The sequence below is a fragment of the Leiobunum rupestre genome, chromosome 7 (genome assembly GCF_980474605.1).
Source record: "Leiobunum rupestre chromosome 7, qqLeiRupe1.1.hap1, whole genome shotgun sequence".
Taxonomy (NCBI): Eukaryota; Metazoa; Arthropoda; class Arachnida; order Opiliones; family Sclerosomatidae; genus Leiobunum; species Leiobunum rupestre.
In genome coordinates this window covers 41021740-41077932 of record NC_143390.1, presented here as the reverse complement: position 1 = coordinate 41077932, position 56193 = coordinate 41021740, and the positions used below count along the sequence as shown (strand labels likewise).

Below are 56193 nucleotides of genomic sequence, written 5' to 3'. Positions count from 1 at the left end.
AATTGTAATGTTAAATGAATGTATTTGTACTTTTTCTGACCAAGAAAATACCTCTGTATCTTTAAATAACTCGGGTATACATGTAGTTCGTAAACCATAAAGTCAGACATCTGGCTACGCGTTCATGTTTTAACTGCTGTTTTCCGAGGCAAACTACCGATACCATAAGTTTATCATAAACATAAGCCGATACCTACATCAAACGTCCGAGCTAACGATACAGAGCTCATGAAGCGAATAAAATTTTCACAAAAATAATTCAGAATTTATTAAACTTTTATGAGAGTTATGACACAAAACAATTTTCAAAAAAATTCGAACAATTTGAGAAATGCATTAATGTTTGATGTGAATTTTCGAGACTTTAGAAGTGAGAAGAATGTTGCTGTTACTCTTCTTCCTGGTCCATTTCAAGAGAGCGACAGCATTTAACTTGAGCCATAATCCAAAAGAGTAAATAGAGAATCCGAGCCACATTCCTGTTATTCCTCCGAGGTAGCTCAGAATCTCCACCATCTGTTAAGAATGTTGAGTTTAAATGTTAAGTTTCAAACTACTTTTTTTAAAAGTACAAGACGAATAGTTAAGTTAACAGTATACTGCATTAGAATATGGGGATCTTACCTTCAATATGATTTTCGCGAAATTACATTAAAATATAATATTTTAAAATAATCAAAATGTAATAATAAAAAATAACCAAAATATAATAACTAAGAATAACCAAAATATAATAATTAAAAATAACCAAAATATATTAATTAAAAACAACCAAAATATAATAATTACAAATAACCAAGATATAATAATTAAAAATAACCAAATGTAATAAATTAAACAACCAAAATATAATAATTAAAAATAACCAAAATATAATAATTAAAATAACCAAAATATAATAATTAAAAATAACCAAAATATTATTATTAAATATAACCAAAATATAATAATTAAAAATAACCAAAATATAATAGTTAAAAAAAATTTAATTAAAAATAACCAAAATATAATAACTAAAAATAACCAAAATATAATAATTAAAAATAACCAAAATATAATAATTAAAAATAATCAAAATATAATAACTAAAAATAACCAAAATATAATAATTAAAAATAACCAAAATATAATAATTAAAAATAGCCAATGTAATATATAAAATTATATGCAAGAGACACGGTACTTCATGGCTAAAATTGTTGAATTAAAATTTTTTTCATTACATTTAAATATAACGAAGAAGTTTTATTTAAACAATTTTAATCATGAAGTATCGTGTTTCTTGCATAATTTTAATAATAATAATAATCAGCTAAGCTAATACCCAAGTCATCCAGCGACCTTTAATGCCTTTAAATCAGGTGGGCGGGTTACAATGTGTAGGAGGCAAGCCCTACATGTCACGCGAGCTAAGATTTTTATACAAAGTATTTTAGCCATGACTTTTAAAGCCTTCAATGTAAATGATAACCAACAAGGCGTTCTCGATTTTTTCGACCTTCAAAATGACGCTTTCGACCTTTAAAATGGTGATCTTCTTATGAAAATGTTTATTTCAAAATAAACTAAAATCTTATAGTAAAGCATAACAAGTTTATAATGGGTCTTCAAAATGGTGATCTCAACCTTTAAATGGCGATCTTTAGAATCGGCAATTTGGGTGCCCCAGCAGCAGAATGTCATTGGGTGTATGCGAGGGGCTAACCACTCTTAGAAAGTCTGTACACCGGATTACGCTTAGATTAGCACTGCCAAAGCCAGGGACTTAAAAGATTACGCGTAATCCCATTAGTACAGTCGAAGCTACGGCTCTGTACACCGATTACGCGGAGTGATCAGCCCCTCGGGTGTATGTAGCGAACAAAGAGATTTTCGCAACGAGGCTCGAAATTTACCACCTTAATGTTAATTTTTATTTATCTATAAACGATATATTATCGATGAACGTTTTAGAATATCAATTTTTTAATGAGCCAGCAAAAGGACATGTTTCAAGCGAATAATATTAGCGGTATAGTATGATTAAAGGAAAAGTCCAGGTTGGGTAAAACTTGGGTCTATTTCAAAGATCATGTTTAAATATACTCAAAAATATCAGCCGTAAAATGGTATCTTTTTTAATGACGAGAAATTAATTTTTAAACGAGCGAAATTTACCCGCCAAGTGAGCTGCCATTTTATTTCGCGGTGACGTTTTAGGACTTGAATCACGCGCTGTTCGCGCTATAGCAGGCTTTAACAGCGCTCTGTTCCCTGCGCGCGCTTGCTCCGCGTGAGGTCTGCGGAGGGAAGGCGAAAGAAAATGGCAGATCGCTTGGCTGGTAAATTTCGCTCGTTTAAAAATTAATTTCTCGTCATTAAAAAAAGATACGGCTGATATTTTTGAGTATATTTAAACATGATCTTTGAAATAGACCCAAGTTTTACCCAACCTGGACTTTTCCTTTAAGTGTTCTCACTCACAAGGAGACATTCCGAAGTGTAACCCATTGATTTTGTTCAAACTCGGGGGATCGATTGGTAGACCTTCATGTAAATTGAAAAAAACTAAAGTAAAAATGTTTTTGACAACAAAAAATTTAAATTTTCACATTGAAAATAACATGGAATTCTAACTCCCTGTGTAAAATTTAAAAAAAAATCAAAATTTTTAAAATGCCAAAAATAAAAACAATTTATCATCAATTGATCAATTTGAACAAAATTGGTGAAAATTAAACAAAATGGCTAAAATTGGAAAAAGCTTAGAGAAAATTTAAAAAAATACAAACATTGAAAAAATATTTCGAAATTGTTTGAGATAGATAATTTTTTCAAAATTGAAAAAAAATTATTTTAAAATATTTTATCAAAAGCAGTAAATTTTATCAAAAACTATTATTATTGATAGGAATTGTTTGAAATTGATTATTTGTGAAATATCGGAATAATACATAGATAAATTGACGTATTAGAGAAAAAATATTTTGGTCAATTTGGTCAGCAATTATCAAAATTCGAATTTATAGATCAAAATGGACAAAATTTTAAATTAAAAAACCATACAAAATGACAAAAATTTTGCAAAAAATCTCAAAATAGTTTGAAATAAAATATTTTTATCAAAATTGATAAAATTGAATAAATTTGTATCAATTTGATCAAAAGCAGTAGTTTTGATCAAAATTGAAAGGAATTATTTGATTGAATCGGTCAGAATCCCATGTCATTTTCAATGTGAAAATTTAAATTTTTTGTTGTCAAAAACATTTTTTTGTTTGCTTAAATACCCTTTAGGATTTTTCAAGTTACATGAAGGTCTACCAATCCCGGGGGGGATATCTCCTTGTCTATTTCTGGTTTAACCAATTAGCGTGATTTGAGCATCCACTACGATGGTACCAGAATTTTCTTGGCCTTTCCCGTGATAATTAATTATTCAATTAAATAAAAATATATCGCTTTAGAGTTATAAAAGATTGATAGACATGCACGATATATTCCAAACAACAGAGTTTTTAACATTAAAGTCTTCATCAGAGATACAAAGACTTGACCAATGAATTGGGAATAATACTGCTAGAATTACAATTACGATTTCGGCTGCCATGGTTTCGCGGGACCTGTTCTGATAAGACTGTACGAAATTCATCTTTATAATTAGGCGGTAGCGCCATCTATATTTTGTAAAGTTATATGGCTAAAAATAAATAATTATTAGCTAACTCACCGTAACTTGAGTTAAAAAGGATCGTGTTGACAGAATAAAATTATTTTTAAACAACTTCAAAGGTTTGTTTGTTACGAGAAATCATACATTTCAATTTCGCATCAGATTCGCGAAAAAATTCAATTGCAATATAGTTGCCACCACTAGAGACAGATGCCGCCACGGTAGAACGATAAAGTTGAATAAGTCTCTTTATTGAACGAAATTGGTCCCGCGCCAGCCAGATTTAGTTGTACCTCTATTTATTCCCAACTCAATGGACCTGACCAATGAAAATGTAGAACTCCGTTTCCTAGATTCGAATTCAGAGAGCTTTCTGATTGACGGTTTTGCAACGAAGCGATTACCCACTTCCGGGACGTGATCTCCGAAAAATAGGCCTCCATCGGTTGCTGTAGAGCGCTATCTATAGTTGGTTAATATTGAGCTAATGTTTTCGTAGTTCCAGCAGGAAGTGGGTAAACGCTGTGGACTACGTGCGAGGCAGTGATTTCGAATATAGGATGTCTATTTTATCTTTCACCTGAGGAAGACCTTTGGGTCAAAAACACATTTGGTTATTGCGGGCCTTCTATACCCAAATATTTTTAAAATTTCATCTACGCTTGCCCTCTTTAAAACTTTTAATTGATTAATTGAAACGTTTTATATAATAAATTTATAATTACCTCGACTTTGGGTTTTTGCTCAAAAAATGTGTGTTCTTCAAAAGTAATTTTCAGCTGGCTAACATCATTCGGGGTCCTGCACAAATAAAACTTAGTAATTCGGAAAAACAATTATTTTTAATTGCAAAAAGAATTGTTTATATTGAGACTCACGTTGCGGCCTGATCCATATGTTCGAAAGGTTTGCTCACTAAGGTCAGTACGTAGGTTTCACGCCTATTTAAGTATAAAATTACGTTTATTAAAATTATTCAAATAGTCCATATTTAATTAAAATTTAAAGGTATTACTTGCAAGTCGGTGGGCATTCCTCGGAACATTTTTTCGTGAACTTTTGAGGAACCGAATAGGTATTGCAATGTTTATTTTCTAATTTTTGAAAATAAAGTTATTTCATATGGAATACAAATTTAAAATATTTAATATATTAGGAATAGGTTGATGAGGTATAGATTATGATTTGTATAGCCTTTGTTGGTTCAAAATCCCTTTCAGAACTTGATTAAAAAAATTTAAATAAAAAAATCCATTTTTTTTTCCCAAGAACTTTCAATGAAAAATCCTTGAATATCCAGTTGATTTTAAATGGTAAATCCCGCGAGAAAAAATTCAGGTTTTACAAAAATCTTAAAATCCTAGATTTTCTAACCCATTGCCTTTAAATGTAAAGTCCAGGATTTAAAACATTGGAAATCCTGGATTGTATATCCAATTGACAATGGAAAACCCTAAAACGGAAATACAGGATTTATAAAAAAATAATAGATTTTCTGTCAATGCCTTTAAAATGGAAAATACGGAAAAAAATCAAGGATTTACAAACATTCAAGAATTCTAGATTTTATCTCCCACTGACTTTAATTGAAAAATCCAGAAGAAAATCAAGGATTTATAAACTTTCCAAAATCCTTCATTTTATCTCCCATTGACTTAAAAAAATAAAGGCGGTAAAATATTCGAAGGCTGAGATCCAAATATGATACTTTACCAGTAACGTTTGGGTTTTTATCCATGTCACACTTCAAGTGGAAGTCCCATTCGGGAATCACTGACATGTAAACCAGACATCCGCATGTGGACATCGAAAGACGACGCGCGCATGAATAAATACAATTCTAAATAAACAAATTTGGACGTCGTTAGTGTAAATAACCACCTGCGATGTCGAAACTTACTTGTAAAGAGATGTGGTTTGAATTATTCGCATTCCATCGTCGTTGATAGTTAATGCAGATTAACTTTCGGTTATATGGCGTCGGTAACATAATCCAAGTGAACTTTAACACAAAAGGTAATTGATTAGGTTACTTGTCGAACGCTGTGATCATTAATGTATTCATCTCAACGATTAGGATAGGAGGCACTTCGTTATTCTGACTTTCGTCTGTTTTGATAAGCAACTTTTTGAAACTTAGCTAGTTTTCCTTCAAATTTAATTTGCCAATATTTAATATACACCTTTATAATTGATCGAAAATAGGTAAAATATTAGTAGATTTGTAAAGGCACTTATACATATAGTCAGTTGCAGGCTAAGAAAGACAAAATAAATAGTACAGTCGGCGCAAGGATACCTCAGACCATTTCCGACCAGTCGACCGCGCGTAATTTAAATTTGACCACTTTACGGTCAATTTCAAATTTCGTGAGTTTCATCGTTTTTTCTCCCCATCTAGGAACCGAAATTGGAATCTATTTTTTTAATTTCATGTTGTCATGAGTTTAATTACTGAATGCAGCTAAAGAAGGTTCGATAATTGAAACTCCAAATATTTTAAATAGCCCAAGAGGTTACTATAAAAAGCATGATAAAGGTTTATTGTTAACAAGTAAAGAGAAAAATATAATTTTAAACGTCTATATCTCATTAAGACAACGTTACCCCCAAGAAAGCGTGGTAACTATTTTCAAAGAAACTGCCGATTTAACTGGTAAGACGTAGAAATAAATTTACAAAATTAAATAATTATACATACTATTTTAAATTTAAGAATGATAGGAATGCCTTATCTTTTAAATTTGCTCACCACCACAATTATGAAATTAAAAAATTAAGATTCCAATTTCGGTCTCTAGATGGCGCTAAAAGACGACAAATAGAGCAAAATTCGAATTTGACCGTAAAATGGCCAAATTCAAATTTCGCGCGGTGGAATGACCGGAAACGATCTGAGGCATCCTTGCGCCGATTGTACTATATATTTTGTCTTTCTTAGCCTGCAACTCACTATAGAATAAGATAAGACTTAATGAAATTCTACTGATTGTATAATACAAGTTTTTATTTACTAAAATAAAAACGTTTTATTATACAATCAGTAGAATTTCATAAGTCTTATCTGAGGTAATTTATTAACAGCAAATACCTTCATTTATAATAATTAAGAAAAATAATTAAGAATTACCAGTTAATAATAATAATAATAATATCAGCTAGGTTAATACCCAAGGCACCACGCTATGATAAAATAAAGAACTACAGAGCCATAAGAAAAACCTGGCTGTAGAATGTTGACTGTTGTGCCAGTTCACTTGTAATTGTTATGGAGGTTTTATTTAGGTCGAATCTGTTTACCCATATTGCTCTCACTCTTTTTTATCAATAGCGTGGCGGAATGAATTAATTTATTAATAGTTAAAAAGAATGAGTATGTAGATATTTTTTAGCGTTTCTCCACCTCACGATCTACCAGTATGCTCCTCCCCTAAAATTTCAATCAAATCGATCCGCTTGCTAATTGGTTCTCTAAAACTGACGAGGATGATGTGCTTGGGGAACGGCGATCAAGGGGCCGCGGATCTCGGAACATTGTCGTTCTTCCTTAGTATAAATAAATAGATTCTTGGTCGCAGAAAGGAAAGTATGTGGTTTTCAGCCCATTGATTATGGTAGTATAGTTTTCAAGACACTTTGAAATATGTGCAATATAAGTAGTAAGAAAATCAGCGTATGTGACCACGGGGTATCGATTTTCTATATGGTATCGACGGGGTATCGATACCCTGTAATAAAAATAGAACGGGGTATTGTTACCCTATGGGAAAATAAAACGGGGTATTGTGTGACGACTTTAATCCCGACTCCTAACTTACAGACTGCGAGGGTGTCCCAACCAAACAAACATACGAGCCGACACTAAATATCATCTACAAAAAGGGTTACACACTGTTTGTTAATTTATCCCGGGTTTCTATTCGCGTAACCACCACTGGTATTGGAGTTAGCGAAGTATACTTAAACATGGGTCAGTTTTTGTCTAGGGGTATGAATATTTTTAGGTTTATACTAAACTGAAAACGAGACTCTGAGAGGACCAAAATATTTAATAATATAAATAAGAAGTATAATTAAAATTAAACGTTACGAAAACAAACATAATTGGGTAGTTTTCAAAATTGTTGGATTTCCAAAGCGATCTACGTCCTTTAATAGTTTATTTTTGCACTTTGCACGTTAATATTCGTGATTTCGCACTTCTTTTCACTTCATTCACTTAATTTTTACTAATAATTCCAGCCCGTCGACTTGTAGGTCCAATTAAATGTTCATATTCGTGACGGGACAATTCTTTCCACTTCATTAGCGAAAGAATATCGATAACCCGTTCTACGATACCCCGTTCTATTTCTAATAGGGTACCGATACCCCATTATTTTTCTCATACCTGGGTATCAATACCCCATTCTATTTTTCTTATAGGATATCGATACCCCGTCGATACCATATGGAAAATCGATACCCCGCGGTAACATACGCTCATTTTTCTAAATACTAATATAACGTAGTTTTTCTTTAAATGTCTTTGAGAACAAGCTTATAAAACTGCAAATAGTTTTCTTTTAGATTGAGCATGTACGCAACATGAATCACGCGAAACTGATAAAGCAACGACTGGCGTGAATCGTGAACTCACTTTGTGAATACTGATGTCGTAGCTCGTGTTGGGTTGAATGGTATTGAAATTCTGGGTGATGTCCGGTATCGAATGGGGACTGGATATAGTGATTTTAGCTCCGGGAGTTTCTGCAGGCTCGAAATGGTATTGGTATTTGATTTCCAACCAAACTTCTAGACCTGTGCCAATTATAATGTTTTCGTAAATGAAGTTTGCCTGCCACACTGTCTACGAATATTAATTCCTGAGCAATAGACCAATTCAAAAACTGATTAAAGGGAAACAAATATTTAGAGGGCAATTATTCGAATGCCTTTATTTAGATTAGATGGCGTCCATGTAAACCTCTTGGTGAAAAGGCAATAAGTACTTCAGATTTATTACAAAAAACATCAAACGGTATTTTAAGCGAACTATTATTGCAACACTAATAACAAAATTTCGCTGTAAAAGGAAAAAAAAATATTACATTTTTCGCAGTCTTTATTTAGTTTAAATTTTCAACGTTTCAGACTGTTGGCGCCATCTGGGTAAACTTCGCTTACGTAACATTCACCCTCTTATGGCCAGTGGCGTAGCCAGGTTTTTGTTTCGGGGGGGGGGCACACCTTTGAAAAAAAGTATTAAAATAAAAATATTTGTACATACTACTATACGTTTTGGGGGTGGGCATGTGCCCCCTGTGCCGCCCTCTGGCAACGCCACTGCTAATGGGGTTATCCCTGGAAAGTATCTTATCTTTTCCAAATGTGTACTGATCAATCAAAAGATTTTCTCTACTATAAATACCTTTTGATCTGTAACAAAAGTTTGCGTCTTCGTCGAAATCGAAGTTGTACGTTCTACACGCGGTGTAGCGCCCAGAAAAGCTGTCTACTATGTTTCTGCATACAAATCAATCACTTAAAATCAAACTTTCATGTTCAATTTTATTTTCTTAAATAGAAAAAATAGCATACTTGCACAAAGAGTGATTTTCATATCCATCATTTTGGAGTTCTTTGCAGGTATGAAAGATTGAAAATTTCTGATTGTTTTCGCTCAGACGAAACATTTCACTTGAATTAATCAGTCGTAAAACCGAATATATATCCAAAGCCTGTAATTCAAAACTTCATTGAGCTCTTAGTTTATATATGTACCTTTGATAAAGGTAGTTGCAATTTGCCAAGTATTATATACGAGGGGTCGGACATTTGTACAAAATCCCGTACACTTCTCACGAAATCTCCGATGAAATCGTAAAATCTCTGACTAAATTTCAAAATCTCTGACGAAATCGCAAAATCTTATGAAATCCCGAAATCTTTGACGAAATCGCGAAATCTCTACGAAATCGCAAAATCTCTGACTAAGTCGCGAAATCTTAGACGAAATCTTTACGAAATCGCAAAATCTGTGACTAAGTCGCGAAATCTCTGACGAAATCGCGAAATCGTGAAATCTCTGACGATGTTAATGTTATTATTTTCTTATATTAACAATATTTAAAAAAAAACAACCAATTCCTAATGTTCCAAAAACGGACAAACGATCATTCGAACAAATGAAATTCGCCAGTAAAGTTAACATAAATTGAACGACTAAATCACCAACAAAAGTCGTGATAAATTTTTCGGGCAAATGAAATACGTTTTCGGACCTACGATCCTGTTTTCCGGCATTCGGACAAATGATCATTCGGACATTTGTACCACCGTTCGGACGAATGAAATTCGAACAAATGTACCCAAATCCAAGCGATTACTTTGAGATTTTAGAAAAGATACTTACAAAATTTGGAGTTCTATATGTTTTGGTGAATTTTCCTGGATTGCAGTACGCCATTCCATCTCGGTAGGGGTTTTGCTTGCACACTATATCCCTCCTGATTCTAAATAGTTAAAAGTATCATCCACATTATAATAACATCTGTTGTTTTTATTTTATTTGCGATTGTGATCTGTTTGCTCGTCTATCTGATTAGCAGGGGTAAGAGATGTGTAAAGTCCCCGCCAATGGGGGGATACTTGGCGATAGGAACGGGACAACCGAGGCGGAGGATTGGTGGTCGTCCTCCAAAAGCCATCCACATCATTTGCCTTCAGATGCTTGGGATTACAAGACTACGCCACTTGTCCCGATCAGAATGTGTTTTCAATGTACAAAAATGACACAATATAGAGGAAAACACATTTAGTTTTTCAAAGATAAAATTAATTAATTTAATATACACTTTTAAAAATAAAGGTTTATAAAACGACAAAATTTCGATTCGCGTTTTCGCATGGAGTCGGCTTCGATTTCCGATTTGGTTTTTAAATTCTTTAATAGAAATTTTAAAGTGACGCAAAGCGGCAAATGCCTCGCGCAAATGTCAGTTTCTAAAAATGCTCAAAATCTTTCGGCCCTGAGAGTTCGGCTATGTTCGTCCCAACCCGCAATACACCCGAAATAATCTCCCTTTCCGCCTCGAATTTCGGAGGGGGGGGGGGAGGGTTCGTACGGGGTAGTTTCAGAAGGCCTGTGAGTTTCGGAACCGGGTAGGTGGGGGGGGGGCTCTCTCGGCGTACGTTAGTCCCGTGGCCTTTATGCATCAGCCATTGGATACAGGAGGTTTAAAGGGGTACATGGTTGAGTTATTTGTGCGGGGAAAGGTGTACAACGGAAATTCTCGCATGGAGAAAAGGGGGAGGAGGTACCACGGTAATTATCACATGGGAAAAAGGGGGAGGTGGGTACCACGCTAATTATCACATGGGAAAAAGGGGGAGGAATGGTAATTATCACATGAGGAGAAGGGGGAGGAAGGGCCTTACTGGGGCGGTTCTACTATGGGGAAAAGGGTACCACAGTAATTATCACATGGGAAAAAGGGGGAAGTGGGTACCACGGTAATTATCACGTGGGGAAAAAGGGGAGGAACGGTAATTATTAAATAGGAAAAATGGGGAGGGGGTACCCTGGTAATTATCACATGGGGAAAAGGGGGAGCAATGACCTTATTGCGGTGGTTCGACTATGGGGTAAAGGGTGCCACGGAATTTATCGCATGGGTAAAAGGGGGAGGGTGCCTTACTGCGGTGGTTCGACAATGGGGAAAAGGGTGCCACGGAAAATATTCCATGGGAAAAAGGGGTTGGGTGGGCGTACTGGGGTGGAGTGCCTCTGAACACACAACTAGCTGAGAAGCCCGCCTTTAAGGCGGGCTTCTCAGCTAGTGTTTAATACTATAACATTTAAGGCATTGAAAGGGAAGTACATGTACCACTAAGACTAATACTTTTCCAGTCCTAGTGGTAAATGTGTAAAAAAGTTGTTTTTACATTTAGTTATTTTTCATACACATTTAATTCCTTTGAACGAAGAAAAAATTAAATGAACCAATTTCGAGACTAGTATTTGAATACTACGTTATTTCCTTTTTAAATAAGGTTTAAATATGATTTGCGGCAATACCCTGAATGGTCTTAAATATTGGAAAATGTTTTAAGCACTTCAGAGGTCTTTGAAGAAACGTTTATTTTTAACAGTTTTTATTATTATTTTCGGTCATGTAACCACTTTTTCCGTAGGTCTACTAACTGCCTTCGTTGGCAGAACTATGCCAAACGTTAACATTAAGCTAATACTTCTATTACCACGACATTACTAAGGATAGGAGGATATGTTAAATCATGAGGTCATGAGTTCATTTAAAATAAAATTGAATTATTAATTGATTAATTTAAACATTGAAATTAAAGATACTCATCACTGGCTAGTTGCTGAAACCTAGGAGCAACAAACACAGCACTGCCCACAAGGAGAACGCAACCCGTCAAAAGCCGTGCGTTTTCTTGTGTACATTTTTCATTGGCTAGACGCTTTAGCGCCTGCTGCCGTCGGAAGAGGAAATATCAAAAATTGTCTTCCCCCTTTCCGTAAAACGTTCAGTGTAAAGGCTCGTCCAATGAATTTTGGAAAATTAAAGGGAAGTTTGTAGGAAAACAGTTAAGGGATTTATTGGGAGTATTTCTCTTAAGAGCTCTTTGGAAAATCAAAGGGAAGTTTGGAGGAAAACAGTTAAGGGATTTATTGGGAGTATTTCTCTTAAGAGCTCTTTGGAAAATCAAAGGGAAGTTTGTAGGAAAACAGTTAAGGGATTTATTGGGAGTATTTCTCTTAAGAGCTCTTTGGAAAATTAAAGGGAAATTTGTAGGAAAACAGTTAAGGGATTTATTGGGAGTATTTCTCTTAAGAGCTCTTTGGAAAATCAAAGGGAAGTTTGTAGGAAAACAGTTAAGGGATTTATTGGGAGTATTTCTCTTAAGAGCTCTTTGGAAAATCAAAGGGAAGTTTGTAGGAAAACAGTTAAGGGATTTATTGGGAGTATTTCTCTTAAGAGCTCTTTGGAAAATCAAAGGGAAGTTTGTAGGAAAACAGTTAAGGGATTTATTGGGAGTATTTCTCTTAAGAGCTCTTTGGAAAATCAAAGGGAAGTTTGTAGGAAAACAGTTAAGGGATTTATTGGGAGTATTTCTCTTAAGAGCTCTTTGGAAAATCAAAGGGAAGTTTGTAGGAAAACAGTTAAGGGATTTATTGGGAGTATTTCTCTTAAGAGCTCTTTGGAAAATCAAAGGGAAGTTTGTAGGAAAACAGTTAAAGGATTTATTGGGAGTATTTCTCTTAAGAGTTGTTTGGAAAATTAAAGGGAAGTTTGTAGGAAAACAGTTAAGGGATTTATTGGGAGTATTTCTCTTAAGAGCTCTTTGGAAAATCAAAGGGAAGTTTGGAGGAAAACCGTTAAGGGATTTATTGGGAGTATTTCTCTTAAGAGTTGTTTGGAAAATCAAAGGGAAGTTTGTAGGAAAACAGTTAAGGGATTTATTGGGAGTATTTCTCTTAAGAGCTCTTTGGAAAATCAAAGGGAAGTTTGTAGGAAAACAGTTAAGGGATTTATTGGGAGTATTTCTCTAAAGAGCTCTTTGGAAAATCAAAGGGAAGTTTGGAGGAAAACAGTTAAGGGATTTATTGGGAGTATTTCTCTTAAGAGTTGTTTGGAAAATCAAAGGGAAGTTTGTAGGAAAACAGTTAAGGGATTTATTGGGAGTATTTCTCTTAAGAGCTCTTTGGAAAATCAAAGGGAAGTTTGTAGGAAAACAGTTAAGGGATTTATTGGGAGTATTTCTCTTAAGAGCTCTTTGGAAAATCAAAGGGAAGTTTGTAGGAAAACAGTTAAGGGATTTATTGGGAGTATTTCTCTTAAGAGCTCTTTGGAAAATCAAAGGGAAGTTTGGAGGAAAACCGTTAAGGGATTTATTGGGAGTATTTCTTTTAAGAGCTCTTTGGAAAATCAAAGGGAAGTTTGTAGGAAAACAGTTAAGGGATTTATTGGGAGTATTTCTCTTAAGAGCTCTTTGGAAAATTAAAGGGAAATTTGTAGGAAAACAGTTAAGGGATTTATTGGGAGTATTTCTCTTAAGAGTTGTTTGGAAAATCAAAGGGAAGTTTGTAGGAAAACAGTTAAGGGATTTATTGGGAGTATTTCTCTTAAGAGCTCTTTGGAAAATCAAAGGGAAGTTTGTAGGAAAACAGTTAAGGGATTTATTGGGAGTATTTCTCTTAAGAGCTCTTTGGAAAATCAAAGGGAAGTTTGTAGGAAAACAGTTAAGGGATTTATTGGGAGTATTTCTCTTAAGAGCTCTTTGGAAAATCAAAGGGAAGTTTGGAGGAAAACAGTTAAGGGATTTATTGGGAGTATTTCTCTTAAGAGTTGTTTGGAAAATCAAAGGGAAGTTTGTAGGAAAACAGTTAAGGGATTTATTGGGAGTATTTCTCTTAAGAGCTCTTTGGAAAATCAAAGGGAAGTTTGTAGGAAAACAGTTAAGGGATTTATTGGGAGTATTTCTCTTAAGAGCTCTTTGGAAAATCAAAGGGAAGTTTGTAGGAAAACAGTTAAGGGATTTATTGGGAGTATTTCTCTTAAGAGCTCTTTGGAAAATCAAAGGGAAGTTTGGAGGAAAACCGTTAAGGGATTTATTGGGAGTATTTCTTTTAAGAGCTCTTTGGAAAATCAAAGGGAAGTTTGTAGGAAAACAGTTAAGGGATTTATTGGGAGTATTTCTCTTAAGAGTTGTTTGGAAAATCAAAGGGAAGTTTGTAGGAAAACAGTTAAGGGATTTATTGGGAGTATTTCTCTTAAGAGCTCTTTGGAAAATCAAAGGGAAGTTTGTAGGAAAACAGTTAAGGGATTTATTGGGAGTATTTCTCTTAAGAGCTCTTTGGAAAATCAAAGGGAAGTTTGTAGGAAAACAGTTAAAGGATTTATTGGGAGTATTTCTCTTAAGAGTTGTTTGGAAAATTAAAGGGAAGTTTGTAGGAAAACAGTTAAGGGATTTATTGGGAGTATTTCTCTTAAGAGCTCTTTGGAAAATCAAAGGGAAGTTTGGAGGAAAACCGTTAAGGGATTTATTGGGAGTATTTCTCTTAAGAGTTGTTTGGAAAATCAAAGGGAAGTTTGTAGGAAAACAGTTAAGGGATTTATTGGGAGTATTTCTCTTAAGAGCTCTTTGGAAAATCAAAGGGAAGTTTGTAGGAAAACAGTTAAGGGATTTATTGGGAGTATTTCTCTTAAGAGCTCCTTGGAAAATCAAAGGGAAGTTTGTAGGAAAACAGTTAAGGGATTTATTGGGAGTATTTCTCTTAAGAGCTCTTTGGAAAATCAAAGGGAAGTTTGGAGGAAAACAGTTAAGGATTTATTGGGAGTATTTCTCTTAAGAGTTGTTTGGAAAATCAAAGGGAAGTTTGTAGGAAAACAGTTAAGGGATTTATTGGGAGTATTTCTCTTAAGAGCTCTTTGGAAAATCAAAGGGAAGTTTGTAGGAAAACAGTTAAGGGATTTATTGGGAGTATTTCTCTTAAGAGCTCTTTGGAAAATCAAAGGGAAGTTTGTAGGAAAACAGTTAAGGGATTTATTGGGAGTATTTCTCTTAAGAGCTCTTTGGAAAATCAAAGGGAAGTTTGTAGGAAAACAGTTAAGGGATTTATTGGGAGTATTTCTCTTAAGAGCTCTTTGGAAAATCAAAGGGAAGTTTGTAGGAAAACAGTTAAGGGATTTATTGGGAGTATTTCTCTTAAGAGCTCTTTGGAAAATCAAAGGGAAGTTTGTAGGAAAACAGTTAAGGGATTTATTGGGAGTATTTCTCTTAAGAGCTCTTTGGAAAATTAAAGGTAAATTTGTAGGAAAACAGTTAAGGGATTTATTGGGAGTATTTCTCTTAAGAGCTCTTTGGAAAATCAAAGGGAAGTTTGTAGGAAAACAGTTAAGGGATTTATTGGGAGTATTTCTCTTAAGAGCTCTTTGGAAAATCAAAGGGAAGTTTGTAGGAAAACAGTTAAGGGATTTATTGGGAGTATTTCTCTTAAGAGTTGTTTGGAAAATCAAAGGGAAGTTTGTAGGAAAACAGTTAAGGGATTTATTGGGAGTATTTCTCTTAAGAGTTGTTTGGAAAATCAAAGGGAAGTTTGGAGGAAAACCGTTAAGGGATTTATTGGGAGTATTTCTCTTAAGAGTTGTTTGGAAAATCAAAGGGAAGTTTGTAGGAAAACAGTTAAGGGATTTATTGGGAGTATTTCTCTTAAGAGCTCTTTGGAAAATCAAAGGGAAGTTTGTAGGAAAACAGTTAAGGGATTTATTGGGAGTATTTCTCTTAAGAGTTGTTTGGAAAATCAAAGGGAAGTTTGTAGGAAAACAGTTAAGGGATTTATTGGGAGTATTTCTCTTAAGAGCTCTTTGGAAAATCAAAGGGAAGTTTGTAGGAAAACAGTTAAGGGATTTATTGGGAGTATTTCTCTTAAGAGCTCTTTGGAAAATCAAAGGGAAGTTTGGAGGAAAACCGTTAAGGGATTTATTGGGAGTATTTCTTTTAAGAGCTCTTTGGAAAATCAAAGGGAAGTTTGGAGGAAAACAGTTAAGGATTTATTGGGAGTATTTCTCTTAAGAGTTGTTTGGAAAATCAAAGGGAAGTTTGTAGGAAAACAGTTAAGGGATTTATTGGGAGTATTTCTCTTAAGAGCTCTTTGGAAAATCAAAGGGAAGTTTGGAGGAAAACCGTTAAGGGATTTATTGGGAGTATTTCTTTTAAGAGCTCTTTGGAAAATCAAAGGGAAGTTTGGAGGAAAACAGTTAAGGATTTATTGGGAGTATTTCTCTTAAGAGTTGTTTGGAAAATCAAAGGGAAGTTTGTAGGAAAACAGTTAAGGGATTTATTGGGAGTATTTCTCTTAAGAGTTGTTTGGAAAATCAAAGGGAAGTTTGTAGGAAAACAGTTAAGGGATTTATTGGAAGTATTTCTCTTAAGAGCTCTTTGGAAAATCAAAGGGAAGTTTGGAGGAAAACAGTTAAGGGATTTATTGGGAGTATTTCTCTTAAGAGTTGTTTGGAAAATCAAAGGGAAGTTTGTAGGAAAACAGTTAAGGGATTTATTGGGAGTATTTCTCTTAAGAGCTCTTTGGAAAATCAAAGGGAAGTTTGTAGGAAAACAGTTAAGGGATTTATTGGGAGTATTTCTCTTAAGAGCTCTTTGGAAAATCAAAGGGAAGTTTGGAGGAAAACCGTTAAGGGATTTATTGGGAGTATTTCTTTTAAGAGCTCTTTGGAAAATTAAAGGGAAGTTTGGAGGAAAACAGTTAAGGATTTATTGGGAGTATTTCTCTTAAGAGTTGTTTGGAAAATCAAAGGGAAGTTTGTAGGAAAACAGTTAAGGGATTTATTGGGAGTATTTCTCTTAAGAGTTGTTTGGAAAATCAAAGGGAAGTTTGTAGGAAAACAGTTAAGGGATTTATTGGAAGTATTTCTCTTAAGAGCTCTTTGGAAAATCAAAGGGAAGTTTGGAGGAAAACAGTTAAGGGATTTATTGGGAGTATTTCTCTTAAGAGTTGTTTGGAAAATCAAAGGGAAGTTTGTAGGAAAACAGTTAAGGGATTTATTGGGAGTATTTCTCTTAAGAGCTCTTTGGAAAATCAAAGGGAAGTTTGTAGGAAAACAGTTAAGGGATTTATTGGGAGTATTTCTCTTAAGAGCTCTTTGGAAAATCAAAGGGAAGTTTGGAGGAAAACCGTTAAGGGATTTATTGGGAGTATTTCTTTTAAGAGCTCTTTGGAAAATCAAAGGGAAGTTTGGAGGAAAACAGTTAAGGATTTATTGGGAGTATTTCTCTTAAGAGTTGTTTGGAAAATCAAAGGGAAGTTTGTAAGAAAACAGTTAAGGGATTTATTGGGAGTATTTCTCTTAAGAGCTCTTTGGAAAATCAAAGGGAAGTTTGGAGGAAAACAGTTAAGGGATTTATTGGGAGTATTTCTCTTAAGAGCTCTTTGGAAAATCAAAGGGAAGTTTGTAGTAAAACAGTTAAGGGATTTATTGGGAGTATTTCTCTTAAGAGCTCTTTGGAAAATCAAAGGGAAGTTTGGAGGAAAACCGTTAAGGGATTTATTGGGAGTATTTCTTTTAAGAGCTCTTTGGAAAATTAAAGGTAAATTTGTAGGAAAACAGTTAAGGGATTTATTGGGAGTATTTCTCTTAAGAGCTCTTTGGAAAATCAAAGGGAAGTTTGGAGGAAAACCGTTAAGGGATTTATTGGGAGTATTTCTCTTAAGAGTTGTTTGGAAAATCAAAGGGAAGTTTGTAGGAAAACAGTTAAGGGATTTATTGGGAGTATTTCTCTTAAGAGCTCTTTGGAAAATCAAAGGGAAGTTTGGAGGAAAACAGTTAAGGATTTATTGGGAGTATTTCTCTTAAGAGTTGTTTGGAAAATCAAAGGGAAGTTTGTAGGAAAACAGTTAAGGGATTTATTGGGAGTATTTCTCTTAAGAGCTCTTTGGAAAATCAAAGGGAAGTTTGTAGGAAAACAGTTAAGGGATTTATTGGGAGTATTTCTCTTAAGAGCTCTTTGGAAAATCAAAGGGAAGTTTGGAGGAAAACAGTTAAGGGATTTATTGGGAGTATTTCTCTTAAGAGTTGTTTGGAAAATCAAAGGGAAGTTTGTAGGAAAACAGTTAAGGGATTTATTGGGAGTATTTCTCTTAAGAGCTCTTTGGAAAATCAAAGGGAAGTTTGTAGGAAAACAGTTAAGGGATTTATTGGGAGTATTTCTCTTAAGAGCTCTTTGGAAAATCAAAGGGAAGTTTGGAGGAAAACCGTTAAGGGATTTATTGGGAGTATTTCTTTTAAGAGCTCTTTGGAAAATTAAAAGTAAATTTGTAGGAAAACAGTTAAGGGATTTATTGGGAGTATTTCTCTTAAGAGCTCTTTGGAAAATCAAAGGGAAGTTTGTAGGAAAACAGTTAAGGGATTTATTGGGAGTATTTCTCTTAAGAGCTCTTTGGAAAATCAAAGGGAAGTTTGGAGGAAAACCGTTAAGGGATTTATTGGGAGTATTTCTCTTAAGAGTTGTTTGGAAAATCAAAGGGAAGTTTGTAGGAAAACAGTTAAGGGATTTATTGAGAGTATTTCTCTTAAGAGCTCTTTGGAAAATCAAAGGGAAGTTCGTAGGAAAACAGTTAAGGGATTTATTGGGAGTATTTCTCTTAAGAGCTCTTTGGAAAATCAAAGGGAAGTTTGGAGGAAAACCGTTAAGGGATTTATTGGGAGTATTTCTCTTAAGAGTTGTTTGGAAAATCAAAGGGAAGTTTGTAGGAAAACAGTTAAGGGATTTATTGGGAGTATTTCTCTTAAGAGTTGTTTGGAAAATCAAAGGGAAGTTTGTAGGAAAACAGTTAAGGGATTTATTGGGAGTATTTCTCTTAAGAGCTCTTTGGAAAATCAAAGGGAAGTTTGTAGGAAAACAGTTAACGGATTTATTGGGAGTATTTCTCTTAAGAGCTCTTTGGAAAATCAAAGGGAAGTTTGGAGGAAAACCGTTAAGGGATTTATTGGGAGTATTTCTCTTAAGAGCTCTTTGGAAAATTAAAGGGAAATTTGTAGGAAAACAGTTAAGGGATTTATTGGGAGTATTTCTCTTAAGAGCTCTTTGGAAAATCAAAGGGACGTTTGTAGGAAAACAGTTAAGGGATTTATTGGGAGTATTTCTCTTAAGAGCTCTTTGGAAAATTAAAGGGAAATTTGTAGGAAAACAGTTAAGGGATTTATTGGGAGTATTTCTCTTAAGAGCTCTTTGGAAAATTAAAGGGAAATTTGTAGGAAAACCGTTAAGGGATTTATTGGGAGTATTTCTCTTAAGAGTTGTTTGGAAAATCAAAGGGAAGTTTGTAGGAAAACAGTTAAGGGATTTATTGGGAGTATTTCTCTTAAGAGCTCTTTGGAAAATCAAAGGGAAGTTTGGAGGAAAACCGTTAAGGGATTTATTGGGAGTATTTCTCTTAAGAGCTCTTTGGAAAATCAAAGGGAAATTTGTAGGAAAACAGTTAAGGGATTTATTGGGAGTATTTCTCTTAAGAGCTCTTTGGAAAATCAAAGGGAAGTTTGTAGGAAAACAGTTAAGGGATTTATTGGGAGTATTTCTCTTAAGAGCTCTTTGGAAAATTAAAGGGAAATTTGTAGGAAAACAGTTAAGGGATTTATTGGGAGTATTTCTCTTAAGAGCTCTTTGGAAAATCAAAGGGAAATCGTAGGAAAACAGTTAAGGGATTTATTGGGAGTATTTCTCTTAAGAGCTCTTTGGAAAATCAAAGGGAAGTTTGGAGGAAAACCGTTAAGGGATTTATTGGGAGTATTTCTCTTAAGAGTTGTTTGGAAAATCAAAGGGAAGTTTGTAGGAAAACAGTTAAGGGATTTATTGGGAGTATTTCTCTTAAGAGTTGTTTGGAAAATCAAAGGGAAGTTTGTAGGAAAACAGTTAAGGGATTTATTGGGAGTATTTCTCTTAAGAGTTGTTTGGAAAATCAAAGGGAAGTTTGTAGGAAAACAGTTAAGGGATTTATTGGGAGTATTTCTCTTAAGAGCTCTTTGGAAAATCAAAGGGAAGTTTGTAGGAAAACAGTTAAGGGATTTATTGGGAGTATTTCTCTTAAGAGTTGTTTGGAAAATCAAAGGGAAGTTTGTAGGAAAACAGTTAAGGGATTTATTGGGAGTATTTCTCTTAAGAGTTGTTTGGAAAATCAAAGGGAAGTTTGTAGGAAAACAGTTAAGGGATTTATTGGGAGTATTTCTCTTAAGAGCTCTTTGGAAAATCAAAGGGAAGTTTGTAGGAAAACAGTTAAGGGATTTATTGGGAGTATTTCTCTTAAGAGCTTTTTGGAAAATTAAAGGGAAATTTGTAGGAAAACAGTTAAGGGATTTATTGGGAGTATTTCTCTTAAGAACTCTTTGGAAAATCAAAGGGAAGTTTGGAGGAAAACCGTTAAGGGATTTATTGGGAGTATTTCTCTTAAGAGTTGTTTGGAAAATCAAAGGGAAGTTTGTAGGAAAACAGTTAAGGGATTTATTGGGAGTATTTCTCTTAAGAGCTCTTTGGAAAATCAAAGGGAAGTTTGGAGGAAAACCGTTAAGGGATTTATTGGGAGTATTTCTCTTAAGAGCTCTTTGGAAAATTAAAGGGAAATTTGTAGGAAAACAGTTAAGGGATTTATTGGGAGTATTTCTCTTAATAGCTCTTTGGAAAATCAAAGGGAAGTTTGTAGGAAAACAGTTAAGGGATTTATTGGGAGTATTTCTCTTAAGAGCTCTTTGGAAAATCAAAGGGAAGTTTGGAGGAAAACAGTTAAGGGATTTATTGGGAGTATTTCTCTTAAGAGCTCTTTGGAAAATCAAAGGGAAGTTTGGAGAAATATACCAATGGGATTTATTTGAAATATATCTCTTAAGAAACCTTAAGAAAATCAAAGGGAAATTTTGTGATAAATGTTTTATGGTTTCATTTGGAATAATTTTGTTTCGAACTCTTTATAAATTTAAATGAAAGTTTTGATATAAATAGTTATTGGTGATACTGGGAATAGTTGTCCTAAAAGTCTTAACAAGTTTAAGTGGATGTTCAAAGAGAAACGCTTAGTTGATTTATTGGGAATATTTGACTAAAGAGATCTTTAATATATCATAAGGAAGTCTTGAGACATTTTTCAGTGAAATTAAAAGAACTTTTTTTCAATATCCTTTTTATTGAAATTAGCCTAAATTATTGTTGCGAATAATTTTTTTACCAATTTCATTAATTTCCATTCAAAACTAAATTTTATTTAAAAAGGTAATTCCTTTACAAAACGTACGTTTGGCAGCCCTTATGTTGGGATACATTTCTTAAAAACTGTTTGGAAAAATAGCCACGGGATATTTTGTAAATATTTATTATAATATTTCTTAATTGAAACGAAGGGAAGTTTTTCTTGAGAAATATTTGATGGGTTAATTCCGAATATTTTTCTTAAGAACTCTTGGGAAAATCACCAGTAAGTTTTGAGAATCACGGGGTATTTACTGTGAATATTTATCTTAAGAATTCTTTAGGGAAGGTTTTTGCAGAATATTTTTATAACGAGCTCTTTACGAATAAAGAAACCTTTTGGGAGAAACATTAAACGGAACTTACGGGAATTTTTTAAGAAGTCTTTAAAGTGCCATTTTTGGGGGAACATTTAAAGAGTTTTCCGAGGGAATTATTGACTTGGGGATTCTTGAGGAGCTTTAAGATGGAATTTTCGAAAAATGTATTAAGTATTTTTGGTAAGTTATTTTAAGGTTTTATTCGGAATATTTTTCTCACGAATTCTAAAAAAATGGGAGATTCCAGCGAAACATTTAAGATACTTATTGGGAACATTTGTCTCAAGAAGTGTTAACCAGTTGATGGGAGTGTTTGAGAGACATATATTATTGATTAACTAAGAATATTTGTTTACAATATCTTTTAAAAATAAATGGTGATTTTGAGAAACCAATTCAAGGGATTTGTTTTTAATATTTTCGTAAGATGATTTTAATAGTTTAAAAAGAGCTCTAACGAGGAGACGACCCGAGGTGGTTCTCACCGATTTTGTTCAAAGTTGGGGGATTGTTAGACCTAGATGTAACATGAAACCCGTTAAAGGGAAAAGTTACGCTGGGCTTCCGTTTTTCCATGGCAACCAAAAATATTTTTGACAACATAATATAAGAAAAAGTCTATGTAAAATAACATGCGAAAATGACCAATTCTAAGGGTCCCCCCTGTGGAAAACTTCAATAAATCAAAAATAAAATTATTTAAAAAAATATATTTTGTTTTGTAAATTTAACATTTTTGGATTACTTTGGACAAATAGGGGGGAATAAAAACCATCTGGGGTGAACTCGAGCTAATTTGAATAAATAGGTCGAAATTTTAGGTATAATACAAAATATTTGTAAAACTTATGCCGTGATAACTGTCATATATTTTTGCCAATAAATCTTAAAATTTCTACATTACATTATCTGAACGATGTAAACAGATTTTTAGATTTCGATAGAAAAACGAAACCATTTTATAAAATGGCGGTTACAAATATAAATCATGGTGCAATAAGTTAGGTAATTTGTATCCGATTAACCTAACATTTTCTACGTTACATTATCTGCGCGAATGAATTCGTACTATAGATTTTTATAGAAATTCGACACCATTTTGGAAAATGGCGGATATCAATAAAACTCATAGTGCGATAAGTTCCGTAAATATTCGTCGATTAATCAGAAATTTTCTACGTTTCATTATCTGCCCGAGTTAATTATACCTATGGGTTTTCCAATAATAATCCGACGCCATTTTGAAATATGGTGGATATAAATATAACTTATGATGCGATAACTGCCGAAATTATTTGTCGATTTACGTGAAATTTTCTACATTACATTATCTGACCGAATAAATAAGCCCCTTACACTGTGATAGAAATATGACGCCATTTTACAAAATGGCAGATATCAATATCTCATAATGCGATAACTGCCGAAATTATTTGTCCATTAATTTGAAATCTGCCGTATGCGAAATAGCGCATAACAATATATCTCTTGATTGTTATTAGAAAAATTATCGATTATCAATAATTTCCCAAGTTATCAATAATTTCCCGAGTTACCAATAATTTCCCGAGTTACCAATAATTTCCCGAGTTACCAATAATTTCCCGAGTTACCAATAATTTCCCGAGTTACCAATAATTTCCCGAGTTACCAATAATTGCAATAATTACAATTAGTATCAAGAATTACCATTAGTTTCAAGAATAACAAATTATTTCCCAAATTACCAATTATTTCCCAAATTACTAATAATTTTCCAAATTACCAATAATTCTACAATGCCAATTGAACTAATTTAATAATATTTCAATTTCCTAAATTATGCCTAAATGATAAATTTAACCATAATTATTTTCTATTAATCCAATGATATAAGAACTTACCCAATATTATTGGATTTTGTCGAAATGGTATAAAATTTACCCATTTTATATGAAGTTTCCTATAATTTTTTTTTAATAATAACAATACAGAATTTATCGCACCAAGGGATACATTGATGTGCGTTATTTTAAAAAACGGCGTATTTCTCTCAAAAGAAATAGGACTAATTTACTCGGTCAGAAATAGCCAATTTCAGAATAGTTGACGAATAATTACGGAACTTCTCAGACATGCGCCATTTTGCAAAATGGCTTCGGAATTCTTTCAAAATAGAATGGACTTATTTATTCGATCATTTAATGAAACAGAAAAATTCAGATTTATCGTCGAATAATTATGGAACTTATATGACATCCGCCATTTTCCAAAATGGCCTCGAATCTTATAAAAATTAATAGGATTTATTATCTTTAATAGGTAATGTAAAGTAGAAAATTTCAAGTAATTGGACAAATAATTTCGGCAGTTATCGCATTATGAGATATTGATATCTGCCATTTTGTAAAATGGCGTCATATTTCTATCACAGTGTAAGGGGCTTATTTATTCGGTCAGATAATGTAATGTAGAAAATTTCACGTAAATCGACATATAATTTCGGCAGTTATCGCATCATAAGTTATATTTATATCCACCATATTTCAAAATGGCGTCGGATTATTATTGGAAAACCCATAGGTCTAATTAACTCGGGAAGATAATGAAACGTAGAAAATTTCTGATTAATCGACGAATATTTACGGAACTTATCGCACGATGAGTTTTATTGATATCCGCCATTTTCCAAAATGGTGTCGAATTTCTATAAAAATCTATAGTACGAATTCATTCGCGCAGATAATGTAACGTAGAAAATGTTAGGTTAGTCGGATACAAATTACCTAACTTATTGCACCATGATTTATATTTGTATCCGCCATTTTATAAAATGGGGTCGTTTTTCTATCGAAATCTAAAAATCTGTTGACATCGTTCAGATAATGTAATGTAGAAATTTTAAGATTTATCGGCGAAAATATATGGCAGTTATCACGGCATAAGTTTTACAAATATTTTGTATTGTACCTAAAATTTCGACCTATTTATTCAAATTAGCTCGAGTTCACCCCAATTGGTTTTTATTCCCCCCTATTTGTCCAAAGTAATCCAAAAATGTTAAATTTACAAAAAAAAATATTTAAATAATTTTATTTTTGATTTATTGAAGTTTTCCACAGGGGGGACCCTTAGAATTTGTCATTTTCGCATGTTATTTTACATAGACTTTTTCTTATATTATGTTGTCAAAAACATTTTTGGTTGTCATGGCAAAACGGAAGCCCAGCGTAACTTTTCCCTTTAACGGGTTTCATGTTACATCTAGGTCTAACAATCCCCCAACTTTGAACCAAATCGGTGAGAACCACCTCGGGTCGTCTCCTCGTAAGTGAAACGCTTAAAAGTGTATGAGAAATATTTTGCTTCAATCTATTAAAAAAAATTAAAGATTAAAAAATATAAATCTTACAATGTAAATGATTTTAACCACTTCTTTAATTTAGATAAATAAGATATTTTTGTTTTCCCATTAGAAAAGACAAACAATTTGTGGAAACTATTAACATCTATTTTATTTTCAAAAGTGTTAAGAATCTTCAAATATAAATTTTCCGATGGGAAATTGAATATCCCTTACGGAAGTATTTGATATCTGCTCAATATTTTAAGTAGCTTGGAATCATGGACACTGTATCTCTAACCGGACGGGAAAAGCAGCCTGAAAGAGGTACCCCCTCACTGTCCGTTTGCGTCCTACTTCGTATTAGCTGAAATAGTCGGCCGTACTCGATTCGCAGGGCCGTCAAGGTCATTCGAAAGAATGTAAACCCCCATTTCAAACGGAACGTTTTGTCGACCACGTGACGAATTATATGGCCTTGACAGCCCCTAACTTTCAAAATTCTTGAACCTCCCCCCCCCCCCCCCTTTACAGAGAGACAGTGGCAGCGGCAGGTGATTTTGTATGGTGGAAGCTACAGCTTTTCTCGTCCGGTTAGAGATACCGTGTCCATGTTGGAATCAAATATTATTTCAAATTAGGTTAAAAATTGGGCAGATTCCAAATTTAATTCCAATTAGAATCAAGTTTCAATAACCGTGAAACTGTTATTAAGCCGATTGGTTTTTAATAATGATTTTTTTTATCTTTTATATTTTTACTTCCTAATCCGATTTTGGAGTTTTTGAGAAATATTATTAATACTTTTTTTCTCGAATTGTTATAAAAATTATTAGAAAAATGTTTATGAACTTCTTGTGATATTCAATTCAATTCAATTTCCATTTATTTGAGTTTTAAATAGATATTACAAAAAGGAGAAGGGTTAAGTCAAAAAGAGAAAATGCTTTGGAAATTCTTGGAAAATGTTTTAGGAATTCTTGGAAAACATCTACATATTGCTTTAAGCGCTCTTGTTAGGTTGTTTGCCAAATAACGTCTAAAGCGCAAAAAGTACCTTTTTAGTTCCACATCGATATATATATCGAAGTGGGACTATTGCTATAGATGGAATGTCGTTAAGTGTTGTAGTTTGTTTGGCGTGGAAAAGCGACGACACGGTAGATGGAGCTGCGGAAAATAATTTTTAGTATTATTTATATCTTTGGCGACGCCAAGATTCGTACTCAAATAGCTGTTGGCCGCGTTGTAGCCATAACCGACGTCTCTACCAACCGAGCTACGTCGCTCTATGCAAACTTTCGCGGAAAATCTAGTCGTTTTCAGCAACGCGGGGGGATTTGGCTAGTTAAGTTGTCGCAATTGTCGTTCCTTTTTCCGCGTTATTTTACGTATATTTACGGCGTTTAAGGTCAAGTTAACCTCAAACTTCGCCCCCCCCCCCAACAACCCAGTGGATTTTCACGAAGGGTGACACGGGCGTGGCGGGAAGTTTGAATTACAGTGTGGGGCTACACAACTTTTACCGATGGCCAGTTTCAGGTCTGTCAGGTAACAGGGGGCACAAATTCGACCCCCCCCCCCCTTTAATAACAATACGTTAAAGTCAACTCAACTTAGGATGGAACTTTTTATCAAACGATAGAACGCGCAGTGCCGTTAATTTCCGCCCCCTTCGACCAACCCCCTTAAAGGGAGAGTGACCGAAAAAAAAGTTGGTTTCATTAGATAGAACTCTTTGACGCGCACGCAGTGCCGTTAATTTCCGCCCCCTCCGACCAACCCCCTTAAAGGGAGTGTGACCGAAAAAAAAAGTTGGTTTCATTCGATAGAACTCTTTAACGCGCACGCAGTGCTGTTAATTTCCGCCCCCTCCGACCAACCCCCTTAAAGGGAGAGTGACCGAAAAAATGTTGGTTTCATTAGATAGAACTCTTTAACGCGCACGCAGTGCCGTTAATTTCCGCCCCCTCTGACCAACCCCCTTAAAGGGAGAGTGACCGAAAAGTTAATAAATTCATGGGTATTTTTTTTATGACTTTTGGTGTCTAAACTACCCAAATGTTTGATATAAATTTCCTAAAATAAACCCATTTTAATCACAGTTTAAGAATTTATTTATATCATATTTCCACTAATTTCAATAATTTAAAAGAATTATGCCCGTCGTGTTTTGCTTACCTATTTCACCTTTGATACTTTCCGTCTATCTAACGATAGGAAATCACATGGCCTCAACAGCTTTTGTATTGGTTAATTTGGTTTGCCCACCCGGGTATCCTGAGGGTGGGTGGTGGCCACTCTTTAACAACGATATTAAATCACATGGCCTCAACAGCTTTTGTATTGCTTTGCCCACCGGCGTATCCAGAGAGTGGGCGGTGCGCTTTCTTTAACATAGATTGGTAAATTATATATCAAGCAATAGGAAATCACATGGGCTCAACAGCTTTTATATCAGTTTTCCCACCCGGGTCTCCTGATGGTGGGCGGCATCCACTCTTTAACTTAGGATGGCACTTTATATATCAAACGATAAGAAATCACGTAGCCTCAACAGCTTTTGTATTAGTTTGCCTACCTGTGTCTACTAAGGGTGTATGGGTTTGCCCACTCGAATACACTGATGTGGAACTAATATTACAGCCTGGGCAGACTTGTTAATATTTTATCAATGGGTTACACTTCGGGATGTCTCCTTGTGAGTGAGAACACTTAAAGGAAAAGTCCAGGTTGGGTAAAACTTGGGTCTATTTGAAAGATCATGTTAAAATATACTCAAAAATATCAGTCGTAAAATTGTATCTTTTATTAATGACGAGAAATTAATTTTTAAACGAGCGAAATTTACCCGCCAAGCGAGCTGCCATATTCTTTCGCCTTCCCTCCGCAGACCGCACGCGGAGCAAGCGCGCGCAGGGAACAGAGCGCTGTTATAGCGCGAACAGCGCGTGATTAAAGTCCTAAAACGTCACCGCGAAACAAAATGGCAGATCGCTTGGCGGGTAAATTTGGCTCGTTTAAAAATTAATTTCTCGTCATTAAAAAAAGATACAATTTTACGACTGATATTTTTGAGTATATTTTAACATGATCTTTCAAATAGACCCAAGTTTTACCCAACCTGGACTTTTCCTTTAAGCATAATTAGTTTCAGATAAACATTTTTTAAATGTTCATTTTTATACACAGTGACCCAAAATAAAATTTGTATGCAATGGTATTCGTGTGTGTTTTGTGATTAAGAATTCGAAAATAAATTAATGGTATTGTTTCGAATGGCTTTCCCAATAAATATAAATAATAAAAAATGATTGATTCGGTTATAGCCCATCGAGTAGATTAAAGTCATAGTATTATAGATATTCAAATAAAGTAATTACGTTTGATGGTGCACATAGGGCCAATAGGTTTGTGATACTTTTACATTACATTTATTTGAACTTGAAACTTTGCCAAATTTCATGTTTTATAAATATTCAAAAACTTTTTGGGAAATGTTCTTAGTGATTTTAGGTATTTATATTTTCTTAATTTTGAGGTAAGTTTTGTGGAATATTTCAAAAATTGATGATGTTATCCTGGGGAAACGATCTGGTCATTTTTAAGAATAATAACGTCTCAATATTTCCCAAGAAGCTCGTACGAATTTCCCTTAAAATTTATTTAAGAATACTTAAAGGGAGTATAACCTTTATTGGAATTTAGGGGAAAACGTTTTCCATTCCTTCGACGCGCCTAAGATAAAAAGTCATAGGAGTGTTTATGGGATAATAAATTAGAATTTTTTACCCCGAATTTTCTTACTGAATGCGGATCAAGTCGATATTTAATAGATAGTTAGGGAAAACTACAAGAAGAAAATATATTTCAAAATATAGCACGTTTATGACTTAACTATTTATGTAATCATTGAGATATAGTTAATTCACTACTTACGATGCTTTTGTTTAAAAATATAACTGGGAAATCAGTAGGGTTATGACCTTAAACCCAATTAAACAAGTAGATTTCTAGTATAAAGTATTGGTCATTAGCAGCGTGCTATAGAGGTTTTATCTGGAAATCATCCTACTATTTCACCGTAGCGCCTCGTGTGGATTTGTGAGTAAGCTTAGTGCACCCTACCAAACACGTAGGGTTATACTCCCTTTAAGACTTTTTTTAAATATACTCTAGAAATTAAAAATAAGCATAAATTTTGAGCCTTATTGATACGATGTATGATCGGAAATTAACACAAATAAACTCTTTGTCAAAACCCGCAAAAGTTAACTTTTCACTTTTGTAGCGTACTTCACTCGTAGATATTTATTACAGACTTAAAACTATTCTTAATTTGTTTGAAATTTCGTGGAACTCACCGGTTGTTAGCGCATATCGTAACGGCTGGAAAGCAGATATTATCGGAGTACTTGGTGCTAACTTGCGTTATGGTTTCGTAATTGTAATATATTTTTAATATTTGGTGGGTTTGCAACAACCAACCGCTTAAACACCCCGCGATCAGAATTAGTTTGCAGCACGTTTTCATCATCGCTACCTCACATTTCCTTACGACCTATTAAGCTCTGATCTAGTTTCAAATATATTGTCAAATTTGTTTCTGGATGACTTCTCTCTCGCTGTCCTTCTTTTGCGAATTAGCACTTTGTTTCACAGTTGTTCTTTTTATATTGTAGGAAATATTAATGACAGTGTAATGACAGAGGTCGATTAATTATTTAAGCGCACGTGTTCTCTGAATAAAATCATAGAGATATTAGACGGGTTAAGCCACACCACAAAACTTGTAGAAGTGTAGATTGTACACTCCTACAAATTTTCCCTATGAATTTTCGATCCATCATGGGTGGTTTAACCAGTCTAGTTAGTCCGGACAAAAATACGTGTAGAGAGCACCCTATTGCGCATAATCTACACGTTCTTTTCGTTATACCAACATGCATGTACACGTTTTTTAACGGGTTTAATATCGGCTTGATAAAAGAAAAACCATTAATTTTTATAATTTAAAATGTCATTTGAGTTTTGAGCTAAAATTGCACAATGAATACATAAATGTAAAAATAAAACCTATAATTTTAGCATTAGCAATAAACTCAATATTAAGCATTCTTTATGGTCTCTACGTTGTTACTTCAAACATATTTGATGCAAATATAAAGAATAACCAAAAGAAACTTCGAAATACTCGAGTACGGTTTTTGTCCAATTTATGTGAAATTGATCCACAAAGGGTCTTTTACGTATTCTAGGTAACTTGATTGTATTCTTGACTTGACCGTTCGCTTATGGGATCTAAAACACGTGTGCCGCCTCATTTTTCGAAGCTATTGTTTGCGAATATCAATAATCCTTTCACCAGTAACTTCAACTTTTATTTCAATATATTTAGACTTAAAAATATTGATAAATCAGTATTGTTGACACGTGTCCCCCCCCCGAAATATATAGTTCTATAAATCAATTTTGGATCACGAATTGTTACCAATCCTTAAATGGGTCGCCATATCTATTGAATTGTTATTTCCATTGAATTGGGAATAATACTGCTAGAATAACAATTACTCTTTCGGTTGCCATGGTTACGCGGGACCTGTTCTGATAAGACTGTACGAAATTCATCTTTATAATTAGGCGGTAGCGCCATCTATATTTTGTAAAGTTATATGGCTAAAAATAAATAATTATTAGCTAACTCACCGTAACTTGAGTTAAAAAGGATCGTGTTGACAGAATAAAATTATTTTTAAACAACTTCAAAGGTTTGTTTGTTACGAGTAATCATACATTTCAATTTCGCATCGGATTCGCGAAAAAATTCAATTGCAATATAGTTGCCACCACTAGAGACAGATGCCGCCACGGTAGAATGATACAATTGATGAAGTCTCCTTTATTGAACGAAATTGGTCCCGCGCCAGCCAGATTTAGTTGTACCTCTATTTATTCCCAACTCAATGGTTACTTCCCGGCTCTCGCATAATAATATGGTTAGTTTTTGGGGCCTGAAGTTGAAATATGAAACCACCGTACGTAAAAATGTGTGATTTTAATTTACATAGTTGCCGTTTTCCTTGGGACAAATAAACAAACAAACTTAAATTCTTCGGCAACTTTAGTGAGATTAATTCTTTTTTCTGGAAGAAGGCCGAAACAGCCAATCAAAAGCTAAAGAATCGAGGTCCTATATAGAGTTTTTCAATAGGCGGAGTAGTGTATTTCTGTGACATATTCAAAAGTTAAATACATTTTTGATATAATGATACGATTACGTTAGTTACATAGCTATTTGTACAATTTAAAAACACTGAATTTAACGAAAAAATTATTATTTCCCAAATATTCCGAACAGAAGGAACAATATAAAAATAAATTTCCGATAAATAGACCTTTCTATAAATTCCTAGCTAAACAGGCCAAACACTTTCACAAAGACAACATAGCGCTACTTGAGTAGGACTTGCAAACTTATTAATTCTGTATATGCTCATTCCTATTTGATTAGCATTTTCTGAAGCGGCACCCATAGAGTTGATTTTCAAAATATAGCTAAGGTAGCCTCCGTAAAGATAGTATATTTTAAAATATAGTAAGACCATAACTGAACTATTTACAAAATCAATGAGATAGTTAATTAACTATTTTTAATGATTTGTATAAAACTATAACCGTTAAATGAGTAGGATTTTGATCAAAAATCCACTAATTATCCAGACGTTTAGGTTGGCAGGATTGCCAGAAGATCCTTTTTGAACATCCCTGATTCGTGAAAAATCGGGCCAAACCTTATACTTCTCTATGTACAAAACTAAATAACAACATAAGCAGTATTTTATAGAATGGTCTATTCGTTTTATTCAGGTTATTACATTTACCATTTGTGATATTGGAACATTAAAGATTTAAAGCAGAGTTGAAAAAATTTTGTTTCTTGCCGAACATAGATAGACGTTGCACTAAAGGTGTACTGTCCGTATGTCAATTGTTAGAGTTCAAAAAATGATAATCTGTTTTTTGCGCAGAAACCGCAACCCTACCTGAAATTAGGCTTCAATTCCGGAAAGCCCTTCACGCCTGTTGGTTAAACACCAACATACCAGTGTTAGCAAAGCAAATCAGGTTTCAACGAAAACAGAGTGAAATATAAGTACTTAATTTAGACGTTTAAGAAATCATAAAGGAAGCATCTGTCTCATTCATCAATTTTGAAAAAGCAACAACTTTTAACTTGAACCATAAGCCGAATGAATAGAAGGAAGCCCCAAGCCACATTCCGGTTCTTCCTCCAATATAACTCAAAATTTCCACCAACTGCATTTTAAGTATCGCCTCACAGATCACTATGAAAACACCACACGATCCTGTTTAGCAAATAATGGCCATTTTAATGTCACGGCCGACATAACCTCGTTTACGTAGTATAGAGAATACTGTGATTAAATCTAAACACCTAAATTCATAACTTTATATAATTCTCTTGTTCTGCCCTCAATTATGTACGGCTCTATAATTCATGGTAACGCTTGTAAAATAAATTGGAATCCTTACAAAGGAAATTCACTAATTTCCTGAACTCAATTTCTCCATCCCCTATTACGGGCCTTCAAAACGAAGAGAGACTTAAACATTTATCCATGGAAACAATTACAGAAAGACTGGTAAAAACTGATGTTCAATTTCCATATCGAATTTTTAATAGTTACAAAGTTGATCGTCCGGTTTTACTTGATTCTATACATTTTAACTGTAGTCAACATAGTTCAGGAAATATGTCATTTTTATGCAAAAAAGTATAATAATAGGCAAGCTCCATGACTATGGAACGCATAATGACAAATTATAATAATTGTGGCCTACTAACTGACTTATTTAAATGCGCACCCTTTAAAAAATAAGAAAATCAAAGTTTTTTTAAAACGGTAACTAATTACTACCCTTATTTTATTTACAACCTTAAATATGTATGACGTTACTTGTTTTATGACAACGATTTGTGTATAAAAATCAGCTTCGTTTTTATTCTTATTTTATTTTATTTTTATTTTTATGTTTATGTGTAAATTTAATTTATTTAACCCTTTTCGTGATTTATTTTCCCTCTTCCTCTTGGTCTCAACCATGTGCGCCAGCTTGTTGATACTGCTCAAATTTGTATTGTTCTTACGCACTAAAAACTTTATTTTTATTAGTAACGAAAAAGGTCAAATACACCAGAAAGCTACGAATACATTTTAAACAAAATAAATATACGCATTTTTACCTCGACCTTTGGTTTTTGTTCGAATAATATGTGTTTGTCGCGGGTAATTTTCAGTTTACTTAGGTGATCGGGCATTCTGTAAATGAATCCACATAGTGTACTGAGAATAGAACGGATTAGATACCGTCAAGATTGTATTCAGCTTAACGGATAAGATGTAGTTGGAGCCCCATATTGTCTCTGTTAACTTGAATACGTTCTTGTTACAGTACTCTAAATTGCCCTCTTACAAAAATTCGTGTGAAAACCACAATACTTTACTGCTTTTTACACAATTTGCAAAAAAATACTGAGTGAGGAAATCCGATAAAAATTCAACTAGGACCAACTCGTGAGAGAGTACAAAACATACCAGAAGACCTTGAGGAACAGGTACTTACACCAATTGGATACAACTAGTTTTTGATTAAAATCTGTTTTTCGAAATGATTCGTCTTACCTTTTAGTTAAGTAAATTACTTTACCAAAGTGGATTTAAAGAATAATTATTGTTATTGTCGAAAACGATCCTGGATCAAGTACCCGGCGAGTTGGGAGACAATTGGGTGTAAATCGCGTTGTGGGTTGACGAATTCTACATGGTCATCAATTTCACGTGTATCACCTTCAAAAGTTTCAAGCTCTGAACGACGCGGACTAGGTGAGTTGACTTTTCTCAGTGGTTTGTTGATCAAGTAGGTCGTGACCATCAGTTCTCGAGTATTCTGTTAATAGCCGATGAAGCACAGCTAGAAACCAACTCCGATAGGTTTCCGGCCCCTACCTGACCAAAGTTGGAAGTGGGAGTACGACCATTTGACCAAGGATAACATCTCTCCGCACACCACCACCCTTTTGGGTTACAAGTGCTGGACGCCGACACCCCGGTAAAGCCACCAGTGATTGTACCTTTGGCCCGTTAGAGGCCGTGGTAAAATGGCTTAGAAACATACTTCAGGATTTGTTCTATTTGTTCAAAGCATCTACTCATGATTTAAATACTAAACGTTTACTCACTTAATAAAAAATAAATAAAATCGTTCATTTTATTGCCTCTCCGAGGGCACATAGGAGGGGTTTTACAATCACCGTGTCTGTCTGTCTGGGTGTGTGTGTGTGTAAGTGCTGCGAACGCATTACCGGGGCAAAGTCGAAAAACCGTGTTTGCAGTTTAAAGGCAAAACCACCGTGTGACGGTGAGCGTTAACGGATAAATTTGCGGTTGGGTTGGGTTCGGTTGTTTTTTTTTCGTTCACGCTCACCGTCACGAAAGTTTTACCTCAGTTTTATAGGAACGTTTGTTATTGTAATGCTTATGTGTAGTGTGTTATGACGGTTGTGAGTGTTGAGTTGGTTGTGTTAGCGTTATGAACTTATGACGGTTGTGTTAGCGTTATGACGGTTGTGGGTGTTTTCTCTCCAACTTCTTCTAATTGACTTTTGGGACGGACCAAGTGCTGAGGGTTACGGTAAACGTCTCAACCAAATGTTTACGGTATTCGTCTTAGTTTCAATTTGCAATCGTATCGGGCGGGACTCCAAGCCGAGCCCTCCTGCATGACAGGCGAGTGTTCTACCACAGAACCACCGATACATATGTTACGGTTCATTGAAAATTATATGCTCAGCTTAAGCGGAAGAGTATATAAATAGTTTTTAAAGTCTACCATTTTTTACGTAAGAAATTTTAAAGGTCAAATCTTGTTTTAGCGCAGTCAGCAGAGATAAGATTGAACGTTTGGGGATCAGCTTTCAAATTCGTTAAAATTAATTAATCATAAATATAAATTTTAAATATGAATGTCCATATTTTGCATAGGTGATAGCGTTAGTAAATTAAAAATTGTCACAAAATAAAAAATTTAAATAGGCGGCGCAATTACAGGTCCTATGCCTGACAAAAAATTCAAGGCGCCGCCACTGTGGGTGGGATCGGCTTATTGAAAAAGAAATGAGAAAGTACTTTTGGCGTAAAGGCAGGAACTGGCAGGTCGTCAAATTTGTAGGTTTATGTTCTGCAGGTGGTGTAACGAGTCTGCCGTGTTTTTGTGTTCAAATTAAATGACATGTCTATTGTCTATTTCCTCTGGCGTTGAGATCTTACGTACTTGCGCATTGTGTCGTCACTGCTCTTCTCATAAATGTCGTTTTGTTTACACGTGTGGAACTTTGAGTATTCAGCGTTGCTTTCGCCTAATCGAATCACTTCACTAGAATTCAATAGTTGCAATAAAAAGCAAATGTCGAATCCCTGTTCTCAAACACAAACGTCAGTAACGTAATAAAGGTGTAACCGAGGATGTCTTTATTTTTACTTTGGGTGAATAACTATGTTGAGACGAATTTTGCCGTTGCACCCAATCAGGGCCACTAAGAGAGGGCCTGGGCCCCGGTAAAATATAAGTTCCGGGCCCAAGAGAGTCGTTACTACTGGCATAAGTGTATGATACTTCTAAGTAGTCAAATCGAGTCAAATGACTATACTGCCTATAGCGGATTTGTCTGTCCAAATATACCTATACTCTCTCCGCCTTCACATATACTTGAATTGCCGTAGTCGACTGTCGACGTTTCTCTAATCCCGTTTGGTAGTAGTAGTCCCTCGTAGCGATAAACCACATATGGTACAAATTATTTTGCATAAAATATTTTAAAGGCATCATTGAAACGACTGAAGAAGGATGAACGTTGCAATTGAAAACAATTTTATTTTGTGAATTTAAGTCTCATTATTAATTTTGTTTCGTTTTATACTGCACTTCTCAATTGATTTATTTGAATTATTAATATTTAAAGGGGCTCCAAAGTTCGGTGGCAAAATGTATGTAAAGTCAGTAAAGTGCGAAATTTACGGTTGACTCTACCCGCCTCTACCAAGGCCGAGTGAGGGGTTGGGGGGGGATGAAAAGCATGCTCAATTTTCTTTTTTTTTGCCACCGAACTTTGGAGCCCCTTCAAAACTAATTGATTAACATTGCCATAAATATCTAAAGTACTTTATTGTTCTTCTGGAGGGCATCGTCAACCTGCTCTTTTAAAGACGAACAATTTCCATTTCATTCTCGGGTATTATCAAATAGGGTGGTTGGTTAGCTGGTTGGAATAACGCTAACGGATATTCTATGATCACCAACTCTAAATTTATTTTGTGTAAATTTAGTTTATTAACATATGACTACGGTACGCCACAAAATCAATACACCTCGAGAACTAAAGTGAACGAATAACAGAAGTATCACTAGGCGGATACGTTTCGCTTGTTCTGGAACAAAAGGAGTCCTCATTTTAAGCTAAACTAAACTATTTGCTCGTTCTGCAACAAAAGGAGTTCTCAGTTTAAGCTAAATTAAACTATTTGCTTGTTCTACAACAAAAAGAGTCCTCATTTTAAGCTAAATTAAACTATTTTCTCGTTCTGCAACAAAAAGAGTCCTCATTTTAAGCTAAATTAAACTATTTGCTCGTTCTGCAACAAAAGGAGTCCTCAGTTTACGCTAAATTAAACTATTTGCTTGTTCTACAACAAAAAGAGTCCTCATTTTAAGCTAAATTAAACTATTTGCCCGTTCTGCAACAAAAAGAGTCCTCATTTTAAGCTAAATTAAACTATTTGCTCATTCTGCAACAAAAGGAGTCCTCAGTTTACGCTAAATTAAACCATTTGCTTGTTCTACAACAAAAAGAGTCCTCATTTTAAGCTAAATTAAACTATTTGCTCGTTCTGCAACAAAAGGAGTCCTCATTTTACGCTAAATTAAACTATTTGCTCGTTCTGCAACAAAAGGAGTCCTCAGTTTACGCTAAATTAAACTATTTGCTCGTTCTGCAACAAAAGGAGTCCTCATTTTACGCTAAATTAACTATTTGCTCGTTCTGCAACAAAAGGAGTCCTCAGTTTACGCTAAATTAAACTATTTGCTCGTTCTGCAACAAAAGTAGTCCTCATTTTACGCTAAATTAAACTATTTGCTCGTTCTGCAACAAAAGGAGTCCTCAGTTTACGCTAAATTAAACTATTTGCTCGTTCTGCAAAAAAGAAGTCCTCATTTTACGCTAAATTAAAATATTTGCTTTTTCTGCAACAAAAGGAGTATACTTTTTAAGCTTAATTAAACTATTTGCTTGTTCTGGAACCAAAGGAGAATACTTTTTACGCTAAATTAAACTATTCGCGTGTTCTGGAACAAAAAGAGTCCTCATTTTAAGCTAAATTAAACTATTTGCTCGTTCTGCAACAAAAGGAGTCCTCAGTTTACGCTAAATTAAACTATTTGCTCGTTCTGCAACAAAAGGAGTCCTCAGTTTACGCTAAATTAAACTATTTGCTCGTTCTGCAACAAAAGGAGTCCTCAGTTTACGCTAAATTAAACTATTTGCTCGTTCTGCAAAAAAAGGAGTCCTCAGTTTACGCTAAATTAAACTATTTGCTCGTTCTGCAACAAAAGGAGTCCTCAGTTTACGCTAAATTAAACTATTTGCTCGTTCTGCAACAAAAGGAGGCCTCAGTTTACGCTAAATTAAACTATTTGCTCGTTCTGCAACAAAAGGAGTCCTCAGTTTACGCTAAATTAAACTATTTGCTCGTTCTGCAACAAAAGGAGTCCTCAGTTTACGCTAAATTAAACTATTTGCTCGTTCTGCAACAAAAGGAGTCCTCATTTTACGCTAAATTAACTATTTGCTCGTTCTGCAACAAAAGGAGTCCTCAGTTTACGCTAAATTAAACTATTTGCTCGTTCTGCAACAAAAGTAGTCCTCATTTTACGCTAAATTAAACTATTTGCTCGTTCTGCAACAAAAGGAGTCCTCAGTTTACGCTAAATTAAACTATTTGCTCGTTCTGCAAAAAAGGAGTCCTCATTTTACGCTAAATTAAACTATTTGCTCGTTCTGCAACAAAAGGAGTCCTCAGTTTACGCTAAATTAAACTATTTGCTCGTTCTGCAAAAAAGGAGTCCTCATTTTACGCTAAATTAAACTATTTGCTCGTTCTGGAACAAAAGGAGTCCTCATTTTACGCTAAATTAAACTATTTGCTCGTTCTGCAACAAAAGGAGTCCTCATTTTACGCTAAATTAAAATATTTGCTTTTTCTGCAACAAAAGGAGTATACTTTTTAAGCTTAATTAAACTATTTGCTTGTTCTGGAACCAAAGGAGAATACTTTTTACGCTAAATTAAACTATTCGCGTGTTCTGGAGCAAAAAGAGTCCTCATTTTAAGCTAAATTAAACTATTTGCTCGTTCTGCAACAAAAGGAGTCCTCAGTTTACGCTAAATTAAACTATTTGCTCGTTCTGCAACAAAAGGAGTCCTCATTTTACGCTAAATTAAAATATTTGCTTTTTCTGCAACAAAAGGAGTATACTTTTTAAGCTTAATTTAACTATTTGCTTGTTCTGGAACCAAAGGAGAATACTTTTTACGCTAAATTAAACTATTCGCGTGTTCTGGAACAAAATTAAGAAGACACCGGACGCTATTAGAAGTCGGGAGAGAAAAAACAATCGGGCGATTTTATTTTTGGCTTTTATTATTTCCTTATTTTTAAGCCTGCTATGATGAAAATCCATTTAATAAACAAAAGAAAAATACATAAATACATTTTCGTACCTAAAATTCAAATTTAAAGAACGCGGACCGATAGGTCTTCGAGAAGGAGTTTTAACATAATTTAGCCCAATTGTTGTTCTCGTTTAATGAATAGTGAGTAGACAGTCCACTAGCGAGGGCCCCGGAGGAAATGTGTTCAATACCGAGGCCGCGTTGCCTCTTTGGACAGCGATCGCGATCCTTTGCATGAGATATTCGACGGAACGCGACTCGCCGGTTACCTCCCGAATTTTCCGGACAAGGCCACCCTTAGAAACGGGAAGGGAAGACTGTACCCAAGGGGCCTCTTCCATTAAAGTATTGGTAACCTCTTGGAGCGCCAGACTGAGGGTATTATCGAAAACGTTAAGGCCATCTTCGTCCCGCCAGATTGGGGCACTACGGAGGATATACGAAAGCTTTGGGATGGCCAAACAGTTTTTCAGGAGGAAAAATCCCTGATGGGCCGTTATTTGGTGTAGGTTCCCAGCCATTGTTTTTAATTTTTCGATCTTGCTAGAGAGTCAGGCGGAGACAGCTTCGACCGAAAGGGGAGCACCGATAATTTGTATACCGGGAGTTTGTATACCGGGAGCAGCCGTGGAGAAAAGAGCCTGGAAGTATGTTTCGTCAAATTCGCCGGGGTAAAGGACTAACAGTTCGCTACGATTGTCCTAATTTTATGGGCTTGCCTAACTTGTTCTCGAATTAATACCGGCTTATGGCCGATATTTGTTTTCTATGGGGGCCCCTTTGTTTGTTGCTGTGTGGGCTCATGGCCGACTTGTTCAGACGTCTCTATGTGAGCGTCTATCGTTACTCAAATCTATCGCGAAATCTATTTCATTGCCAAACGCTTCATTTCTCGCGAAAAGCTGGAACTACGACGACACCCACGCTTACTACATCGTCACGAAAGCAATACTTTCAACTCCCTATTAGGGGGGTGAACGTAATGAAAGAGTTAAACATTGTGCAATTTTAAATTGGTAATAAACACAATTATGTTTTATTTTCAACTAAACCCTGTTTAGTTAAATATTTAAATATAAAATTTAAATTTACTTTAAATACAAATTGTTTTTACTTAATGTAATATATATTATTAACGTTAAAATTAAATATATAAAAATATGATTGGTTTAAATAAATGTTCTTTGACTGTCGTGAAATGGCGGCGATCAAAACGATCATTTCACCGTTTCAAAAAGTGATTACAATGGGGGATGCTAATTCTTCCTCTCGATATACGTTCTGATATCAGGGCCCTATCAGACAGATGTTTTCCAACCTTTGTTTGTCATTTGCCTCCTTGTTTTCCGACGCCTCTAAGCTTCTTCATGAATTGCCAAAATTTACAACCGCGATCCTTTGCTGAGTTCCTCTATGACTGATTGTTCAATATTCTTCTCTAGTAGAGCGTGATAGTGCTTGATTTTCTGGGCGATAAGTGTTTAGGCATTCGCTTTCGCAGTCTGGTACTCTACCCCTAACAGCATCGGTGTCTTCCTTTACGGTGGGTCTTACTCGTGGTCTTTCGGACAGAGATAGATCGTGAAACCTCTTGGTCCCACCATTTCTTTGGGGAAAAACCATTCTTTAGCTCACTTTAGCCGTTCTTTTCTTGGGAATTGTTAATACCGTTGTTGCATGAATAGCAGAGATCAAATCTTCATAGGATGCCAGACCAGCTTCTGCACGTTCTTCTATCGCCTTCGAGAAGTTAGTAAGTTCGTCTTTATTTTCAAAATTCCAAAACACCTTCGGCGTCCCACGGTCGGCCTTCGCACAGTACCTGTAGTCGGATGAGAAATTGTATTCTAATAAGATGGTATTATGGTCGCTACAGACACCTTTAACGCAGTCTTCATCTTTAATCATAGTAACAAGGTTATCAGTAAGGCATTCGGATTGCATGACATAGTTTACCGTTGAATCTGACTAAAGGCCAACATAGTCTACCGTTGAATCTGACTTAGGGCCATGATATTTGGATGATAAGTTGGCAATCGCTAAAGCGTGGGCTTCAGTTAGGTTCTTCATTAATTTTAAACTCTCATCTTAGGCCCCAAACTTTGCAATTTATGCATTAAAATCACTAACAGGCATACTTTGGACACATCATCAATTATATCAATCTTCAAACATTTATAGATATGTTTATTCCATGCCGCCACTTTAGCGCCAGAGCCGGTGGAGCAGTATACTACCGGAAAACTTATCCCCGGGAGGGTTGCAAGCTGGAACCAGAGGTATTAGTTTTTACGTGTATGTTTTTCGTTATCAAATTTCTAGGGTCGTTCTGGTTTCAAAACCATGATTGACAGTAGCAATTTACCAGAATTTTGAATTTTGATGCAGCTGCTTTACCACTTGAATTGGTGGCTTCAAAAGTCGCTTGATGACTTACGCCTAAGGTGGTGCCTTGGATATTATTCTAGCTGATTGAAGAAACCCGCCTATATTCTTTTTTTTTTAACTTTTAGTTTTAAGTTTCGCGCTCTTTGGGAGAGACCTTATTTTAATCTACAGCACCAACTGAAAAATTTTGTAGACGACTCATTTTATAATAAAGGTTAGATTATTTGCTCGGAAAACTTATCTACATAATCTACATAATAAAACTCTAAGCCCCTTTCGTCGAATTTTTTTTGACTTTCATTCGCGACTCTAACGTGGCATCGCCGAAGGTACACGGAGGTACACACCGAAGGTATGCCTAGCGCTTCGCCTTAATACTAGGTCATTGAGTATATTTCAGAAATCGGGTCTAACGTGACATCGCCGAAGGTAATTTCTCTGTGTATAACCCGTGGTCGTGTTAGCGGTGTGTAATCTTGTTATAAGTCGATGATACGGCTCCCAAAAACTTTCAATGGCCTTCGGGCGTAGAACATTGTTAGTGTTGTTTTAATAATTATTCTATTTTAGTATTTTGGTCAAGTTACCATTTTTATATGCCTCTGACATTAACCCTACGGGTTAATTTGTTATGTATTTCAGTGTATTACCTTTTCACGGCCTTTGCGCCATTTCTTGTTTTGTTTAATGATAATAATTTATGGAGTCAACTATTAAATTTACCTATGGCAATTCTCAATGAATAGTTTTATTTCCTTCGTAGCTAAGCCGAAACACATCCCTAAGATTTTTGAGCCAAGTAAAAGTTATTATCTCGCTAACCCAATAGTGTCAGTTATGCGAGTACCCGGAGCAACAATAAATTGTTAATGGGATAACAATCCTGTTACAAAATGGGGGCCCAGCCTATTTCATCCGGGTTGGATATAGTTTCACTTGGACCCAATAACCTCTTGGCATCCATATTTGAATTTCCCAATAGGCAGAGGTGGGATGTGCCAAGTCTAATGACCAAGGGGGCACTTAGTATTGATTACCCCCAGGGTCAGAGGTCGGGACACTTTCGCTGGAAGTCGGTAAGGCCCGCACACCTCGCGCAAGATCCAAGTTCAGAGACCATAAATAACCACTTTAATTTTGACACATTCAATTTTTAAAAGTAATACAACAAAAAAATACTTTTAACATGAAAGCATCGATACCGATGCGCACATTACTGGTTTTATGGCAATTCTCAATTCCTGGAATAAGAGTTCGAAATGAATAATGAAACTAAGGAACTTTATGGGACTTACATTTGGCAACGGGCGGTTTATGACAATGCCTCAAAAGAAAAACCGGGGAAGGGCTATCGGACCAAGGACAAAAACAGGGTCGGGGAATAGAGACTATGCGCACTAGTCTTCTAAACCAATTTAGGGATGACTCTGCTACAGTGCCTGGGGGCACCTTCGCGGAGGCCAATTGAGAATATAACAATCGTCAGAAAGAACGGCCAGCATTCAAACTCAGGAAAGATATTTTAAACGAAACTTAAGGGGGGGAGAAGCGTGAAAGGGCTAATTGTTACTAAGAAAACTTAACTTAATATTTGGGCATTACAGTCGCTGCGCTTCGCCTTAATACTAGGTCATTGAGTATCTACATAATAAAACTCTAAAACCCTTTCGTCCAAATTTTTTTCGCGACTCTAACGTGGCATCGCCGAAGGTACCAGGAGGTACACACCAAAGGTATAGCTAGCGCTTCGCCTTAATACTAAGTCATTGAGTATATTTTTGTCATTGAGTTTGTTTTTGGAATTTTGGATCGGATTTCGCACTGGCTCGAATTTCGCACTGTAAATCGGGACTCAAGGACGAGCGTATTTTTATTTGTTCGTCATGAGAGTAAATCAGCCATTGGATAAAGGGGGTTTAAAGGAGTACAGAGGGGTTTGGGACGCCTGCAAGTTTTTGAGTTATTTTGGCGGGGCAAAGGGTACCACGGAAATTCTCGCCTGGAAAAGGGGAGGGGAGTACAACGGTAACTATCACATGGGGAAATGGTGGAGGGGCTACCACCGTAATTGTAACACGGGGAAAAGGGGGAGGGGGTACCAAGGTAATTATCACATGGGAAAAAGGGGGAGGTGGCCTTACTGCGCTGGTTCGAATATGGGGAAAAGGGTGCCTCGAAACCCACCACTCAGCTAGTTTTATTTTATGAATCGTTCCTGAGACCGTTTTTCTGCGGAGCCCAAAATTAAGTGAAGAGGGAAACCTCAACCATAGAAACTACAAGAGGAATAGAAAGAGTCGATGAAAAGTGTTACGGGCAAAAGGTTCTCCGTTCATTTCCGCTTGAATCTAATTGGCCGTCATTTCCAACGCTTTTTTTTTGGATTGGACCAGAGATAACCCGAAATGAAGGGAGAACCTTTTGCCCGTGTCATCTTAGCAAAGCACGTACAATGGCAGGGCCTTCTGTTCCTGTGGTAGTTTCTATGCCTCAAAGCACGGCCTCTCTTCAAAATACAAATTCCACAAGGTAGTGAAAGGGTTGACCAATCACTGCCCTCGAAGCCAAAGTTTATCCTTTTACAAAATTTCCAGAGGGCACGCTAGCAACGGACGGTCCGGGAGGAGGGGATGACGCGGCCAAAGGAATGCGGCCGAAAAGAACCCGCCCAAAAGATAATCCCTTTTCCCGACTGCTCGTCAATAGAGTGTCAACGCTTTTCTGGAAAATTACATTTATACATATTTATTTTTATTGTTAAGCAAAGGGGTATTTTAGAATTTACATTGGTATTATTTAATTATTTAATTTTACATTTTAGTTGAACGGGCGTTACAATTTTATATTTAAATTTTAATTATTACACAGATATAAGAAATAATAAATTAGAAATGTGCGTTTTCACACTAATCGCTCTGTTGTGCTGATCAGGCCCTAAATGGGTTAGAGTGTGCAATAACTGGTAGCTTTACCGGGGAGTCGGGGTCCGGCTCTTGTAACCCATAAGGGCGGTGGCGCACTGGGAGATGTTAGCTCTGATCAAATGGTCCTATCTCCACCTCCGACTACGGTCAGGTTTGGGCTGGATACTGAACTTCGGTTCAGGCTAACGGAGAGGGTCCAGGCAAACTGGTCGCCTCGGCGGATTGAGTAGCCTGCTGTGGGGCGGCGAGCCTCCGTATGAGGGCACGGCGGACCCATCTCCCGGCCTTTTGGACTCCCACCTGGATCTCCGGTGCCAGCTGTGCCGGGTTATGCGGGCTGCTCTGTGCTCGTCGTTCCCCTTTAGGAGCTCTCTCTAAAGGGTTTGGCTCCTTACCTTCATAGGTAGGGTGTCGGCTGGAGTTGCTATAGCATCCATTCTAAATCCCACTGCTGTGTGCGAAGTGGGAATTGGTCCACCCGTTGCTGCACCTTCTGCTGGGTTGAGTGACTTGCGTCAAAGGTGAGACCATCAGTAGTAGGGTTCTGCTACCCATGCTGGATTTGTCACCTGTCCGGGCTAGGGGGAGGCTGGCGTAGGGCACTATCATGATAGGTCTGCGGTGGTATGGTCTCTGTTACTAGGTACAGCGGGCTATAAATTCTGACACACTGTTGTGCTGATCAACACTCGAACACCACCACCCTTCTTATCCTTACCTTGTCGGTTCAGCCCGAGTCAGTGAGTCCCGCTAGGTATATGAGGAGTTTGACCATCACGTAGATGAGTTTCGGTTGAACAGAGAAAACGCAAGTTCTCCTTATTCATAATTGGCGCTATTTCAGCCCACTTAGCCTCGGCCCTACCACCCTTGACATTCTGGAGACCAAAACGAAAGCTATCTCGGTTGTGTTTTATTTTCTGGCTCCTCCTCTTTCCCCGCTTCCTTTTACTATACTGTTTATTTTCAATATTTATCTGACGTGTTTCAGATAAGCTACTTGTATCAATGATACTGGTCATTTTTAGAGCAGCATTATGGGGACGAGGTACAAAAATTCTAACATTACTATTTAAATTGAAATTTGCATTCTTAGGCCTTTGAATTTTAGTATTATACAAATAAGAGGTATCACAGTCTGTAATGCGTAATATCACAATAATCATAAATATTCTGACCCCTTCTCCTAAAATAATTGCTGGTCGAATATTTTAGCCATTGGGACATCCGGTTATTTGTGGTTACTCCAGGTAATGGAAGGGCCCGTACTTTTACCGGTTCTGTGGGAAAGCGAGTTCATAGCGCCACTTTTACCCCCTATTGATATACCGACGTGCTCAAGACCACTTGTTGGATTGTCAATTACATTTCTTATATGTATTATTGATTGTGTTTTTACGTATATATTTATTCTCAAAATTGAAGAGTCGAAAAATAATACGCGAGCTTCGCGTTTTTTGCTCGAAGATCTATTTGATCCGAGTTTTTAGTAAGTTTTTTAATTTCTTCAAATTTGTTTAGGATTTAGCTGTATTATCCCTTTTAATTATGGACAAATCTACCTTTTCACGTATTTTATCATCCTAAATAACGTGAGTTGGTTTTAATAACGCGCGCTCAGACGCGAGATAAAATAAAATTGTAGCGGTGCTTAAAAATGCTTTTAAAAAAGGTTACGTTCGGGAGTTGATTTAAAAAGGACTCCATTTTAAGACCAGACAATTTTAATATTGAGTTCAATTAATTTTGGCCATCGAAGTCGTGGTTTATTTGACTTCGAGCGGTATACGTGTTCACTTGAAGATAAGGGCAGCATCCATCTATATATTGGAAAATTCGTTATGTCGAAGATATCATCGATTCTATGAATCGAAGCCCAACCTTCCAGCAGCTACTTTCACCACATTGTACGAGATTTATCATCATCACCAACACAAATTCTGTGTTCTGCTGTCCCGAATACTTCAACAACGTCGCTCAGATTCTTCCACGGCTGCCACCGGACTCTGCCACTACGATAACAGTTCCGCAGTTCAACTGAACATTTCGTGATGAACTTTTGTTAAGTAATGGTTACAACCTATATATCTATATTTTACATTTCGTTAACGTCGCGCATTTATATATCGCGAGCACTGGCCAGTTGGTTAATTTTTTAATATTTAAGTTAGTTAAATTATAGTATTTAGATAGTTTTTAAGGTAATTTAAACGTTCGGTTAGGATATTAAGGATAAAATTAAATAATTTAGTGTTTGGCAATCTAACAACTGTTTTCATACGTTTCATTACAAATTTATCCTAGACACCAGTTTATTACTGAGGACCCTCGCTAACCGCATCATATAACGTTACGCGAGTAGTCCCGGACGTACTCATTTATTATTAGATCCTTTTGTTTTTTTAATTGTAACAGGGTAACTTAAGGGTTCGCTTAAGTTAACTGTCCCTTGGTTGAGATCTGATCTCCGACACCCGCGCTGCAAGGCGTACTAGTATTAATTACATTCTTTTTAGTTTGCTTAGAGGGCGCGTGGCTTAAAGTCGAAGCAGTAGCTCCTAATGACTGTTCTGGGTCTTCAACATTGACGACTGGAGTTGTTGACCCTGCTGAGCATTTTCTATTTCAGAGTTGACTGTAGGATTCACTCGACGATCACGTGGCTGAGCTCCACCATGGAAAAAGTAGCAACGAAGGCGGTAGCTAAATCGTTGTGTCAAAGGGCGATCAATAGCTAAAGTAAATGAAGGTGCCTTAGCCCCAATGTGACAGCTGCTAAAAACTTCAAATTCAATTTTTAGTTTATCAATGAGCCAATCCTTTACAATAACTGGTCTATCTACTTTATACGCTATGATATTGCACAAATGATCTTCATCTACAGATCCGTGCCCCTCTACGCTAGCTTTACTCTTAAGATCATGAATAGTGCGCCTTTGCTCCTCTACCTTTAGTTTTAACATATCCATGTCCTTTATCATATCTCCAATAAATTGTTGATAGGCACCGTCATCTGCCTTATTGTTAAGTTGTTTTTCCACTGCTAATAACCTCTTACTGATTGCCTCGTCCATTTGTACTAGATCCCCCATGACATTTTTCAGTACATTGTCCATGTAAGTTTTCATATTACTAGCCATTGACTTGCTCGCTAGTTCAAGTTCATCTAGTTTCGCCATGGATTGAGTTTGTTGATTATTGAGTTTGCGATCAATAATTAGTTCCATGTCAGTCATAATATTCTCTAGCGGGAAGCCTAATGGGGCTCTCTGCTCAACTTCTTTGTTGGCATTGCAAGTAATCTCCAGCCCATTTTCTTGGGGCTCCTCCAGAAACGCTTCACCACAAAATATTCCATCTGCAACAGGACCCGTATTCTGACTAACAGTCACTGTTTTTGTACAATTAGGACATGTAAAGGAGATAGCAATGTCTCTCGGGCTCTTCCGGTCTTCAGTAACTTTAATATGTACACATTCCGCGTGGGACCAAAAATTACGTTTGTTACACTCAATCCATACGTTTTCTAATTTGGTACCTTTGTTAACTGGGCAATGTACGTAGCTCACAAGCCCGGCAAATATGAGTCATCCTTTGCCACTTGAGAAAACTGCCACTTGAGAAAACATTTATTTGTCTCTTCGGCCAGCTCTGTCTAGAATTGCCTGTCATTTTTTTGCCTAGTGGCCGGGAGATGGCGTGCCCGTTCCGTGAATCAAACTAAATCAGGGATCCTAACCGACGTTACTCCGCTTGTCACATATATGTGATATTTATGTAACGCTCTCTAGGGGGAAAGTGTGATGTCAGGTCATAGGTTAGTCTTATCTAAAGCTATAACGTTATCGGTGTTTATTTATCCCCGCTGTATTACGCAATACTATCCTTATAAATACTCATGTTTTTATCTATACAATATCCATTTCTGTACCTGCCTTCACCATGTAAATAAATCGTATTTTATCTAAACAACTTCGTGTAGTCACTGGCATACGAACAGGCCCGGGCGGCTAACCGGCGATCGCCGGTCAGATCGGGGCCAACTCAAATTGGGGCCAAATAGGAAAAACTTGGCATTAATGGGAAACGGGGCTAACATGACTGCGTAGCCGGTAAGGCCAACTACTAGCCAGTTCGGCCCTGCATACGAAACATGGTGCCAGAATCGTCGAACTTTCGCTTTCAGTCCGTAAGTTAAAATTATAGTATTCTAACTTATCCCGCCGTTAGACAGTCAACAGCGATGCCGAACGACGCACTTGCTGCAGTACCAGGACAAGCGCCAACTTATTTTCACGTCCTTCCACCGGAGCCATTTGACTTCTCATGTCCTAACGACTGGCCGAAATGGAAACGGAGATTCCAGCGTTTTCGCATAGCGTCTTGTTTAAGCTCCAAGTCGGGCGAGGAACAGGTCAACGCATAGATATACATGATGGGAGACAAGGTGGACGACATCTTCATTTCGTTTACCTTCGCAACTGACGCGGAAAAGGAAAAATATTCCATGGTCGAACAGAAATTTGAAGATCATTTCGTTATAGGTAGGAATGTGATTTACGAAAGGACGACTTTCAATTCAAGAATCCAGCAAGACGGAGAGGCAGTGGAAAAATTCATAACAGCTTGCCGAGCTCAGATCGAGAAATGCAACTATGGCACGCTACAAGATGAACTTCTAAGAGACTGTATAGTCGTAGGAGTACGAGATAAAGCGCTATCGGAGAAGATGCAGCTAGATGGTACCCTGACGCTAGAGAAGGCCATATCCACAGCCCGTCAAGCGGAACAGGTTAGAAGACAGCAACAAGCTCTACATGGTTCAAACTTCAGTAATGGACCAACCACCACTATTGACCGATTACGGGGACAACCCAGCTCGCGAAGAAACCAGAAGCCGTCGAAAAACCTCCGACACATCGGACAGGCAAGTCTTCCAAATAAAAGCTCTAGTAATTCTTATTTACCATCTTGCAAGAAATGCGGAAAACTCGAGAGACATAACCGAGAAAATTGTCCAGCGCACAAAGCAGTCTGCCGAAAATGCAAGAAGATGGGCCATTATGAGCGAGTATGTTTGGGATCTGCAGCCCGCGAGTTCACTACGGAAGCCATGTCCAGCAGAGTCGGAGCGTTGACGTCAGACGTTTTCCTGGGTGAAATCACAAATACAAAGCCGATACGAGGTTGGATGATAGACATCGGAGTAAATGGAGTGGAAATCCAATTCAAGATCGATACAGGCGCTGACGTATGTGTTATATCAGACAAAATTTATAATGATTTTCTTCAAGATTTACCATTGAAGAAACCTGACCGACGTCTATTTGCAAAGGCATGGTTGAAGCACGACTATCAAACAAGAACATTGTAATACACGACCAGCTTTACGTAGTAGCTGGATTGCTAATTCCACTGCTGAGCCTCGACGCCAGTGAAGGTCTTCGAATCATTCAACGCGTCGATGAAGTGCAACTAACAGAATTGTCAACCGTCAGACCAATGGAAGAGTATCCGAAACTATTTACCGGACTTGGCCGAGTTAAGCGCCAATACAAGATAAAACTAAAACCGGGAGCCACACCGTATGCGATAACGACGCCAAGGAGAGTGGCGATACCGCTATTGACGAGAGTAGAAAAGGAACTAAAGCGCATGACTGAACTGGGAGTTATCAGCAAAATCGAAGAAGCTGCGGATTGGTGTGCCCCGATGGTGGTGGTGGTGAAAGATTCAGGAGAGTTGCGCATCTGTGTGGATTTCACGGCACTCAATAATCATGTTCAAAGAGAGATCTATCAGATTCCAGCGGTTGATCATATGCTTGGACGATTGGCCGGAGTGAAGGTTTTCTCTAAGCTGGATTGCAACTCCGGATATTGGCAAGTACCATTGCATCCTGAATCCATACCATTAACTACATTTATCACCCCATTCGGAAGGTACTGTTGCAATTGCTTACCGTTTGGTTTAACGTCAGCCTCTGAGCACTATCGAAGGAATCAGCAACGCCATTCGTATGCAAGATGATATCATTGTATGGGGTGAAAACGTCGAAGAACACGACAAGAATTTGAAAATGGTCCTCGAGAGACTGGCGGCAAACGGAATCACACTCAACAGGAAGAAGTGTTAATTCGGAGTGACCAGAGTTAAGTTCCTGGGCCATATAATAGATAGTTCCGGTATTCAACCCGATGACGAGAAGGTCCGTGCGATTACTGAGATGGAACCACCATCCGATGTCCCAGAGCTACGCCGACTGTTGGGAATGGCGAACTACCTTGGGAAGTTCATTCCGTGCATGGCCGAGCAACTTCAACCGTTAACCAGCCTACTTAGTAAGAAAAACCGCTGGGTATGGGGTCCAGGTCAAGAAAAAGCCTTTAAATACTTGAAAACTACCTTAACAAACAAGCCAATCTTGGGTGTCTTTGACCCACAGAAACCTACTACCGTATCTGCCGACGCCTCGAGCTATGGGATTGGTGCATTTCTGAAACAAGAACAGACCGATGGTACCCACAAGGTAATAGCCTACGCTTCAAAAACCTTTTCACCTACATAGCAAAGATACGCCCAAATTGAGAAGGAGGCATACGCATTGACCTGGGCGTGTAAACGCTTTGAGGATTTCGTTACTGGAATCACATTTATATTGGAAACTGATCATCAACCCCTCGTCACTATACTCCAGTCGAAGCAATTGGATGACCTCTCACCTAGGCTTCAACGACTGAGACTTCGCATGATGCGTTATTCATACAAAGTCATATATACGCCGGGGAAATCTTTAGTCACAGCTGATGCGCTATCAAGAGCGCCTCTCAAAGATGTCAATGATAACGAACTGCAGCATGAGCTTTCCGCTCATATTCAATTGGTAATGACGAACCTACCTTTGTCCGATACTAAACTCGCCGAATTACTCCGAGGGCAACAGGAAGATGTTACATGTCTGGTCCTACGACGTTACCTAGCCCATTGAGACGAAATTACAATCCAAGATGGTATCCTGATGAAGGGAAGTCGATTAATTATACCTATTTCCATGCAAAAGGACATAATGGCACGCATCCATGAAAGTCACCTAGGGATCGTGAAATGTCGTGAAAGAGCCAAGCAATCCGTCTGGTGGCCAGGAATATCCCACGAGATCCAAGAAAAAATCCGAAGTTGCGAAAAATGTCTAAAAGAATCTCAAAATCATCGAGAACCACTTTTACCATCCGACCTACCCGACCGTCCGTGGAAAGTCATAGCTATGGATATGTTGCATCACGCCGGAAAATGGTATCTTGTACTTTTTGATTATTACTCAAAATATCTTGAACTTTACCAGATGAAGAATCAAACCACGAAAATTGTCGTTGAGATCTGCAAAGAAGTATTCTCGAGACACGGTGTTCCCGAAGTGTCAATGATAGCAACCTGGCAGTGACAAAAACCAACGAATTCGCCTCTTTCACCAAGATGTACGGATTCCTCTCTATTACAAGTAGTCCGAGATATCCACAGAGCAACGGATTCGCTGAAACCGCTGTAAAAATCGTAAAATCTTTATTAAAGAAAACCAACGACATTTCCTTGGGACTACTGGTCTACCGCTCAACACCAACAACCAATGGATTCAGTCCCGCCGAAATGCTTATGAACAGACGGCTACGAACTACACTTCCGACCACACCATCCATGTTGGTACCCTCCATTCCGCCCGCAGCGACGCTACACGAGAAACATCTCGTCCAGAAAAAGACCCAGAAAAGAAACTTTGATCGCCGCCACGCAGTCAAAGAGTTATCCGAACTCGAAGACGGAGAAAGAGTATGGATAACAGACTTGCGGAGAGAAGGGGCAATAGTAAGAAAAGCCGACGAGCGTCGATCATACGTAGTTGGGACAACTTCAGGAACAATCCGAAGAAATCGACTCCATCTCATCGCTTTGCCAGACGATAATCAGAAGAGTACAGTTGATCCCGTAAACTACTCTTCAAGCATCGGTCCAGAGAACATCGTCACTGAGCCACGTCCTGGTAGCGTGGTTCCAGTTATCGGTGTTTATTTATCCCCGCTGTATTACGCAATACTAGCCTTATTAGCTATACAATATCCATTTCTGTACCTGCCTTCATCATGTAAATTAATCGTATTTTATCTAAACAACTTCGTGTAGTCACTGACATACGAAACAGAAAGCTGGCCACTAAGTTAAGGACTAGACTGGAATAAAGTAGCTTCAGTATTAGCTCTCATATATAATAACAGTGTCATTAATTATAACGATGCAATAGACTTGACAAGTGAAGTTAAGATATCAGCACTCGTAATTAAAATAAATATCTCCTAATCAAAACTCTTTTCGGAACGTACTAGAAAACGAAATATCTGAAGGGTTTGGGTCCGTATGCGCAGTTCCAATTTTCCGGGCACCGTTTGCACAGTGGCCATTTTCATGGCTGTGAATTTGCGCAGATCCTCAATAGCGCAGTTTACCATTTGCGTAAATTTTATCATTTCCGCAGTTTTCTCATTTGCACAGTTCAGCCCTTTAAGGTATCAGGGTGTGCAATAACTGGTAGCTTTACCGGGGAGTCGGGGTCCGGCTCTTGTAACCCATAAGGGCGGTGGCGCACTGGGATATGTTAGCTCTGATCAAATGGTCTTATCTCCACCTCCGACTTCGGTCAGGTAGGGGCTGGATATTGGGCTCCGGCTCAGGCTAACGGAGAGGGTCCAGGCAACCTGGCCGCCTCGGCGGATTGGGTAGCCTGCTGTGGGGTGGTATGAGGGCACGGCGGTCCTGTTTCCCGGCCTTTTGGAGTCCCACCGGGATCTCCGGTACCAGCTGTGCCGGGTTACTTAGACTGCTGTGTGCCCATCGTTCCACTTTACAAGCTCTCTCCAAAGGGCTTGGCTCTCTACCTCCGTAGGTGGGGTGTCGGCTGGAGTTGCTTTAGCATCCGCTCTCTATCCCACAGCTGTGCACGAAGTGGGGGCTGGTCGAACCATTGCTGCGCCTTTTGTCGGGATGAGTGGCTTGCGTCGAGGGTGAGACCATCAGTAGAGGGGTTCTGCTACCCATGCTGGCTTTGTCACCTGTCCGGGCTTGTGGAAGCTGGCGTAGGGCATTCTGAAGAGACCACCGGTGTAGTAGGCTTTTTGATTCGCTTGGAGCACCGGTATATAAATTTCTGACCACATTTGCGCAGTTCATCGTTTGCGCAGATTACCATTAGCGTGGGTTTCCATATGCGCGGCTTCTCATGACGTAAATATTGCGTATTAAGCCATTTTTCTTTGAAGAAGGGTAACCGTTGTTTGTGGGTTTTTTTTAAATAAATAACCTTGTTTAGCATCCACCTGAGCTGCTAGCGTACGATTAAGGTCCTGTCGCGCTGTAAATACCAATGATTTTCATGTTTTCCTCAGGTGAAATATCGTTCGTCGAACGAATATATTTCTAGTCGAACAGCGAATCGTAGCTTCTCGGCCATTCGACTAAGATGAAAAAATGGCTTAGGCCTGCGGCAGTCATCTTACCCTACCTAGCCTAAGCATAACCCTAGCTCAACCGGAACTATAGCCTGTACTACGCTGGAAATGTGAGATAATCTTAAGAATCAAATGCCTGACAGCGCCGCGCACTCACTTCGCTCGAGCGCTGGGGGCGCGCGGCGCCACCCCAATCCCATTCTTGCTATCACGATGGGCCGTCTACAACGCGACTTAGAGGACCGTCCCTAGGCCCTAGCCATAACTTATTATTAACCTAACGTATCGTAAAAAGGGATTATATAATAAATCGAAACAATGTCTGCTTACTAACGTTACTTGCGCCAATTATTCCTAGTTTTTATTAAACCTGTTTGCAGAAATGTGAAATTAGTTTGTCCCCATAAATAACAAGCCATAAAAAGGATTTTTTTTAATTTGAAATAAAAACGATTACGACGAATTTACAAATTTTCGGTTTGGTATAGCTTATTTCCGGGTAGCTTCAGTTTAATTGAGGGTCAGTTAAAGCTTCTCAATAATCCCTAAATATTCTTATCCCTGAGAAGTACGATGCTCCCATTTAAGTAAGCTTAGATTGCTGCATTTTCCACCTGAATTTAAGCTTAACCTCTACAAAATACAGCTGAATTAGGTCTAATGCAACTGTTACAAGTAGCATTTATCCCCTCGAACCGAGAAATTTACTAACAGCGTAACAGATACTACATTATCATCTTAGCCGGAAGGCCGGGAAACTACGAACTGTTGTTCGACTAAACATATATACCCTAGAGAAGAGTTCAACGAACAATATTTAACCTTAGAAAAACACTAAAATTATTGGTATTTACAGCACGACCGAACATAAAACATACACTAGCAGTTCAGCTGGATGCTATACAAAGTTATGACAACAAAAACCGACCCGAAATACCTTTTCCCAAGGAAAAAAGGCTTAATATATATTATTTAAGTCATGAGGAACCGCAAATGGAAAATATCTGCGCAAGTGATGAAACTTGCGCAAATGGAAAACCGCACAATTGCATATGCGTTAATGGGAAATGCGCAAATGAGAAAACCGTGCAAACGGAAAATATCTGCGCAAGTGGAAAACTACGCTAATAAAAAATGTGCAAATTAAAACTGCTCAATTGGACCATTACCATCTGAAGTTTCGGGCTTTGCTGCCCATCAACACTCACAAAGCGATAAAAGCGTGGAAAATTTTAATTCCTATGAAACAATAACACTCACACGATGACAACCAGGACAACCTTCCCGCCACCTTCTAAATTGATACTAAATAAGGAACCAGCTGATGCCTGGGAGGACTGGTATGAAGAATTTAATATTTTTGCTGAGGCTACTGAGCTAAATGCAAAAGCTGCGAGTCTCCACATCAACACATTGCTACATGTCATTGGCCCGGAGGTACGAAATATATTTAAGATATTGGATTTCCCAGCTCTGGCACAAGGAGCTGTTCGCACTCTTAAAGATGAATCGGATGATTTTGACGATTACTTTGCTTCTTACAAAAATTTAATAATGTCCCGTTATCGTTCTTGAACAACGAAGCAAAAACCATGTAAGCTTTTCATACAGAGCTACGTAATAAAGCGGACCATTGTGCTATTGGTACGTTTCGGTATTCGCTGATCTGCACAATGATACTGGTGGGGATTCAAAAACCTGAGCTCCGTAAAAAACTATTTGCCCAGCAAAACCTCACCCTCACTCAAGCCGCAGCATTGTGTCGGGCTGAAGAAACATCGGACTCTCACGCTTCTGCTATGTCAGCTGTTTCGGCAACGGGATTATTCTCTGATCATTCACCTCCTGTACTTCCCTTATCAGTTGATGAGCTTTGATCTTTCCACCGTGAAAAGTTTTCACGTGGAAACGTATGGTGCTGACACCCTTCCATCAACCGTAACCCACCAGTACAGCCTCAAAATACTCACCAGCCTATGCAATCTTCGCGTGGTAGGATATTTCCTACAGCTACCCTAGTTTGTAGGCGTTGTCTTGACACTCACCCTCTTCGCACATACCCGGTATATACCAAGATTTGTAGTGTGCTCCCTCTTCATGAAACCTATGTTTTACCTGACTCACACCCTGTACAAGATGACTATCCTACTTATCACTATGTAGAACAAGAACTTTATTATTCATCGACGGACTACCTTTATACTTATCGAGATGGATCTCAATTTGGCACACAGGATACTAACCACTCGTTTCACCTTCTTGACAAATCACCGAATGAACAAGCTCCTGGTCATTATCAAGATATGGATACTTTTTATATTTCATACTTGACAGTCAGCTCTACCACCACCACTAAAATAATAATCAGCTAGGCTAAAACCCAAGGCACGACCTTAGACCTAAGTCATCAAGCGACTTTTCAGGTGGCCGGGTTACAATGCGTAAGAGGGTGGTGACTAACCCTTCATGCAACGCGAGCCAACAGCTCCCTACACCGGGCGATTGGATTACGCCGATAAAAATACA

The 56193-nt window shown here is 37.0% G+C and overlaps 1 protein-coding gene across 1 annotated transcript; it reads right to left on the bottom strand.

Moving 5' to 3' along the window:
- Positions 1 to 336: 336 nt before the first annotated feature.
- Positions 337 to 9469, bottom strand: LOC149936320 (epithelial sodium channel subunit beta-like). Its single transcript, XM_090153658.1, has 10 exons — positions 9416 to 9469; positions 9233 to 9372; positions 9063 to 9157; positions 8292 to 8452; positions 5553 to 5654; positions 5366 to 5492; positions 4668 to 4746; positions 4531 to 4593; positions 4378 to 4453; positions 337 to 516 (listed from the first exon to the last, which is right to left on the bottom strand). Exons 1-10 carry the CDS (start codon positions 9467 to 9469, stop codon positions 337 to 339), a joined length of 1077 nt encoding a protein of 358 aa, XP_090009784.1.
- Between the last annotated feature and the right edge of the window lie 46724 nt (positions 9470 to 56193).

Coding starts and splice junctions, on each gene's coding strand:
- LOC149936320 (XM_090153658.1), bottom strand. CDS start 9,469: ATGTCCGACCCCTCGTATATAATACTTGGCAAATTGCAACTACCTTTA. Junction 9,158..9,232: donor GAAAATCACTCTTTGTGCAA/GTATGCTATTTT, acceptor ATTTGTATGCAG/AAACATAGTAGACAGCTTTT. Junction 517..4,377: donor AGCAAAAACCCAAAGTCGAG/GTAATTATAAAT, acceptor CATTCTTAACAG/ATGGTGGAGATTCTGAGCTA.